At 36.6% G+C, this 72089-nt stretch overlaps 2 long non-coding RNA genes across 2 annotated transcripts; both read right to left on the bottom strand.

Moving 5' to 3' along the window:
• Window positions 1-44005: 44005 nt before the first annotated feature.
• LOC125179760 (uncharacterized) lies at window positions 44006-49914 on the bottom strand. Its single transcript, XR_007157532.2, has 3 exons — window positions 48570-49914; window positions 45831-45912; window positions 44006-44957 (listed from the first exon to the last, which is right to left on the bottom strand). It is a non-coding gene; the product is annotated as an uncharacterized lncRNA (long non-coding RNA).
• A 96-nt stretch (window positions 49915-50010) lies between these two features.
• Window positions 50011-56830, bottom strand: LOC106033865 (uncharacterized). Its single transcript, XR_007157572.2, has 4 exons — window positions 56472-56830; window positions 53977-54160; window positions 52973-53058; window positions 50011-51477 (listed from the first exon to the last, which is right to left on the bottom strand). It is a non-coding gene; the product is annotated as an uncharacterized lncRNA (long non-coding RNA).
• Window positions 56831-72089: the final 15259 nt, after the last annotated feature.

A 72089-nucleotide genomic window follows, 5' to 3' on the forward strand; every position in this document is an offset into this window, starting at 1 on the left:
CCTCTTAAAGATGTATTTCTGTTCTACATCATGTGCTGATGTTACACATGCTACTGTATTTGAATATCTCATTTTCCTTAAATATCACCTCTTCAGAGGAAAAGCCATCAAAGGATTTCCATACAGAAGATAATAACAAGTCAATCAAATTTTAATGTAAAATTCCTTGCTTTCTCCTAAGATAAATTGCACATTCATGTTTTGCTTTTTACTTACTTAACCTACACTTCTCTGAGTTTGTTTACAACTCCTACAGATTTTCCTGTTTATTCATCAGGCTCTTGGCATTTAGGGAAAAAAAAAAAGAAAAACAAACAAACAAACAAAAAAACTTCCCAGGGATTTCATTTACCTCCGACTCAAGTTAAGTTTAGGATTTTCATATTGTGCCTTGACAACACTTGAAAACAAATTGAAACAAAGTGCATAAACCTAATTTCCAGAAATAAACTGATTGCTAATTCTTTTGGACAAAATATCACATATACATTTTGCTCAAATCAGAGGCATAGCTCTAGCCCTAGATTAATTAAAAAAAAAAAAATCATTACCATAACCTAATCAGCAATGTCCATGTCTAATTGTGATGTACCACAAACAATTCCTTCTAGTCTCCCCATCTTTCAGAAACCTCATGGGATGACGCTTTTCCTCAGCTTTCCTTCCTTAGGAAGTCACCACCCATCCAAAGGACACACCTAAGAAGACCATCCTTCAAGAAATGTCAGGTGCTCCCCCTTCTCCCAATTTAGACTTAATCAAGAACTACCAGATGTGAAGAACTATCTGAATGAAGTTCATGTTGTATGCCATTGGATTTGTTATTGGCATTACGTATGTTATTGGTCAATAGTCCAAATAGTGATGAAACCACAGGTGTTATGTGAAGCTAGAATGCATTAGTGTGTCCTAAACAGAAACACTACATCTAATTTTATCTCAGTTTTGAGGAAAAACAACAACAACAAAAGGTTTAGAAATAAGTGGAACCAGTGCCACAACTCATTCTATTTGCATTTAAATTTGAATCTACTGCTTTTAAGAGCAGTAGTCATAAGGGAGAAGGTTAAGCTATTATAAAATATACATTTGGGGATTAAACTACTCACTAACATCCCCATGTTAATTATGGAAATAGCTCAGTATAACTCTTTTGGTCAAACACATTCAGTGCTCCGGAGGTAAACCACTATCGGTATTATTACAGCAAGCTTTATAAGCATCATAATGTAATGAAGCTTGATCCCTTCATTACATTAAGACTTTTTTTTTTTTCTTTTTGATTTACAGGTAAGTGGTGATATCTGTGTTGCTATGCCACCAGAATATACACTAAAGGAATAAAAAAAATATCACCACTTGCACCTTACTAATTTTGCAACTTCCTTTTAATTTGTTGTATTGAAATCTCATAGCAGCGTATGCTCCTTTTTTGTCCAGCTCAACTTTCTGTCTGGGTTGTAAGATCTTGACTGAGTAGAGGAAAGGTGGCCACTTGTGCATGAAAATGAGTGGGTTTCACCGATCACTAAAACGACGACTTTGCTCAGGAATATGAGAGTTTACATTTCCCAGGTAATGGGCAGCAAAATCCCTAAAAACTGGGATAAAATTATATTCAACTTTTATGGTGCAGGTCTGTGGAGCCATTTATAAAAATAAGCTGGATTTTATATGATTGGTAACAAAAATACATAAAAATGTTGTTTGCCCCATATATTGGGAAATATCCTGTCTTGGCACTCTGCAGCTGGTGAGTCATAATTTTACAGTTTTTACTAAAATAAAAATGAAATTAAAAAGTCCACATTTTCAAAGAAGTACAGAAACATAATATTTATAGAAGATCATAAACAAGTACTCTGTTAATAGCCGTTGAACTTTGTTTAAAGAATAACAGACTAACATTTCCAAAGTACTCTTTGCTGAGATTGAACAGGATTTTATTCAAACTGTAGCGGTAACTAATGAAAAACAAATGAGATTTCCAAACAGTTTTGACTGTTAGGGGTGTGATGGCAATATCATTGCTTTTTGCACTTGCAGCTGCTGCTTACACTGAAAGTGCCCATTTAAAACACAGTGTCATGTTATACTTGAACTCTTGATCTGCCATACAGAAGGGCCAGTCATATTTAACCCAGACTGGAATCATACAGACATGCCTGATGCAACCCCAGTTTCGTCCTTGCATGAAGGTTCTTCACCTTCCAAACTTAAACGTTTCAGAGGGATCCCAGACTATTGCCAGCCATGAAGTTGCGCTGCGTGAAAAAGTAATGGAAGAGAATGAGATTCTCTTGAAAGGCTGATGCTCACAGTAATTATAATTTGAGTGCTTCTTGCATTAGTCCTACTCTGCTGGTTGGCTTTCCCCATCAACTGTACGTCTGGTTGACAGCCTGGGCTAGTGACTATGCAGCTCAGGAAGACTAAGAACACATGGTGTGTTGTGGGAAATGTAGTTCAGTGGGAGAAGCAGGCTTCGTAAGAAAGGAGATACAAACAGATGAACTAAAACTCTTGTAGGACATTTTGCCAACACAGAGAGTGAAATGAAGTGGAAACAGAATAACAGAGGGCTTTTTTGTTTGTTTGTTTGTTTGTTTGTTTTTTGTTTGTTTGTTTGTTTGTTTTTGGTTGGTTGGTTGGGTTTTGGTGGTGGTTTAGAGGAGGGGGTGGCAAGTTTTTTGTTTTCATTTTACTACTGAAAAGTCAGAAATCTCCATGAAGCCTCACGTTCTGACTAATGGTAACATTTATTCAAAGAAATGGTAGCATGTTCCACATATAAATAGTTTCTAGGTAACAGTATTATAAAAATACGAAATACATTTGGTATGATTAGAAGAAAATCACACAAAATTTATTAATAGATGATGTAATGTCATCTGTACTGCAAAAAGTAGAGAGTGAAATATATGCATTACAGAACTGAAGAGGCTGATCTCATCTTGTCATCCCTGTATTATTAAACTCCCAGTTGATTTTATTTCACACGCAGATAGCTCTTTTAGAAGTTCAGATTATTTTAGTAAAACTGACATAAATGGAAAACAGTCCTTATAAATCATGAGTTAATATAGCTACTGGCCTCCATTTTACCATTTGGACAGCATCAAGAAGCTAAACGATTCTGATTCCTGAATTTCAGACATTTCAGATCCACTATTGAAAAGAATGGACTAACCACTACTTTAGAAGAATTAACTTATTTGATATTCAAGTCAGTAGGAGTTTATCACTCACATTAATGGAGCCAAATTTCACTTATGACTTTGTTTTCTTTTACTAAATAAATGAAGAGAAAAGAGATGTCACTTTAAAAGTTTTAGCTAAAGGTTCAGGAGACAATCAAATGTTGGAAAGACAACTGATCTTTGAGACTAACAGTCCTGGTACATTCTAGCTGTGTCTATTACAGTCAGTAGAAAATTACCCAGCTAATACAATAATTCCCATATATTATTTGTAAATCAGGACTCATTTAGATTTCATTTTGTTCCAGTGCAAATGTCAGCTGATCCTTCCAGATTCTCAAGGCAAGTCTTGATTTATATTTGCCATAAATATTTTGAAGGAGGGCAGATGTGACCACACAGATCTCCCCTCCTATTTAGATGTGGGCTGCATCTACTGCTGGAGACAGATGTACTCAACAGGAAAACAGTCTCAGTCATGTTACAATACTAAACCTTGACATACTCCAAAGCTTTTTAAAACACCTGTTTTGCACAGCTCTGAGTGAAGCTATATTTAAGAACAACACAAATCACACAGAGGAAGGGGTAAAAAACAGTAACTTTTCTCTTTCTTAGGAGCTAACAGTGAGGAGAGTGTTTAACAGAGCATGGAGGATATTCATACCTCAGGCTTTTAAGCATGTTTTTCCTCCTCAAGTGTTGCATCTGAATTTCCATTTAACCATTCAGAATGAAGAAATGATGACAACTTAGAATAATTAGAGGATGCAATTAGCCTGTCCTGCTTCAGCTTAATGAATATTTTGATGATACAGTGTTAATACCAATTGAATGGTGTATTTGTATGCTAGCGAGCTAAACTCAAAGTCTAATCCAAATTATAGCTGGGCTTATTACTTGAGTTATACTACTGGGCATGCTGCATACAGAAACGACTGTGTGAAACACCCAAGGCAAAGAAATCCTGCTTTATAGTGCATATAATCGGAAAAGTAAGGAAAGAAAATTTAAACTGTTATTTAAACAAGTCTCATTCCAATTACTACTTTCCTCTCTGTCAGAGCCAATTATTCTCACGTTAGACATGACTAGCATTTTTAGAGGCTTTTTTTTTACAATGTATAGAGTGCCGCACAGCCACTTTGAAATGAGTGAAAAATAAATTAAAGTACACAGGAAAAGGAGACTTACTAAACTTAAAGATATCCTCTTATTTTGTCATACCAAGGCACATTAAAACACAGAAGGACTTTACAAGCAGCAAAGTGTTTTGGACATGCATTTGCCCCTTAAAGTAACAGTGAGAAAAAAAAATTGAAAACCACGGCATTTCTTCCCTAGCATGTATGCCAGACAAGAAAGCAGGAATGTCCAGGAATGTTTCTTTTTTTTTTTTTTAGGAGAAAAAAATAAAGAATAAAAAATAAAAGTGGACAGGTATTTGTTATGAGACAAATATGACATACTATTTATAAAGTCAGACTACTAATATGCCAGTTTAGAAGCCTCCATTACACTTGCCATGGACAAATAAAATGAAAGCAAACAAACAAGTGACTAGTCAAAATCTGAGAAGGTATTTCTGACCTGGTTAAAGTGAGAGCAGGTTAATAGTTGGTTAACATGACATAATACAATCAAAAATTTGTATTGATTCCAGACTTACCAACTAGGGAACAGGTTTTTTTTTGCTTTTTGGGTAGCAGATCAGGAACTGCACACAGGTTGTCCATAGCTTTCTCATTTGCAGCAGACAGTTACTTGGTACTCATTTTAGCCTACTACAATAGAAGCATAGGTACTTGGAAATCTTGCTTTCCTGTAAGCATTTCTTTCACTTGTCTGACTCAGGCAAAGCAGACCTGCACAAATGAACCTGTGTTCCAAAGGACTCCTTCATCGCCCTCCATCCTGCAGGCAAGAAACACAGCAGGAAGGGAGAATTACTATAATTTATTTTCGTGAATAAAAAGCACAGACTTGTTTCTTGTTGCTGCAGATTTTTTTATAATTGAAGGTCTCCAAAATCTTTTGATCCGATTTTGTAATAGCTAATTCATCCACATTATTAGTGGCAGCAGTGTCAATTAGGAATTGTATATCTGTTTTTACATCAATCCCCATAGATATAGGAAAATTTTGTGATAGAATTCCATACAAAATACTGACTTTACTTCTTGAATCACCTTCTTTTAGATAAGTCCATATCCATTATTATCTTCCACAATATGCCATGTCAGTAATGGTTGAGGCACTGGCACTGCTGATTAGCTGATGCTGGCAGAACCTTCCTGTGCGTCTCAGAAGAGCTTTGGCTATAGAAAGCTAACAGCTCAGAGGGGGATGTTCCCTGTAATATGTACCTACATTAATACACCCCATCCATGGAATTTTTTATTATATTAGCTCAGGAATATAGGAATATTCTCAATCTTTCACAGCTAGTGACAGCTGTACTTTTCCTAAGAGATGGTTTACTACATGCACCTCAGAAACCCAGCTGAGCAAGACTCTATTCAATGCTCTGTATGTTTGTTGTCTCAGTTCAGTTGCAAACCCGTTTCTGAAATTTCCCATGCATGTTACCAGAACTGATTGCATGAATCTGCATTCATAAGAGTCAGAAATATGAAATCAAAGAAGAAGTGCAACCTCAAAACAAAACAAACAAATAAACAAACAAAAAAGAACTTTATTTGTTATTCTTCTGAAATTCATTCTGGACTGAAATTTTAAAAAGTACAGATGTGCAAACATAGCGTGAACTAAGGGAATGAAAAATTAACCTTATGTATAAACATGAAAATTGTCTATTTCAGGAAATCCAATTGCTCCATGAGAAAAAGAAATTTTAAGAACATTTCACAGTCCCTTGAAGTGAAGGAAATGTGCACTAATTCTGCAACCATTTACGTAGAGCTAATGTATTTGACCTCACAGTAATGTAGTTACTTCCTGAGATGGCTGCTTACCTGTGTACAACTGATCTGAAGTGGTAACTTCAGAATTCTGCTGTAAATTCCCTTCTTCAGCTGATCTCACCATTGTATCCACAGTTTTGTCTAATGGATTCTCCTTTTTGGTATGTGACAATTTTATTTTTTTCTCCTGATTTCACAAGCCAGTTAATACACATGCTGTTGCTTTTCTCTCCCATCCAGATTTTAATGTTATCCATTTACCTCCTCATTTTTCATCTCTAGAGAGCTCCAGATATCTCTCAGACTTCATACACCTCTGGAAGAATTTTGTCTGTTCCTGGGGAAAGTTAACAAGAGTGGCTGAGCTCTCTTGGCTTGTCCTGACTACCGCAGACACCAGAAAAACCTGTGACCTGGCATTCTTACTCTGTCAGATGCTGGGATTACAAAGCAACACAGACTAACTGTGTGATGTTATTTCTGCAGCTGAGGGAAAGACAGTAGGTTGTACAGCTGCTGAGTTTGATTTCTAGAAACTGTTTGATCAAAATTGCAACAAATATACTTCTATCTTAAATGACTAACAGTCATTTAAACATAACACATAAACCAGCTGTAAGACAGTGCCACCCTTTGTTATCCCACAACTACTTCTGGGGGGAGGAAATATGTGTAAGAGAAGAAAAGAGTCACTCTGTGTCTCCTCACATGGCCAAAATACAATGACAAGAATCGCTTGTCAGCTTGTGAAATGTAGCAAGCAAACATGAAGGTGAAAACATTCACATTCAAATGGCATGAACCAGTAGGAAGAGGTATTCTCTGGGCTGTTGTGAGATTAACTATCAATTACAATTTTCTTTACCATCATTGGCAAGTGTTCAGTTCTCAGTTTGCTGTTTATTGGGCCACAATGATTATAATTATTTTGTCACTCCTATCTTTGCCTTGGTGGTGTGTTTTTGTTTTGTTATGTTTTGTTTTGTTTTGTTTGTTTGTTTGTTTTTTCCAGAGAACATAAATGATGAATAAACATGAAATCAGAATGAAAGTACATATTCTGAGGGGTTTTATACTTTACCCTAAGATAATCACAACACTCACAAGGAATAACCAGGAGCTGTTAAAGAAAAAATATATCAGCAACAGCAGAAGGTAGTGATAGGACAAGCTCAAGGTCACATCCCTCAGGAGAACCTGCCCATGGTACAATGATTTGGTCTCCACTGCATGCTTACACATGCACACAAAACAGATAGTCAGGTAAAACTTAGATTTGCACAGAACATCAAAGAAAAGAAGAAATATTCACAGATGAAACACAAGACATTCTACCAAGAGTTTCTTTAAACAATAAGAACTTTATTGACACTTTAACAAGGGGAAGCATTTCTCTGAATTACAGCTTCATTTAAACATTACACAGCAGACATATTTTAAAGTGGGTAAGGGAATTTCTGTTAGTCCTTATAGAACTATCAAGGTCAAAAGTCAATTAGAGTACTTCTTCTAATTGAGGAGATGAAATTATTTCCTTGCTGCCTTACATAGTGTGTCCTGCTTTTACAACAAATATTTATAAATTAAATCATTCTGTTAGGAAAAGACATGATTCATTCTACCCTAGGAAGACATCAGTCTAATTGTAAATGTGAAAATCACAGTTTCTAGCATTGGTAAATATTTGCACAGAACCATTTCCTGTTCCATGACTACAAAAGTCTAGTATTGCTAAGGCTTGCTCACAATAATCATGCTAACATAGATGCTGAAGTTAATGGGCCAATTTGCATGAATGAGATGAGCAGAACTTGACCGGTGGGCAGAAAAACAAAGCTGTCATGCAGTATGTTCTCAATGTCCTCTGCTTTGACTTTACAACCCAGCAAACCCAAGACATTCAGAGAAAAGGTCAGGTCAGATCATAGAATTATAGCATTATAAAGGTTGGAAAAGACCTCCAAGATCATCTGGTCCAGCCAACCCCCTACCACCAATGTCACCCACTAAACCATGTCCCTAAGCACCACATCCAACCTTTCTTTAAACACCCCCAGGGACAGTGACTCCACCACCTCCCTGGGCAACCCATTCCAATGCCTGACAGTTCTTTCTGAGAAGAAATGTCTCCTCATTTCCAACCTGAACCTCCCCTGGTGCAACTTGTTGCCATTCCCTCTAGTCCTATCACTAGTTACCTGCGAGAAGAGGCCGACCCCCAGCTCCCCACACCTTCCTTTCAGGTAGTTGTAGAGAGCAATAAGGCCTCCCCTGAGCCGCCTTCTTCTCTAGACTAAACAACCCCAGTTCCCTCAGCCTCTCCTCCCAGGACTTGTGTTCCAGGCCCTTCACCAGCTTCATAGCCCTTCTCTGGACACACTCCAGGAACTTGATGTCCTTCTTGCAGTGAGTGGCCCCAGAACACAGATCTCACACCCTCAATTTAATGGATTTGCTCACATACCCATTTCATAATTTTTTTGATTCTTCAAGAATACTGTGCCAGCTGCATTTGAATGTAGTTTCTGACCTTTTATTTTTAATGATTTTTATGGAATTATGATAAAATAGCCACGTCTACATTTGCCTTTCTGTTGAAGTCAAACACAGCATCTGCAGGATTATATTATTCAAAACTAATGTGAGAATACAAAAAAAAAATCTTAGAAGGAAAACTTTCCTTTCTATTTTAAGTACTAACTGGTTTGCTCATTCTTGGTTATTTATTGCTGATGGAACTGACAACAGCAGATTTGTATTATTATTTCTGCTGCTGATTGCTGAGAGAAGAGACTGACTGTGCCTTGCGCTCTGCCCCAGCTCCATTCCATGTCCTTGTTTCCTGGTAGCTTCTCCAACTTAAGAAACTGAAGACAGTGGGATTTGGGCCCAAAATTTCTCCTACATTTTCTGTTGATTTAAGTGGTTTTTTGGTACTGCTGACTATAATTGTTTGGGGATAGACTCTTAGTGTAAACTGGCAAAGAGACTCTGAGTGCAGTGCAGCCATGCCAATTTACACAGGGGAGAACGTGATACGATCTCAGTGCAGGGAGCATAATGCTACATGCAAAAGAAATTCAACAGTCAGAGAGAGGCAGACTGGCTAAAAGCTCAAGAGAGTGAGAGAAAAAAACATATCAGAAAATCTGCTTCAATAGCTCTGTAAGGGGCCAGGTAGTGGGGAAGAGACACTGAAGCATAGCAGGCTGAGCTGGTCTGTCTTTCCTCTGTGCGCGTGTGAGTGCAGAGACTGCATGTGATTCAGCTTCATTGCCAATGCTGTGAGACGACTAAACAAGGTATCAGTCATTGTCTCACGTACCAGGAATACAGCAGCATTCCTGCCAAACATTTCTGTTACGCCAAGTGTGAATTTGTTTTACACTATTACTAGGAAAATAGTGTAATGAAAGGCCCATCACGCTGTGACTACACATAAATTCAGAGGCACCATGTTCCACGTATAATAATACTTAGATTAGATTAGACAGACCATCACCAACCTGGAGTTTTCTTGAGTCTGGTTTATACCTGCCATGTGTTCACACAGTCTATACTTAAATATTTACAGAGCAAAGCCAGTGTGACCTTCTCTGTTTTGCTATATTTCTATAACTAAAGCTAATAAAAATGTGGCACCAGGGGGAAAAAAAATAGGAAACTCCCTTGCTATGGTAGCTGGTCAAGATCACCCAAATATTTGTGAATAGAGGAAAATCCTCATTAACGACCCGTGCATCTCCATCCTCACCATCAAATTCCAGTCCGAAACACTGCTGTCTCATTCTAGCAGCTCTTATTTGGAAGCTGTCAGGCCAGCCAAATTATAAGCACAAATTCTGGCAGTCTGCAGCAATGGGAGGTGGAGAGCATGGAAGAGGAATAGTAGTTATTTTGCGCACCTGGAAAGCTTGCAAGTCCAGAAGCTAAGCCAGAAGCAAAGAGAAGAATATGCCATTCAGGAGAATCTGAGTACCCAGCAATAATTAAACAACTCCTGCTCTTGCTGACTTGCAGAATAAGTCAGGGTCAGTGGGAAAGAAGATGTACTATTCAAGGTATTTTTACAACACAACTTCTTATATGCTTCATCACAAAGCAGCATTCATATCTTCACTTTTTGCCTGGACTTGCCAGACAAAGAGCATCTGGTCAGCCAGTAACCACTGGAGATACAGTTACGCATACGGGGGCAGATAGGAATGGACCACCCCCTTGCCCGTGTTCTGCCCAGGCCAGAAGTATGAAATTTCCATCTAGGAAATTTCTAGTAACTATTACCTGAAGAAAAGCTACAAAGTAATGCTGTTCATCATATTGTGCAAAGCTAAAATCACACTGGTCATCCCCATCATTTTTTCTGCCTGGTATCATCTGCATCACAAAAAGAAAGCTGTATTTATTTGGCACACTGGTCTCACATTCATGACTACCTAGAAATGCAGTGCAGGATAGATAAAATAATTAGATAAAAGTATGGGCAGAAAGCTGTGCTTAACACAGTTATATACTTTTAAGAACAAATACAAAATAATCCTTCAGATATGGATAAACCATAGCATTCTCAGAGGAAACTTCATCTACATTATTTGTACTAGATCCATTTATATTAATATTATATATATTATTCATAATATTATATCTTATATATATTAATGCATGTATGAAGAAATACATATATCTTAATGGAGTTTCCATTTTCCCCCTTTTGAAGAAAGTATGCTTTCTATAATAATGCATTTGATATCTATGATGGCTGAGCTATTTACAAAACAAACATTCCCTACCAAAGATCACAGAAGTACTTCCTCAACTTCTCTACCAAAGAGAAGGACTAATGTTCCTCATTTTTCAACTATACAAAACCATACACAATGCTGATTTATACCACCAGGTCTCCCTTCCATTCTTGTACGCTACTTCATATCAAAGGGACTTCTAGGCCATAGATAGGATTACCAGGGCTGTATTATAAGTGATAAATAATAAAAAGAAAAAGTGAAACTAAATTTCTGTTACATTTCATCATTGGGGTATTTGTACTAGCAGGTGACATTTGAAAATTTACTAAATTTAATTTGAAAATCAATGCTATAAATACTTTGGACTTTTGTAATCATATTGAAAAATCCAAGAGATCACCCCTGTGGTAATAGGTGAAGCACTGTGACCAGTACTGCACAGTCTATCTAATTTTTTTGGTATGACAGTCCCATTTATTTTTTTCAATCTAGCAAAATATATTTAAAAATAGTTACAGTGCTGAAGCTAGTGTTCAGAGTTTTGTCTCAGAACTTTTTAGAATTCAAGCAGCAACCTACCTAAATAACAGTCATTATGACCTTAAATATAGATGGCGTACATATAAAAATTAGCTCAACCTGGAGAAATCAGATTACATCTTGTCCTAGATACATAATCCCCTGTATTCCCTATTATAGGCAATCAACAATCGATTTTACTGACATTTTGGTAGTATGGACATCACAAACTAGAGGGATAATGTCAGACAAGTATTGGTAGGATATTGTTCACGTAGCATTGAAAACTGGAAAGAATTTATAGTCACGTTGCCTGGACAGAGCTCTATGTAATATTTTATTAGGAGACATGCTACAGGCTTTTATCGTCTTCCTTTTAATGGAAAATCTCTATGCAATTTCTTGTAGCCATCCTGCAGACATCCTCTGTACTTCCCACCATAAGCTCTGAGCTGCCTTCAACAAGATGAGCGGGGAGCAGACATGATGAACAACATGAAAAAACTACATGAAAAGAAAAAGTCAACAGGATCTCTCTGTATTTTCTGAGAAAAAGTTCAAGATTCACTGAATTTATTGTAGGTAGCATGGAGTGACAGCTCTCCTGTAGGTCCCATGCTGCACCAGTCATCAATGTGGAACCACAGGACTTTGTGGGTAACATCTGAAGTTTAAAAGAGCAGAAGCACCTGTATTACTGTAGGTGTTGTTAGAATGGAAAAGGAAGATGGACAAAAGAAGGCAGAAGCTTCCTTATATATATATATATACTTAAAAATATATATATATATATTTACCTTTTTTGCTTTTTCACTTTTTTATATTAAATAATAGTTCAAATGACATTTTTCAAAATGCTCACCTTATAGTAGTTAAGAACATTTAATTGAGCATTTGTATAATAGATGAATTTTGGTAGAAAATGACGATTTTGTTAAAACAGTTTTTAAATTTAGAAATTATACAAATAATTCTCACACTTCCAAAATCCATGCCTTGAATCAAGAAACGTCTACCAAGTGAAAAACAAATGGCATTGATCTACCTTCATTTCATGTGGAAAAACACGAATGTATTTATGTTTAAATTTTTGGGTACAATGAAACATTTTTAAATGAACAGTAGCTTTCTCTTTTGAGCGAGACTTGAAATCAATTGAAGGGCAGAATTTTTGTATTAATAAGTGTCAATGAAGAGTTACTGCTGTAAAACAAAACAAAAAATATATACTTTAAATTATCACCAGTTCTGGAATATCAAACATGGTTAAAATGCAGCCTTTATTGCTCTCTAAATTTGCCTAAATAAAAAAACAAATTCCATCCCAAAGATATTCAAGGATTAACTAGAGCTTTCCTGCAAGAAATAGTTTTGTGGGTTTATCTGAAATTATGATGGTTAAAATGCAGGACCTTTATGACCCGCTCAATGGCAGGTTTACATTGAAACTGTTATAAATTATTACAGAGGTGAAGCCAATCTAAACAGTCCAACATAAATATATCTGCAGACATACTGGCTACTACATATTCTAAACACTGTCTGTATATGAATAAACAGAGCTTTCTAAATCATTTAGGAAAATGTATTTATTCATAAAATCAATAATATTTATTTTTGTATTTGACAAAAAAAGCCCTATTATATCTAACTTATTGGAGCTTGAAAACTTTTTTATGGATTCTTATGTGGTTTTCCTACATCTGATAATGGTTGAGAATTTTATTTTGAATTATGTGAATGTTTCTAATAGTTTTTGTATTTGACTAATCCTTACCTGTTTAAATTGTTATTTTATTAAATGTCACAAGTTAAATATTTGAATAAACATACTGTACAGGGCTACATTTATTCAGTGTTGTATCAACTGAAGCTTTTATCAAACTATAAAACAGATATAGGTAATATTAAAAAAACATCCATATTTGTGTTTCTACTTTCTTATTCATTTGGAGCAGCAATAAAAATACATATTTCAGTTCATACTATTATAATAAGCAGCATTTGTGGCAGGAAAGGAAATGTGAGATGTTAACAGATGGCCAGACCCTGGGTATTCCATTTATATGCATGAAACCATACAGGAAAAATTGCAGACTCAAAGTTATGAATGATAATGTTGCCTGTGTTGCTCCCTAATTTCATACAATATTAAAAACATTCTATCACATTAAAATTCCTCCTGTTAGCATCAAGATTCCCAAAGAGGCAAACTATGCTCTACATTAAAGAAAACAAATGCACATGATTTACATTGAGGGCAAAAGAGTGCCCTGAATAAAAAACTATAAAACTATAGAAAATGGGACAAGAAAAAGGCAGAATTTTAAGACCTATTGTGATGCATCTTGTTACTATATTGGAGGAACCAGACAGAACACAAAGGTAGTTGTGAAATAACTTAAAACACCACACTTTTTTCCTAATTTCTGTCATTAAGAAGTTGAATTATACCTAGAAGCCTGAGGTTTAATTTCTCTTTAAAAACTGCTTTATTTTTATAATTGAAATTATATGTTGTCTTTCCTTGTTTACTACATAAATACCTTGTAACAGTATCCAAAAGTCATAGCTGCTGCCTTCACGTATTGCTTTGTTACTTATCTCCAGCACTTCTGTGCCAAAACTGTAATTCCAAAAGAATTGCTGGACAAAGTACATTTGGGGTCAGATTTTCTTTGATAACATAGAGCAGTTACAGGTAAGCTATGGGGTTTAGAGAGCAGGAATTAAATGTTCTCAATAGGAAGGGGCTCCCATCCCTTCCCTCCCACTATCCACCCCATCTTGCAGTGAGCCTACGTCTACCCAGGGTGTACCTGGTCTTTGTCTCCTTTGCCGCCTTTCCCTGGCACACATCTTATTTTTCCTCCTTATTCCTCAGTAGACCTTGACCCTATTTGCCTCTTATTTTTCACATCCACAGATTCTCACCTGTTGATCCTTCCCAGCTTCTTCTCTCTCCCCATGCCTCCAGCCTGTGGGGCTCCCAGTTCCATCTAGGGCTGAGCTTCCCCTTCACCTCTCCTTTTTTTCCAAAAATTGAACCACACCATGCTCATTGGTGCTTGACCCATTTGGGCACCCCAGCACCACAGTGGCAGGAGTGTCCATGCCAGGCCAGATGTGATAGGGCTGCTGGGACTGAGCAAGCTGGGGTTTGGGTTTTGGCCACGCTGCCTGCACTGAGTAGGGTGGCTCAAGACCCTCTCCAGGGAATTGGTACACAACTCATTTCCTCAGATTTTAAACCAAGCCCAAAGCTGGAGTCACAGAAAACTCCAGCCTCTGTGTGGCTTCATTTTAAAACTCCAGCTCACTCCAGTCAGACCCGCACTGGAAAGCCTGGACCCTCATCTGCACATCCTCCCTCCAGATGTCTCCTGCTTCCATCTGAGGCCCTGGGTAGTAGTGGTAAATTGGGAAGAGCCCCACAACACTCGCACAAGGGAGTTGGCAACATTACTGCCAAAACTTCCTGCCCTACCTGTAACTGCCGCCTGCAGCCCTTGGGCTTGATAAAATGATTAAATAAAAATGTGATTACAGTGGACCTCTGCCAGCCCACAATCTCTGAAAGCAGCAGCCAGCCTGGACAGTCAGCTATTTCACAGCACTAGCAGGAGGTGCTGGTTCCAGACAAAATCTCCACAAGGCGAAGGGGCAGCTTCATCCGCCGACAGCTGTGGGGATGGGACGGTTCAGCCTTCGGCAGCTCTGATAAGCAGGGCATGAGCCAGCCCTGGCTTTCCTCGCTACTGTAAGCAGGGCTCCTTTGGGAAGCTGCCCTGTGAGATAGCCCTGGCCCTAGAATAAACAACTGACAGTGGCTCTGCAGCTTGCACCCACTGCTTCATTCCTACCGACAGGAAAAGAAACTGCAGCCAGCACTGATAGGGAAATAAAGGCGATTCGTTTAAATCTGAGCTAACACCACCAGAGAGTAAGGAGGGTGAAAGATATGAATTAAAAAGATAAGAATAACAAGGTGCTGATTGTAATGAAGACATAAAATTTAAATTAAAAGGATGCATTGATGGTTAATTAAAAGAAAGAAAATAATCAAAATAAATTCAAATAAAAACAAAGAGTAATTTAAAAGTTATTGTCTTTCCAAGAAGCAGTAGTCTTTAACTGTTTAATGAGTTGGTATTCTGGATGCAAAATATAAAACTATCCCATTAAGAGAGGAAAAAAACTCTTCTACAAAGGATAAATGGAAATAATAACATAGAAAAAAGAAGCAAAATAGACAAAGTTCAGAGGGAATAAATAATTTTTGGTAAAGAAAGAAGAATGGAACCTTAAGACAAAATAAAACTCTAGCTTTTTCTATTCTCTAAGGTTTTGGAAAAAAAAAAAAAAAGCTTTGCAAAGTGCATTCATTCTTAAATTGTCTGTGATGCTTATTTAGCAATTAGCTCCTTGCTCCTGGGCCACACACAACATACCAGCATGCTCTCTGTACTCTGGTAAAATCTGCAGTATTCCCACAGCCAGACAATGCTAAGACTGTAATTCTAACAATCAGATTTCCAACAATCAATAATGTATGTATGCAGTATACCCAGACCCTGTCAATTGTTGAATTAAGCAAGTTGTAAGATATGCAAGAAACCATATGTATTGTAATTGGCAAAAACACTTCTGTTCATATTTCTGTAGGTGGTGTGATAGTTGTTACTTTTCCCCTTCCACTGTCTGTAACATCAGTTCAGAGATCAGCTGTCCACTACAGCAGTGGAGCATCACACTTCAAACATGTGTCCACAACTCCAGGGACAGGAGCAGGCTTTAAACAAGCCACACTGGTCACCTACTGAAAAAGAAGAAATTTTCCTTCCTTATTGGAAAAATTGAAAACTTAGGGCTTAAATTTTGATATAAGTCTAATTAAAATCAATTGTTAATTATGTTAACTTTCATTTTGCAATGGAAATTTCCTCAAATACATTTTTTTTACAGTATTTTGTTGCCATAGGGTTTTTGGTTGAATGTTTTTTTAAAAAAAAAACACTTCCAAGTTCTTATTGCTACTTTTTCATTTCTATTTTTTACTCTTTCATTTAATTTTATCTAATACTTTCTCTACAGAGTCTGACATGCCTTTTTTACCTTCTATCTTCAATTGGACTCTTCTGAAACTTTTAAACAGTTGAGGAAGTTTTGAAATGCTACATTTTTAAAATGAAAAATGAAAACATTACATTTAAACAGGAAAATTATTCTCAACTGAGTGCAATTTAGTCTGTCCCACACCAAAAACAAAAGCAAACCAAGCAATTAAACAGAACAGAAAATAAAGATAAAAGAAACCAAAAATAAAAAAATAAAAATAAAAAAATAAAAGGAAATTCTGAAATGTTCTGCCAGTTCAGTAAATGGTTTCGTTTTATAATGAGTCCTCCAACTAGCCATGTCAAGCATTTTGCACAAAATTCAAAAATATAAATAGGATTATGAAGTAAACTCCAAGTACACCAGCAGCACTATACCATGAGAAGAACATGTGAAAAAAAACAGAAATAATGTAGAATTTTTAAACTACTCTAGATCACCACCCCATATCACTACAGATCAGAGAATGATATCAGTCTGATTTAACAGGCATGCAAAGAAGAGAAACCTAGAATAATACTTCTTTGTAGGCATTTTTTAATGTGGTCCAATGGTTTAATGTGGTAGAGAAAAAATAATGTTCTAATGGAGAGAAATCCAAATGAGAGAGAATCTGTGATGATAATTTTATTTTTGTAACAACGACTCTTTTTGATTCAGCACCAATATCAGGTGAATGTGAAAGATCCAATACCTCCTGACACCTGGAAAATTAACAACCAGGATGTATTTCAATAGATCGCAACTGTATTTCAGGTACCTCCTGGTGCTGAATGCACATCCTTTTCTCCTGTGAACATCTCACTCAATAGGATTTAACCACTCTACACAGGTTGTAATTGGATTACTTATAAATGAAAGCTCTGCTAGCTCCACCAGTGTGCAGACCTCCCTCCAACACTTTGGAAGGTTCTTTCAAAGGCAGTTGCCTTAAGGCTGCATTTCCATAGAAAATGTAAGCAAAAACATAGCAAATCACAGCAAAACATTAACATTAGCTAATGATATCCACCTTTCCTCACAGCAAATCATCTCTGTATCAAATGATACTTACAGATAATGCATGGGTGAATCTAGGCCAGCTTGCCTGATTGCAGTTTTGTTGCATTATGAAGACCCTGAAAGCAGAATAAAATTTAGACATCCATGAATTATCACAGTCAGGCTGCGCTTTCTTTTCCTTATTCTTTTTTTTTTTTTTTGGAGGAGGAGGAACCAAGTAGGTGGCCCCAGTAATAAAGGATAAATCTCTGCTTTCCTTGGCTACAGAATTTGGCACTTTGAAGCCTACAGTACCTAATTTGCTTTATGGGAAAACAAAGTTTTATCTGTTCTGGAACGAGTGAGATTATACTGGCTCTGGGCTTTCTTGTTTTATTTTTTGTTTCTGTATCCAGGAGCAACAGACATCAGTGCACCTGCTGTACGCATGCACATTACCAGTGAGGGCCAAGAACATCTTATATTCCTTATGGTCAGTCTGAAGACCTTGTTTCCAGTTTCACTTTTTCAAATCAAAAGAATTTCAGTTTACCTAATTTGTTCCCAATGTCCATGCAGTTTAAAGTATAAATGAAAAATGGGAGAGAAATATCAACCATTCTATGCTTCTAGAAGTGCTCCTGAGATAATATTGCTATTACATCAAATGAATTATAAAAGCTTTGCCCTCAATTTTCTAAATATTAGTATTTGAACTTTTAGCCTGTAGTTGAAGTCAAAACTGACTGTGCTGGGGAAAAATAATAAATAATCATTAAAAATATATATATAGAAACCTTGATTTAGTCTTTCTAGAATTAGCTGAAAGTCAGCAAAATTAAACTTTGCAGCTCCTTAGTTGTCTTTGAGCATGTTCATAGGCTAGCAAAAGGCGAATTTTAAAAATCACGGAAGTCCACATGGTTGAGAAGTTCATCTAATTGACTTAACTAAATAGCGTTTAAGTTATTTTGTAGTCATCCAAACATGTCTAGTTTTACAAAGTACCCCTCCTAACTGCATTGGTCAAAAAATTTCCTCAGATTTCTAATGTGAAATATGAATACCTCATGTTTCATAGAAATATATCTGATATCATAAAACAGTTACAGTCACTGAGTGGGTTTATTTACAGAAGCAAACTCAAGAAGAACCCTTTTCTTCTCCAAAACTGGCAATACAGTCTGGTATATTTAATTTAAAAATGAGTCCAGATTTCTACTGGTTTATGATATCCGTGTATCCATGAAAATAGATGACAGTATTTCCACAGTTTTCAAGAGATAAATCTAGTATCTGTAACATAGAGTGTTGTGACCAACAGCAACAGGTCCTTTTGCTTCTTCATTCCCTTTTTGCTCATGCAGTGTTACAAACCACAAGCTCTACAGGTGCAGATTTCTGTTTCATCATATATCAATAAAGCATTTTGCCAGATTCAGTATTAATCTGTACCAATAAATTAATGATGAACAAGATATGCTGGAAGTATCAGGATGCATCACTATCTGTGTTTTAATTTAAAAGAGGTTTGTATAGATTTCTACATTAAAAAAAAAAACTAAAAACAAACAAACAAAAAGAAAATTCTGCTGATGTGGAAAATAGTGTTTTCCATAACTGGGCATCTGCACACTATAATTACCATCCAAAGGAGTGGTCATATTATGAGAAGTGAATGGCTTGCAGCCAGACATCTCTGTCTAGTATTTCTGATGAATTAATGAGAAAAATATATTCAAAAAGTAAGTCTATTAATGCACGCATATGCACACACAACCACACAGAGGTTGACATTAAATTAAAAATGAAACTTTTCCAAATAAAAATATATTAAAACAAAGATTTCAACTGAAACTTAGTACAATATGCATATATAGATATAAAATGTATGTAAAAAATGTTAAGAAGTAACAATCATTAGAGAGTATGCTAATACTAATCAGTAAGAATCCAGCCTGGAAAATGGTAAAAGAACATTTTCTGTGAGACATTCAGTCTGCTGTTATGAACACAATTCTTATTTAGCCCTTTTAAGGCCCTGTAGAGGAATCACAGTGACATGAAAAGACTGTAAGAGCCCCCATTGCTAGTTGAGGATTGACTCAGCAGGAAGAGGGCAAAGGATAACTACAAAATTGCTTAAACTTGTGCAGGAACCATCCAAGAAAGAAGGATTTCAAGGTTTGCTTGGCCTACGGGTCTTGCAGGAATCCAGTCCATAGAGACATCCCAGCCAGGACTGCCAACTGTGCAACAGTCAAGGAAATATCTAAGTTGGATTTATTTCAAAGCTTGGAGCAGGCAAGAGAAAATAGGAGGCTGTGGGCTCTGTATAACTACTGGCTCTTCTTTCCTTGTTATTTTTCATGTTGAGTCGAAGCTTTTTTCGCACAGTACCTGACGATGCATTTTACCTGTAGTACCTTCACAGATAGAGGAAGTCCTCCAAAATGCTAAGCACTTTTTCTGGCAAGGCAAACCACACAAAACACCCATGATGACCTTCAAGTATGCAGAATCCCATTTACTGCAGGTGCTACTGTTCTTAAATGATCAATGTTTACTTAAATACCAACCTGTGAGAAAGAGCTAAACTTCATTCAAGAGTGAAGCCTAAAACAGCAAGTTTTATGAAAGATATCTATATAAACAATCCTAAATGCTTAACATGTTGCAAAAATTTTAGCATACAAATTAAGGAAATGAAACATAATCAGAACCACAGAACCAAACAGCTCTGACTTTCTTCCAGTATTCAACTTATTTATTTCAAGACTACCAAATCTACCAACACTGAAGCATCTAAGTTGTGTTTACTGTGGCGCCGGTCATATTTTCATTGTTTGTTTTTGTTAATTACATAGAAACCTATGGAAAAATCACAAAAAGTGCAATATTTGTAAACAAAGTTTCCTTCCTAAGAAGCAAACATTTTCCCGATGACTGCATGTAATACATGTTCTTTTCCAGGTGCATAAAGGTTCCAAGTGTGTCATATTGCACTGTGTTGTGGATAGACTTTAATAGAGGAAATTATGTGCAATGCCTTGTATTCATAGAAAATGTTTAAATAACTCTGGTGGGCTTAATTCTGTATTTTCATTGGAGTGTAGGTTGATGCTTAACTAATCAGTTTTTATATTTTCTCTTTGATGGATCAGGTAGTATTTACATGGACGTTGCTTCATCTTGTCTTAACATTGTAAATTTTTTTCTGCATGTACAGCTGAATGATGTTGGTGTAGTAAATACTATATACTGGAATTATTGATATATTTTTAGTCTTGATATTTTAATGTTGCTATCATAGACCTGTAAGGAAAGCCCCATAAGTAGGCTGGATAATTTCATTCATAACATTTGGGAAACCTGGACCCTTACCTAGCAGCTCTGATGTTGCTAGCTCCTTAATTCAGTGCAACTGTTTAGAGAGGAATAATAAGGTCCATGTAGCATGGCTCATATGTGATCCTCTAAAAGTTTATATAGGACCCAATTCAGATAGAGCAAGTATAAAGATGGATTCTGCTCATTTTTCTGTAATAGAGCAGTTCTACTTTTTAAGGACTGCATTGTGGAGGGAAGAGAACAGAGAAAAACTGACTTCAGTGGCAAAGAAATTACTGAAGAGCAGAAATACATTTTCATTCCACATCAACAGAGTTTTAGGTATATATAATTATGCCACAGTACAGTAAATAGGAAAAAAAATACATAGATAAAGAAAAGTATCTTTAAATCAGACATTCTTTTCTGGAGTGATGGACATTTTTAAGGAAGATTGAGCCTTTGCTGATATCCAGCCCCACACTGAAATCACCGCTTCACTCATCTTCCTTAGAGACCATACTCTAAATTACTGATTCACTTCACCATCAGTTCAACGAGAATTTTAGAAAGGACTCTTCTGGCAGATTTCTATCACCACAGAGTTATTAAAATTGGGCTTAATGTTCTGCTATTGTACGCATTTTACTGAGTCTATGCAAAGGCCAGTGGCAAGCAATGAAGTTTCTTTCAGTATGCGTTGTGCAGCCCTTCTATCAGAGTGAGCTGAGATCTGATATCCAGACAGCTTAGCAACACCAACCCAGGTTTCCAGATTCCAGAATAAACATCTGATTCTGATTTGCAATTACAGAACCATAAAGGAGCTAACTTTAATGATCTGCTCCACTTTCAGCTGTTAGAGTAACATTGCTATTATATATGTCATATAAAACTGTTCAAGTAGTTAATTTATCACACTCTAAGATATATCTTCAATTTCAAGAAAGCTTTCTTTCCAGGTCACTGACATCTTATGATAGAATTTGTGACCCTCAGCTCTGTAAATAGGCAGAAAATTACTCCCGAGATGTGTTTCTACATGATCCAGACTGCTAGAAAACCTGGTCTCAATCTCTGTTATCACCAAGCACATTGAAAATTTGTTCTGAAACTCTAACCAAATAATTGTCCCGGAAGAGTTATATTTCTATTTCTTTCTATAATCAAGTATATTAAGACCCATTTAAGCAGTAATTTGGAGCAGAACATTTGGATTTAGTAATGTGGTTTTGGATGTTGTATAGATACATCAGCAAACAACGCAAATTTTGTAAACAGACCTGATAGTTAATGGTGCTTTTCAGAGAATTATTTTGTTTACAGTACTATACTGCAAGATGAACTATTTTCAAAAATTCATTTTTTTCTACCAAACCTGAAGAGCTTTAGGATAGTCAAAATATGTACATATTTTGAACACAAATAATTGTCAAGTTTATACTGGTTAAAAGTCTGACCAATATCCCAAAGTGACATTCTAGGAAATATGTAAATGCTTTTTCAATTTATTTTAGAAATAATGGTATTCAACTCAGGAAGTTTATATTAAATACAATCTACAGTGGAGTTATAGTGAGAACTTCATTTTGGCTGATGGATGATAAGAATAAAGTCCTCTCTAGATGAATTGAGCTTTGTGCGTATATCCACGAGCTATGCTCAGACAGATTTTTTTCACATAGAATTCCTACATAATGCGTGGTTTCATTTAACACTGATTCCAATCCAGTTGGATCCTAGATTATCAGGTTGGATTTTTCATCTCAAAAAATATAATATATTAAAAAAGCTAATATTTACAGATACTAACTTCGGTTCAGGCTCTTGGAACTTAAAATGTGACATGATACCCAGAGATAACATGGGAGGTAGAGCTTCTTCCTGGACAGTTCAGGATTTCACATTTATGCAGAGTATATGATTTTTTTTTTAACCTAGTTTGTGGCAGAATAGGCAAATGGTGTTCAAAAAAGGAGCATTAATATTTATGAAATGGAGAATGTCTAAAAACATATCCTCCAGAGTGGGAAAAACCAAATGTGGTGGTGTCAAAGTTAAAATATTTCACTTCAGGTCTCAAAGCACTACTGAATGAGAGAGCTTTCACACACACACACACACACACACACACACACACACAGAGGTTTCAAATTATCAAGATTCTTCTTATATATATTATACTAATTTCAAGCAAAATTAATGCCAAAATGTTGTGCAATCTGACCCAAAGGCATACAAAATTATGCTACATAGAAAAAGAAGTAAAAGAATAGTTTTGAATATTTTTGAATGACATGCTTATTTGGGGCTCATACATCACAAGAATATCAGTAGATCTCTTAAGCTCCACTGTAATTTAAGCAATAAATATACCAATACGGAAGTTAAACAGTCTTTTTCCTGTGCTTTGACTAGTGCTTTCCATTCAATTTTGTATGCTTGTAAACAAGAATTCCTCTAATGAATCCTTGTTTACTACTGTATCAAACAAAATATATATCTTCACTTTCAAAGATATTCATAGACTCCCCTATATGAATTTTCATAGATACCTATTTGTTTAATTTTCCTCAAATAGTTTCACACTCTTTTCTATGGTATACCATGCTTTTGAAAGAGTTTTCCATAAATATAAATATGATTCTTGCAGTATGCTTTCAATCTCTTTTATTATGATGCCTCAAGGTAATGATTTGACTTTCATGCATTGAAACTGTTGTGATGCTAACCAGTATAGTCTCACTATTTCTTTGTACACCTTCCTTCTTCTGCCAGTCTCTATCTTGTCTTTCCTCTAGGAAAACTTTAACAGACTGTACAGTGGTTAATGGATTCTCTCATGTCTAAGTAGAGTGGTGCTGACCTAGGTATTCCTAGGTATTCCTAGGTATTAGTATAAAATAATACAGTGCCAGGGGAGCTTCAGGTTGGAAATTCGGAGACGTTTCTTCTCAGAAAGAGTGGTTAGGCATTGGAATGGGTTTCCCGGGGAGGTGGTGGAGTCACCCTCCCTGGGGGTGTTTAAGAAAATGTTGGATGTGGTACTTAGGGACATGGTTTAGTGGGTAGAGGGATTGTTGGACCAAACGAACTTGGAGGTCTTTTCCAACCTTTTCTATGATTCTATGATTCTAATGTTAACAACAATCTGAATAATTAAACATTGAAATTAATTTTCTTGGACTTGGCCAGACCATTCCTTTTTTTTTTTTTTCTGATTAATCTATCCAAGTTATTATTTTCCCAAGCTGGATTTCAAAAGTACAGAAGAAATTAGTTGTATTATTTTCTGTAGGAGAAATGCTGCTATCCCAAAAGGGAAATATTTTTCTCAACAGAAAGACATTTAATAATAAAAGCATGATATGATTGTAGTTGTAACAGTCTTCTTATTCATTGCATGTTTATGATATTTAACAGTAAACTGGTATACATTCATCTTCAGTAGCTCTAAAAGGATATCTGCTTCTTTGATCATTTTTATCCCCTCCCAACAAAAGCAGATGCTTCTTAATGAGAAAAACTTGGAAGGCAGTGGCTGTTTCCAAGGATCTATTTTTCTGTAGTACCGTTGTGCTGGCAGGCACAGGCAGACCAAAGAATTAGCACAATGAATTGAAAGAGCAATGGCTAACCATTTCTTATTCTCAAATCATGAAAAAGCTAAAATTCAAACTGTGGCAACTCAAAAATGGGCTTGAATTCTCCAAAATACCATTTAGCATCATGCAAATGCCTGTGGTCTTTTGTTGGTTTGTCAGCTTTGTAGTCAACCAGAAAAATGGCTGGCAGGGTGAGGGGAAGTGCAAGCAGCAACATTCACTTGGGATAAGCCCCAAACCAAATACTGCTTTAAAATTTTGAGTACACGGAACGTTAAAAAATTCTGCCTTGGTTGAATGAACACAAAGTTTTGCCTACACTTCCAGCTTAGTTTCTGAAACAGACTGTCAGGGCCCCAAGCACATCTCCTGCTCATGTGGCTTGGCTGTGGGGCCAGCTGTGACCTCCAGCCAGGAGGAGCCGGTCCCTCTCTGGGGCAGTGGGACGAGGCCCATTGGTCTCCTTGTTTCATCAACAAATAAAGTGGAATTCCAGTTCTTTCTGCCCAGAGGTGAAATGGCAAACTTTTTAGGCTTCTCGAAGAGGTTATTCTCACCTTTTTCTCAAAACAGCCTGCTGACATAAACATGTCTTCTATGGCTATGCTTTCACAAATGTGTTTTTCTGGGGTAATACCAATTTGAACAAGCCCTTATGCTTCATTTTCATCTGCTGCATAATTTGAGACAACATAGCTGTTTGTACGGACCCCAAGCCAACAACCTAGTCAGAATGGCCACACAGACCATCTGTACCAGGCCAAAGAGAGGGGTGAGGTGGGGACGAGGTGCTAGAAACTTCCAGCTGCAACAAGATCTATTTTTTTGACTGTCAGGTAGTAGCTAAACTTGGGGCTTTCATTTAAACACAGAAATAAGGACTTGGACATTTTAATTTGACACGTTTTTTTGAAATCTTGGCCATAATACAAATTCAGTGGTGTCAATGTAATAATTTAGAGTAACGCTGAACCACCATTCTTATAGAACAATTTAACTAAACAATGGGCTAAAGAGGGAACTCAAGAGTATTTCTTGTAAGATACTTCATATCTGAATTCATTCTGTGTGTGGGTTACTGCTTAATATATTCATTTATTATATCTGTTAGCAGCTACATGTTGTCTTAAAAAACAAACTGTGGCATAGGATTTCAAAAGCACTGGCTGCAGCTGGAATTTCTATGTAGTGGTTCTGAGTTGTTGAGTGTAATTTTAAAAGGATTAGTTATACCAAAATATTTTTTTTAAGGGGACCATTATGCAAAAAGTTTTACCTGTGAAAGAGCCCTAGAAAGAAAGCTTGTTATTTAGGCTTGTTATTTAACTGATCAGCTTTGTAGTTTGGCTGGGAGAGATGGCAAGGTACAAATCATCTGTGGAATGATTTCACACTGCTGGAATAAACCTTAAGCTGTTGTTTTCTCATCTCAGTTTAAAAGGCTGACGTTGTTAGGATCTGTAGGATGCACATTTCCTTTTCCTATCAGGCCTAAGAGCTGTGATCAAGTTGTGTTTGTTCAGTTTATCAGTAGACAGTGAAATTTGCTTATTAAAACAAACATAAGGAACTCTGCTAGGATTTATGAGCACATAATGGAACTTGTGAATGGCTCTCTTGCCTCTTAGTAAATGGAATATGAGGCACAAAGATAGCCTTCATTCCTCCCATCTCTACACTGTTTACTTAGAGTTGGCTGAGAACAGGAAAAGTCATTCAGAAATTGTTTTTAATTCTTTTCATTTTAACACAGTATTCCTACTTAATGCTAAAAAATATGCAATAGCATGAATTTTCTTAAAAAAAAAAAAAAAAAAGTTTAGCTCATATCTGTGTGAGTATCTCTGCAGAGAGCAGCTGTTTTTGAGGTTCCGTCTCAGGAAAGGCTGTTAAACCAAAAGAACTGCAGAGACCTGAAATGGGGATTTGGTATGGAGGGATGAGCTATTCCTTTTACTGATTTCCTTTGTGAGTGAGTTGTATGCAGTGTAGTCAGGCAATAATACTGTGCATGCAACTATTAAATGTGTATGCACATCTCTTTGCTCCATCATTGTTCTTTTCATAAACATATTTATCTCATCTGTACTAAAGGATGGATATTACTTTCCATCATCTCCCATGTTTTCTACATTGGTCCATCAGCTTTCCTTATCTTCAATGACAGCCACAACTTGTGTACATCTTAAACAAACAAGTCTGTCATTAGAAAAGTCTGGCATGGTCTGAGTCCAGGAACAGTCCTCTAGAGTGTTGGCTGTAAATACACTGTGACATTCAAGGAAGTTTCCAAACTAGGAAAAAAGAAAATCTCAAGGCTCAGGACCACTTCCATGTCATGAGAGAAAAAAAATAACAAAACAGAACACTGAATGGGGCACAGAAATTGTATGGGCAAATGCTGTTCATCCTTTTGTCCAGCTTAAAGGAAGAGAAGCACTTGAAGAAAATAGAACAAAACACACAGATAAGGGAAAATCTTTTTCAAGAAATTCAGAATTGTATAATTTGATTGCCAGAAAATATCACTGTGGACATTGACTTTCCAACATTAAAAATAGATGAATAATAAAAATATTGATTTACAGTGTTCAATTGGAAGCAAGAACAAATATCCACTGAAACTTGCTGAGCAATTTCTTACGGAAAAAAAAAAATAATAATAAAGAGCCTTCTTCTTTCCAGTTTTCTATTTTTCATGATAAAATTTTAAAATTCCGAACTGAAAAAATGGTTTAATAGATATTTTCAGTAAATGCATATACATATATGTATTACAGAAGTGGAAATTTTCTTTATAGAACACATTCCATCTGTATAATATCAATTTTCTCATTGTAAAGCAGAAGTCAACCACTATGTGCCTGGGTTAAGAATAAACAGAACAGTTTTTATGTCCGTCTGTTACAACCTTCTCCCCAGCAGCTGAACACTATCAGAAATAAGACCATGTGGGCCACTGAGCTGTTTCAATATCAAAGTTCCCATGCTCTGTATTTGGTAAATCTCCTACAACTTAAACATGCTCACACTTCTATGCAAAAAGTGCAATATATTGCATGTGTTGTTCTAACATACATTTTGGTTTAGAATCAAATAAATTTTAGCTCTCTACCTACATATCTGCCTTTTGTTACCATTCACAGGAATAGAAGTTCCACCAGTATACACACAACTGAAGTAAAAAAAAAAAAAACTATCAAGTTTGTGAAGTGTTTATAATTATTTTCTCCATTGCTTTTTCTTCCGTTTATATATTTCCAAAATTGCCTATAAGAATAGGATTTTTTCTTATTTCAGTAAACAAAGCAGTTCACACATTCAAAGCAATACTTTACTAGAAAAAGTTAGTTATTTTTGCTGCAAAAAATGTAAATTTATAAGGTTTTACAGCTGAGCTTACTATGCTCATGAGAGTTAGAACATATTTTTATACAAGAGAAAACTACCTAACATTTGGGGAGAGAAACATTTTCCATATTATTGGGTACAGTGGGACTAGCAAAATCAGGAAATTCATGTTTTATGAGTTTAAACAAAAATCAAAGTTACATAGTCATGCTAAACATCACCCTCTGTTTAGTGGGGTACTTCTGGTAAAAGGGTCTAAAATGTTTAACAACTATAACTTTGAACTTTTGATTTCTTCTAAACTGTTATAAACTAAGCACCTGATTCAAGGAGAATAACTGGTTACAGCTTTGTGCAAACCACTTTAAATTACTTTTCCTTGGGACTTTTTATTGCCAAGTACTTTATATACCAGGGGGGAAAAAAAAAAAAAGAAAAAAGAAAAAAAGAAAAAAAAAAGCATGTCCTATTGATTATTCTGCAAACTAAAATCTCAAAAGACGGCCAAAACCATAATCTTATACCATAATCATATTTCAGTGAACTAGGGAAACAGTTTATGAATTTTAAGATTTTGTGCTGTACAAAATATAAATAGATCTTTAAACCATTAAACTTTTAAATGACCATTTCTAATCACATTTTGAAAACATTAAATGGCTTATGTAGCTTTCACCTATTCAAATTGTTAGAGGATTTCTTAAGTGGAGCATGACTCAAAGTTTCCAAAGTTGTCCAAAGATGACTTCTTTTTATTGAAGTCTCAAGTCTGAATATTTCAGATTTCTTTCTATATATATATATATATATATATTTAATCTATTCTTAAATCTCTAACCCAACATATGCATTTACTCCAGAAGGTATGTGTTTTGTCCTGAGTATATTTTCTTGCATGATTTGCAAGTCAGAATGCACAGGATTCACAATGTGTCATGTTTTGGAAGCAATCAATTCTGTCACTTTTTGAATGATATTGACTTTTTAATAGCCTGCAGTGCATTTTAGCAGTTTACTAAATTAGTAGTTTCAAATAGTAGTGGTTCAAGAGAATGTAAGAGAATTAAAGAACTAATTCCTGTATAATTGAAATGTAGTTCTGACATTTTTTTTAAACTCCTACTGTTCAGAATCATTGATATGTAGCCAGTATAATCCTTTCTCACACGTAACATTGATGAGAGTTTTAGAAAAAAAATCACTTGATCTTTAGAAGTTGGGACATGCTTATTCATTTATTTGTTTATATTCTATTTAAAATTTACATTTGTATCTTAAGAAACCTCTATTAAATTAAAACCAACTACTTTAATAAATAAGTTAATGATTCAGAAGCAATAAGCAGCACTGGCAGAATTTTAACATTTTGATGTCAGTTAAAATAGTAGAGAGAAATATTTCTTTTTGCCCACAAAGAAAAATATAAGTGGTATATACCAATAAATGTGTTAAAACATCCTAATAATGCTGTTTCTGTTGTGAAAAGGTGTATTACAAACCAATATACAACTACACTGATTTTACCAGAAAGAGGGTTGTCTGGCAATTTCAGGATAAATATATTAGAGCAACATTTTTTTTAGAGATGAAAAATATTAAGTATACATGTCCTTGTATTTCTTTAAATGCTTTAGAACAGCTGGTCTCAAGATGAGCTAATACTACCTAAATGTTTAGAAACAAAATCTTGGGACACTTAGACATGAATAGAAAAAAAACAGTCTGTTTGGGGGTGGGAGTGGGAATGGGGAACAGACCCAGAATTTGTATGAACATTCTCATTAAAGATGGCATAATGTGATTATCAGCTTAGCTCCAGAACAAGACTCCACAGATGAAGGAACTGCATTCCCTTCTATTGATCAACCATTGCATATTCAGAAGTGAAGAACCATGAAAAGCCACTAAACTATGTTTTAATTTATTCTGTCTTTATTTCTCTAGCTGTTTGACATAAAGTTTTTTATTATGACATACAACATGCTAGAGGGCACAAGAGACCGTTTTGATTGTGCAGTTAGAGGAACCTATTAGGAATATGAAATCATTATTTCTGGAGGATTCAGAACTTTTTTTTCCTTTTTTTTCCTTTTTTTTTTTTTCTTTTCTCCTGTGGACAGCTGCTGGCTATAGAACTGAGGCAAATTTAATTCAGGAAAATATCCTAAGTAATGGAGCCAGAGAGGCTAAATCAGAGTGGTAAATATTGCTAAGCCATCATTACTTGCTAAATAGCTATTAGTCATCTCTATTTTTTTTTACTGCATACTTAAAGTTCTAAAGAGCCATTGCTTGTGATACATTCTTAAACAAAACAGAAAATTCTATCCTCTAAAACCGCAGAAGTTTGCCAAGGTAGCCTTGAGGGTCTAGTTTAAACCCCTGAAGTAAAGAATTCCACATTTCAAGGATTTAGGTGGAAATAAAATCCAGACTCATATCTTCCTCCAAAAGAACACTGGTGAAGAAATAGATAAATACAATGAGGGAGGAAAAGGCTCACCGGAGAAGAGATAACATGAGGAAAAAATTACAAGCAGTGTGTGGAAAAAAAAAAATCCATACCTCTAGTCATAAATATTGCGTGTTTGATGCATACTTGAGGACTTTGAAAACCTTGTAGAGTTTATATCCATCTAGGATTTAGTCCAGGATGATGGCTGTCTGCACACATCATGTGCAGATAGGGTATTGTAACTTTATATTGAAGGATTTATCCAGAAAGAGAAAGAGAGAGCACAGACTTGTTCAAATTATGCATATCTAGAGAAGTGCAACTTGATTAAAATGACACAAAAATAAATGGAACAGTCCTGGTGATTAACTTCATGTGGACAATAAAAGCTAAAAGGTACTTTTTGTCATTTGTCTGTCTTGTATTTATCATTTGAGAGAAGAAACAATCACACCCAGAGACAATGAGTGTTTTTTGGGAAGAAACAAGTTTGCTGTAGGTTAGGTGGAAGACTGAGACAAAAGTCTAAGAATGATTTTGGAATCAAAAAGCATCTCAGACTGCAGTGGGAGACTACAGAGCACCTGTCCAGCGCAAGCTAGAGAAGTACCCCATTGCCAAAATACTGACTCCTGGCAGACAACAGGGAGCACATTGATTTCTTGTGTGTCTTTACTACTCATTAGAGCATGGTGCATGCCTCTTTCTGAATAAAACTATGCAAAGCATTTGATACTGTCTGGCATGACATCCTTGTGTCCAAATTGGAGAGATGTGGATTTGAAGGATGGACTGCCCAGTGGATAAGGAATTGGCTGAATGGTCACACTCAAAGAGTTGTGGTGAGTGGCTCGACGTCGAAGTGGAGACTGGTGATGTTCTGCAGGGGTGTCTATTTGGATCAGTACTATATAACGTCTTTGTCGGTGGCATGGGCAGTGGGACTGAGTGCACCTTCAGCAAGCTTGCAGATGACACTAACCTGAGCAGGGTGCTTGACATGCTGGAGGGAAGGGATGCTATCCAGAGGAACCTTGACAGGCTCAAGAAGTAGGCCTGTGAGAACCTTAAGAGGTGCAGCAAGGCCAGGTGCAAGGTCCTGCACATGGATCAGGGCAGACCCAGACATGAATACATGCAGGGTGATGAGTAAATAGAAAGCAGCCCTGAGCAGAAGGACTTGGGTGTACTGGTGGGTGAAAAGCTCAACATGAGCCAGCAATGTGCACTTGCGGTCCAGAAAGCCATCCATTTCCTGTGCTGCATCAAAAGCAGCATGGCCAGCAGGTCAAAGGAGGTGATTCTCGCTCTCTACTCTGGTTTTGTGAGACCCTATCTGGAGTACTCTGTTCAGCCCTGGAGCTCTGGAGCTCCCAGCACAAGAAAGACATGTACACATTAGAGCAGGTCCAGATGAGGGCCACAAAGATGATCAGAGGGCTGGAGCACCTCTCCTATGAAGACAGGCTGAGGGAGTTGGGGTTGTTCAGCCTGGAGAAGATAAGGCTCTGAGGAGACCTTATAGCATCCTTCCAGTACCTAAAGGGGGCCTACAGGAAAGCTGGGGAGTAATAGGACAAGGAGTAATGGTTTTAAACTAACAAAGGGTAGCTTTAGGTTAGACATAAAGAAGAAATTTTCCACAATGAGGGTGGTGAGGCAGTGGAACAGACTGCCCAGAGGAGTTGTGAATTCCCCATCCTTGGAAGTGTTCAAGGCCAAGTTGGATGGAGTTTTGACTACCCTGGTCTAGTGGAAGGAATCCCTGCCCATGGCAGGGTTGGAACTAGATGATTTTTAAGGTCCCTTCCAACCCAAACCATTCTATGATTCCATGACTCTATGAGTTACGGCACCCACTGGTCACAAAACCTTCATGGCAGAACCAAGGTACTAAAATAGTGGCATGATGATCCTCAAATGCAGAGTAGCTTCTAATGCAAATTATCCTGCAATAATAACTGTACAGGGCAGATCTCTGCCTATCCCAAGTCCGTCCCAAATTGGTCAGAGAGACTGCTAATTAGGAAGCCAAAGGGAAGATCTGGTCCAGGAATTCAGAGACTGAACACCACCAGTTATTCAAACTAAGAGGTAAGGAATCTATCCTGTCTCTTAAAATGTTTATTCAGGTGGAACAAAAGGTGGATAAGCACAATTCTGCCCGTAATTACAAAAAGTAACGATCACATTTGTCTGCCATGAGCTCTGAAAAATTCCAGATGATATATACAGCATGCTGCAGACTACAGAATGCTTTCTCAAAACAAGACTAGGAGAAAAAATTCTTTAAGTGTGTGTGTGAAAATATGAGCTACAGTATAATGAGCACACTAAATAGGTGTTAAAAATGTTTTCTTTCATACATGTGTATAGTAATAATAGCAGAAGTTCTAGAAATCTGATGGATTTACTCAGAAGTGCCAATGAGTTTTAAAACTGTGCAATATTTCCAATTCAGTTCAGAATACATATAAGAATTAAAAAAATATTTGTTAAGAGACCACTTGTATGGGTTTCTCTATATGAAGATGAATGATGCTAATAATCTACAAACTTTCTAATACTTTAGTTCTGAGGATTTACTCTGGTTACTTCTTTGGTATAGGTTTTCTCATCTTAAAGAAAACATGCATGTAAATATGTGATAACATATGCATTATTGTACGTGACCAAGAAGTCCTCACAAAAGAACGATGGGGTGCCCTTGATGGCTTGATGGGCATATCTGCTATTGAAAGTTAGGAGAGATTAATTCTAGTAGGTTTTTTTTTACTTAAAGAGCTCTCCAGGCCAGGGTAACATCCTTACAAAGATGAGAATTCAGGCTGCGAACTCATAATCAATCTGAAATGTTGTAGAAATAGAGTAATAGAGTAACACAGAAACAATGTGTTGTAAGGACCTATTTACTTAGAGTTCATTATTCAGCTGCCAGACCTCCCTGCACTGTCTTGATAGAGCTCCAGATGGAATGTGTATCCTGGCCAAGAGGCAAACTGAGCTGTGACTTCAGCTGTTAGCACGCCGTTTTTGTTTGTGAAGGAATTGTTTTCCTCTGTCATTAAAAGGCACCTAAACAAGAGGCTGTGACTCTGTAAGCAGTGATGTAATGTAGAGTAAGAAATACTTCTGTGACATAGTGACCTTTCTGGTTCTAATGACGTGCTTAATTGCTACTCTACCATTTTTGTCTTCAGTCAATCCAAAACTGCATTGCAAAGATTTTTATTTTTAAGTTTTTGTAAAACTTTAAAAAAACCTTTAAAAACCATTGACTTATGTCAGGAGTAAAGAAGATGAAGAATTTGTATTAATAACCAAACACAAAAGATAGACTTTGATGGTAAAGAAGTGAAACCATTGTGCAGTGCTTTGATATATTTTAAGAGTGGAAGGGCTGCTTTTAGCCCTTTTTTTAGCCTGTGTAGCTAAACAAAATAGCAAGTCAAAATAGCTCATACAGGTTCAAGCTCTGTCATTCTGAGATGAGTATGAGAACACTCTGAAACTACAAATGCTATGGGCATCTCTAACAAGTGGAGAATGTACTTTTCAAAGTACAGCTGATCTTGCAGAAGACAGCTGGAGTGACACAACACTTAAAGAAAACTAAAAGTCAAATGAATAATCAAGAGTCAGCAACAGCATTTGAAAGCAGCATAAAAATTAATAATAATAAAAAAATACAACCCATGAAGAAAAGAAACAGAACCAATTCAGGAGTGGGATTTCTATGCTTGCCTAGTATATAGGAACTACCTGCTTGATGTCAGTGATATTATTTTGCTATGTAGGTCTATGCTCCTATGTTGTACTTAAAATTGTTTTTCAAGCATGGAATTGTTTTCCTCTTGAAGATGGAAATATCCAGCAGAATTCTCAGAACACTTATAAGGAGCTGTTGTGTATCAAAAGGTCTAGAAATCCTAAATAGATATAAACTGGTAATCTAAATTTAAATAAAATGCATCTCATGTTTATTAGCCAAAATACTATTTTACTCATTTGAAGTATGATTCTCAACCAAGCAAAGTTTGGCCATCTCTCTTCTAAAAGTCAGAAGAAAATTATATGGTCTCTTCAAAGCTACATTATTAACACAGATGGATTGACATTGAGGAAAGCCATGTACTCTATGTATTTGTATTCTTTATTTATCTGTTTAGACTTTTTTCCCTGCTGGTGCCTTTCAGATTCTCTAGGCATATTAAAACCATTAAGAGTACACATTTTAAACAAAACACTTCAAAAGAATCATAAAAAAGACAGACCTCTTACAAAAATCTCCTAAAATACATGAAACACTGTAAAAAGTGTGTAAGAAAATCATGTGAGGCCAGGAAAAATATTTTATTTCCCTGGGAAAGTGAAAACTTGGATTACCTGTTGCTTATGTTGCTGTAGCACTGATAATTAACAACATTATACATTCACATTGATCTCACCATCCTTACTGCAGGTCTAATACTACTGATCATTCTCATGGCAAATTTCCAGGTGACTTCGTTGGGACCATAGTGGTCCCAACCCATGGTCACAGTCACCTCCTTGGTTTGTATATAGCCATCTGAAAGATTCCAATTTTCAAATATGAGTTTGACATGAAAGTATACAATCTCTTATTTAAACACCAAACTCAGTAGTTTAATATGAGTAGGAGTGTGTGTGTGTGTGTGTGTCTGCAGAGTGTGGGGGAGTGCTTAACTATTGTAATGTTCAATACAAATTAAAACAGCTGTATTTAAATCGAGAAATTTAAACCAGGTCCCTCATGTCTAACAATGCCTTTTTGACAGGTTGACATTAGTGGAAATTCAGGGAAGAATTAGTTCCAACAATCTAAAAACAGAGTAAGAAACACACAAGAAGAGTTTGTTAAGTAAAGCCCAAGTGGAAAATGAGTCTGGACTTCATAGCCACAAATGAGAAGACATACCAAATATAATATGAAAGTCATATTTGAATATCATGTTTAAAAATCCCAGACTGAACTGTCTTTCAGTTACCAGCCCTGTGGGGAAATATACAGTTACATTTCATTACATTGCTATCCAGTAGGGCTGTGTCTCCAAAAAAAGAATTAGGTCCCTTCTCTCTCACAGACACATTAGTAGCTGATGAACACAGAAACTGAGCCATTGCAAGACCTTGCTCTTAATCTGTGAAACATACTGCACTGGCCTGGCTACCTCAAGACCTTATTTTTTCTCTATTCTTGGTAATGGGAAATTCTTAACCCAATAAAGTGCACAGAATTTTTTCTTCACTGAGGCCATGTTTCACCCACAGATACTGATACTTGCACTGTTTTCACATTTCACTCTGACCATCCTGTTCCTTTCCCCAAGGCAAAACATGTCCAGACTTTGCTGGCTTAATAGCAAAATGTAAAACAGCCTTTACAACAGCCTCCCCATCTAAGGATTATTCCCAGGAGAAGAAAACAAGAGACTTCTGGAAATTTTAGTGTGGAAACCTTCATAGTGAGGGACCTAGAAATTGAAAAATGCAGTCATGTTACATACTGATGTTTATGCTTGAAAGAAATCCTATGCAATGACTAAAAAAATCTCTCTGAGCAGTATATACTTAATCAAACTTATCTATATCACTAGAAGTTGAAGGTGTTAGTGGTTTTGTGATTAACAGTCAATATTAAAGTATACAAATTAAGACAGGAGATCTAGACTGTAGTTTAAAAATAGTTCAAATTAAATTCTTTAGAATGAATGTGTCTGATGGACTGCAGAAACCACACATTTGCTTGTTGCTGGAATAGAAAAACCATGCTTGCTCTTCACTGTTCTTGTCTGTTTTCCTTGTATATTACAACATCTAAAATACTTACGATTCAACTGAAGCAAAATCCTTCCACTAGATTCAACAAATGTTCAGCTACTGTATAATTAAATCTTCTTCCTTCTCCCTTTGATACTCTGATTTCCTAGTAAATGATAGTTTGCTTTTCTTACTTGAGCAATAAAGGAATTCTGCATAGTTAATGCATTCTGTGAAACCTCCCACGCAGATCTGTATTTTTGTGCGTATATGATGAAAAGGTGGCCTGGATTGCATTATGAATTTATCAGGAACCCAGAGGGGTAGTATGAAAACAAAAGGGTGGAATCCAAGGCAGGTGCAAATACAATGAATGATGGTTTGCTTTTGAGATCATTACTTGTCCTTTGTTTAAAACTATGGAACTTGGAGAGGAGTCAAACAAATTTTAGAGATGCATCAATGAAAAATGAAAATAGTCTTTACTTCGGTTTGCTTTTTAATCATCAGCAAGACAGTGGAGAAGGAAATGAGATCTTGTTATTATTATTATTTTCCTTATTTTTCCTCATCATTGTTGGCATTCCCACTATTTTAGCTTTTCTTCTATATCACCCTTAAGAAGGTGAGAGCAGGGCTGCAAATGGGCATAAGAATTCCTCTTTGCTTCTTTTCTCTTACTAATTGCTAATGTTTTATTTACTTTTCCTATTACTACTGAATAGGGAGCTGACCCCATTTTCATACTCCATATAGCTCCAAAGTCTTTTTCCCCTTTTCAACATTTGGTTCAAATCCCTCCTCTATGAATGTAGAATGGAGGCTGTTTCCTCACATGCAGCTCTTCACATTTATCAACATTAAATTTCCTTTCTGACTTTATTAACATGGTACTCAGTATCAAGAGAACTTCTCTCACCCTAAGGTCAACTTTCATTTTTACTTCTTAATTTTAGCACCATCAGTAAACTTTTCCATATTTTTACTCAATCTCTGTTCAGTAGCTCTTTAACTCACACTTGCATACGAAGACAAAGGTGGAATCTCTGCATTTGAGACATAAATCTTCAAAATATATCTGAGGGGAAGGAAAATTGAAGAGGAAGACCCTAAGACCCATCATGGATAAGGGTGAAAGAATTTAATATATCAAGGCTGGGAAAGGAAGGAGGTGGGAGTCATCCAACGCATTTGGGAAAGAGTAACACCTGGACACTGACAGTAACTAAGAACTAACAAGCTGCTAAGTGCAACAAGATTTTAACTTCAGATTTGTTGTATAAAAAGACCAAATGATTTATAAATGGAGCAACTGAACCTCAGAGGAATTCTCCTTCCAGCTATCAAATGGTGACAATTTATTTTAAGTTTACAATTGCCTTAAAGTTCTTCTCTTATAACATCGATTTTGTCACTATTAAAAAAGTGGCACTGAGGTTTAATTGCTTTTCTTATGCAAACAGTTTTTGAAATAGAGGCAAAAATATAAAACTTAAATACTTTCTTATAAAAGTGTTGAAATGTATTTTAAATTTGCTTTCTGATACTATGCTAATGTAAGCACTATGAAAGAAAAAAATAGACTGTTACTTTGGAAACCGACAGACTTATCACTGGGTGTTCAATTCAATACCTATTAATGCTTATACATATGGTATTAATTCTGCATTAATTCTGTCAAAAGTGATATCATACTCTGAAAGTCCAAATTATGACATCACTAAAACAACTTTGCTCTTCGTGGGTTTGGAGCATGACTGTGCCAGATTTGACTAGAATTTATTCATGCAGCCGATTCTGACAAGTTAGGTTTAATTAGTTCATGCCCTCATAATGAGCGAGAGGCTATGTTTTTGAAGATTTGCCAGAATAGTTTCTATTCTCTTCGACTTAAGTGCCAAATGCGTGCCCTTCTTTATACTATTTATACCTTTGCCTATAATTACTGTTCCCTAAGGTGTGATTGTCCTATTTCATAAGAGTTTGTGCAGCTGCCAACATGAAGATGTAAATAAATTGTAATACCGTTGCTATGAGGTGTAAAAATCCCACAGCTCATATCCAGACCCTTGTATAATAAACTCAAGTAAACATTCCATTTCCTGTAAGCGATTGTGGTTTGTGACTAGATTTGAAAAAGTAGTTCAGTAAGTCATCACTTTTTTAATGATTTGCTGAAAACAAAGCCACATAAGCATGAAACAAAAAAACAGCTATGTACAAACATTTATTTTTATGAAGAAGAAATAGCTGCATCCAACCTGCATGGTTCACTGTTGTTGGATAGCGTTTAGAAGCTGGTCTCACTTTCATTTACTGAGGCAAATCTCAAGATGCAGCTGATATGCCAAAAGCAGAGGCCAAAGACTTCTTCATAAAGATGTATGGATGTCACCTCTGCACTAATTTGACCTTACTGCAACCTTTAGAGAGATGTTCTCAACTCTATAATTTGTTAAGAGGTAGCCCTAGCTCTGCATATTATGAGTTGAACACTGCAGCCAGAAGTACACATAGCAAAGATTCATTCAGATCTATCCTTCCAAAGCAGTGAAGGGGTGGAGAGCAGGAGACCTTTCCTTCAGCACCAGTCATACCTATCCTATACAGAGGATGCCCTCACATGATAGGCAAACTGTTACGTCCCTTGCTTTTATGAGGAAAACACCCATGCTTTACTGAAGAACACAGTTTGTTAATTTTTCTTCAGCTAAGATAGTTAAACGATCATTTTGCTCCTCTTTTTTTTGTCATAGGATATTTTCTGCTGCCTGCCCTCTCAATCAAGTTGCAGGTAGAAGTGTAGCCATATTATATGAGAATAATTTAAATCAAAGGCAGGCACATTTCAGAAGGAGGCACTAGTCGAATACTGGTGATTGTGAAGTTTAAGTGTAAAAACATATCAGGGTTCACATCTTTTTTAATAGAGAGTTTTTGTGCTTGTTAACAGAGCAGATAAATGAAGTGTTGGGTGCCAGTGGGAATAAGATGAACACATGAGTCATGTATGTCTGACTTCACGAGTTAAGCTGACCATGGAGCAGCAATAAAATTTTCAGGCCACTTTACATCAGCAGGTGTTTTACATCATGACACAAATAAGCTAGTTTACACATGCTGCAGGATTTTTAAGCTCTTTGTTGGAGTCACTTTACTTAGTGCCTGTAAAGCCATATTGCCTATAGAACACAAATTGACATGCCCCAGCTTCATCTGGAAATGGAAAGATAAAAGTAGTGCTTCTAGCTGGGGCATTATTGCTTGTACAAGGGTGGGATGGTAGACGAGGAGCTGAGACACGGCACTGAATTACAGCTCGGCACTAACTTTCTGCATGAATGCAACTGACTTCTTTCACCAACTCATCCTCCCTTTGCCTCCTTCTCTCTTTTGAATGAAAAATATCTGTAGTAAGGGATGTCTGTGGCCATGCATTTCTGCACCAACTTTTCAGCAGGGCTTCAGCTGTAGCAGTTGTAAGCAGCAGACTGAAACAATATGTTTTAAAACATTAACCATCACCTACATAGCTTTGACTTTTAAACTGTGGTATTTTATATTCTACCAAACCTAAAAAAAAAAAAAAAAAAAAGGCCATATCCTGTTGGAAAAGGGGGAATCCCATCTCTACTGCAGTATAATCTATTTCTGGTCCTAACGAACTGTGGGTTATTGAAACTTAAACCAGCCATTAGCCCAGGACTGAACATTACATGGCCTGGGAATCAGTCCAATGTAATTTGGGGGTGGGAGGGTGGCTCAGAATTCCACATTCATGAGGAAAGCAAGAAATATTTTCCTGGCAGGTTTGTTTGAGAAAATGGCAGCTGTTTTTAATTGCTGGGAGGGTCAGATTGTTAAAAACTGTCCCAATGGAAATGGATTAGTGCAAGGGAGGACTTCAAGGTGCAAGATAAATGGGTTTTGGTTCCTGGTTTGACAGTTTATTATCTGGATACAAGCTCCGTGTACTGCATGTATGTAAACACAAAACACACAATGTTATGGATGGGTATAAAACATTCTTGTTGACATGACTTTGGATGACAGCATTATTCTTGAAAAGCAAAGCTATAAGTAAGTGAGTTATGGAAGTTACACAAACTGAGTGCTAGTAAACCCTTTCCATCAACACCACAGACTGCTCGTTTCTTTTAGGACATTATATTTTTCAGGAAAATAATTCTAGAAATGCACAAGTCATTTCAAACACCCTTGTATGATCTCTCTGTTTTTTGTTTGTTTGTTTTTTTGTTTCTTTCTTTCTCTGCAAAGTAAGGTTGTCTCTGGGAAGTCAAGTACATCATAAATCTGTATCCTTCACAGGGATAAATAAAATAATAAAATAATAAAATGTTGTATGCCTAATAAAATAATAATAAAATGCCTATAATAAAAAAATAAAAAATAATAAAATGCCTACTTCTTGTAGAGTAGGCATCTTGGAAATCAGTGTACTAAACTTAAGCAGCTTTCTTTCATCATTTTTCCTACTGATTATTCTAATAAGTTATGTTGCTTACTGTCACCTGTAAATCTCAGTGTCACTCATGTACTTTTAAAATATTTGCCGCTGCTCTGTATCTCAGCTTAAAATCATAGTTCAGCATGAAATTGCATTTTCCCACCAACAGTTCAGCCACCCACCTTTTCTATCTGAATTCTTGGAAGGCTTTGTGAACTGGTTCCTTAAAGTTTATCAGTTTATTGTATTGATAGTGATTTCCTTTTATATACTTCCTATATTTCCTTTTTTATATTTCCTTTTATATTTTTATACATACCTCACCTATATTTGAAGAGTCCTAATACAAACATTGTTTTAAGTTTTTGTCTGATATCTGTGTTATCTGTATCTTATCAAGGATGAAAAAATGCATCAGCCTATTTTCTCACTCTGTTCCCAATTGAGATTTGTACAAATATATTGTTAGTATTTTTGTTTTGTCTGTGATTTCTCATTTTATACTTGATTTTTTACACTTATAATTCCCATTTTCCATAATATCTGTTCCTTTCTTTCACTTGGACTAAAATACTGTTTTCTGAAGGCTAACATTTTGTCTTAAATAACATCTTGAACCTTGCAATCTAACTATACTAGCTTTTAATTGGCTTTCTATTTTCTTTTTTGTTAAGGTGCATTCATTCCTCTGTGGCTCCTGGGATGCCTAAGAAGCCTCCATGCTGAGTGTAAGGATTTTAATTTCCTCACTTTTGACTTTAGGGTTTTCTAACTAACTTACCCCTTGAAAAAAATTTCATTATCAAAAGTTTAGTGTCACAGTCCTGCATTTGCTGCAATCACTCCCTCGAGAATGTTGAACTTAATTATGCTGTGGTCACCACTAATTAGTGGTTTAGCAATAGTTACTTCTTGAACCAACACTTGTATATTACATAGGACAGAGTAACTTTCCCTCATGTGTGCTATAGAACTAACTGCTATAAAAAATATAGTCTGAGAGGTCAAGAAGTTCTTTTTCTAAATCTCCCATTGCAAAGGATGAATTTCTGTGCAGATAGTTGAAATGCCCCATTACAACCATTTATTAGCCTTGGTTGCCCTGTTTGTGCCTGCTGACACTTCACACTTCAATATTAATAGTACGTTTTTGCACGATAGGAAATTCTGTCATAGGTTATTAAAACTGTAGCATGTGCTTTCAAACTGAACTGAGTTCCAATATCAAAATTCTCTGCAGGGCAATAGGTTTGAAAATGTTGAGGAAAAAATATAATGTTGGTGTGAAATTCTGCAACAACATCGCTCAATATTATTTTAATGATTTAATAGTCAGTAACTTGTGAGCTACACTAGTATTCTTATAAGCAGAAACATTTTTCTGCATATATTCTTTTCATTCTTCTTGCGCTGACTTCTGTATTCATTGAATTCCTCTGCATTATTATGAAAGAGTGTTATTATTTCATTATTATAAGCAATTGTTCTCCATATCCTTATATATGGATATATATACAAGACATCCCAGTGCTCTCTGAGTACTTGTCATACAAATAGAAAAATGTCATTCACAGATATTCAAAACACAGGCATCTCCTACTAACCATTCTAAACAGTCTTTTTAATTTCACATTTCATTTGTTGATCATGTCTACTTTTTCTTACTTTTATCTCACATTAATGTATTAGCATGAAGAAAGCCCCGATTAGTTACTTATTGTATGTTTGGAAGATAACTGTCACTGCATTTTTAATTGCTTTCCTGGACTTAAAGAAATTAAATTATTTCAGTTTATTGCTGTAATTAAGTATTTCTTTATTGAAGTACTGTTCTAAAGAACCTGATTGTAGCCAGATTAAATACTTGTATATCTTTGAGAATCTGGCCTTGATCCCATTAGAGAGGACCCAGATGTTCACAAACAGAAACAATAGCATTTTCAATAAAGGTGACTAAAAGATCAAACACTTAGAGGAGCTACTTCAACCAAGCATGTTTAATGTGCCAATATGCAGTCAGTTATAGTTTACAGTACTCCAGTGATTTTGGTGGATGATGACTTTCCTGTAGACTTCAGCTCTGTGACTTCATATAGCTTGGCACATGTGCTAAATCAGAGTGTTTCATCCCAGAGATATAATTAACATATTATGGAACCTGCTGTAATTTGTTTAAATAGAATAAATGAGGGCAATGTGAAGGCAACGGCTCCAATGATGTCAAGAGAACCAGGCTGACATGCTTTTATATATTATGGTCCATAATGCTCTCTGTAGTCCTCATTGGCTTCAGAATCTCCCCTAAAATTATCTGCATCAGACAAATCATATATGTTAAACAACTATCCGAAAGTCTTATAGTGGGATTAAAATGCAGGAATTTGTCTCTTTACTGCTACTGTTAAATGCCTCGTCAATGAGAAAGTACAGTGCTGCATTCTAGATTCTGATAACAAATGCCTCGTTTTGGGAATGTTTATATCCAAAATGCTCGTTTAGCCCAAGAGATAGATAGCTATAATTTAAACTTCAGACTGTTGTGAAATTCCTCCCCAGACTAAAATACATATACACACCCTTAAAAAAAAAAAAAAAAAAAAAAAAAGTGAAAAAGAGGAGGGGTTGGGTATTAACTTTTCTTACAAGATAGCTTCCAAAGACAGAAAGGGATATAAGCCCAGTGATGGTGGAAATTCCACTGTCTCAGGTGAAAAAATGCTAATATAGCTTTTGGACATGGTTTTAAGCTTTGCCAAACAGGAAATGGAAAATTAAGAGGTTCTTGGAAAATGAAGAGGTTTTGACTGAAGATCAAGACACTGACTCAAGAGAGCCTGAAATTCTACAAAAGCTATTGCCAGCTTGCGTCAGTGAGAACAAGTGGAAACAAACCAAAGAAATTTATCAAGTTACATTGGCAACTGAACCTAAAAGAGAACAAAAAATTTGTTTATTCTTAAATTTTTCAATTACAAGGCCTCAGCAGCTTTTCTCTCTCAGTGTTTCTGTGGCCCTGCTTCTAAGTTCTTCTAAAACCTTTTTAGACCCTCTTTATTTTCTTTCCCATAGTTTTTACATTATCCAAGGGGTCCAAAAGTCTCTTTGTTTTAATTTATGTAACAAAGGGGTTAATATTACTGATGTTTTCTCTGCTGGGATGCCAAACAGGGTCACCAGATGTGATTCATAAGTTGTTCTTGCATGCTGCTTAGCAAAAGCACAGCTGTGGTTACACACTGGGGGTGGAGGTAAAGGCGAAGAGATCCTGACCCCATTGGAGTCAATGGGAGTTTTACTATTTACTTCCATGAGACCAGAATTTCACCCCTAGTATCTACATGGGTCTTGATGTTTGTTTTCCTTTGTTCAAAAGGATCCTTACTATCACCATTGCTAGCTTCCATAAATATTAGATGTGAATCAATAAAGCATTTAATTATTATTATAACCACCAATCTTCAATATTGGATGACAAGTAAAATATGAATAAAAGATTTAACTTACAATAAAACCTTGTTTTGTGAGAGAAAATTGGGGTTTCATCCTTTTTTCCACAAAGCAGCTACTTTTCTTTATATATATATATATATATATAGGCATCTAAATGTTAGCATTTGGAGATAAATTCTTTGTTCTGGTTTAAGTATGCACACATACCAACCACATTGTTTTCTCCTTCAGAATTTTACAATATTCTGAAAAAAAGTATCTAACTTTTTGACAGGCAGGAACAAAGACTTAGTTGCCTCTGGCACTACCAGCAGAACCTTCATTGAGCTTGGTTTTCAGTATCATTTCTGTTTCTGAAATATGAAAAATGGTAAATTGAACACAATTGCAGATTCATCAGAATCTTCTGTTTTATTCTACCAGTACATTCCTATTAGCTTATCAAACAAAAACTGAAATTAGCTTAAACTATGGTTAAAGACACATCAGTTACTTCAGAAAATTTTATTATAACAAGATGGGCATAAGAACATGATTTCTGATGAGGAAGTCATAGCTAAGATTCTGTAAATAAGGACCTTACATTTTGCTCAGAGAGGGATCTTTCTGACATCACTTTTCACCACCCTCCAGTTATGTGAAAACTAATCTACAATGATCATTTTCAGTGGTCTCAGCTTCTCGTTCTTTTGTCTACAAATGGTAAGACTTTGTACTAGATTATGTAATTCCTCCATGGACATGGTTGCTCCATTATCTCTGTAAATATTGGACAGACACACGCGTGAGACTGGAAATGTAGTTGCACACTCAGTTTACCATACCAATATTGTATTTGAGTTCAGCTGAGATGGTTGACTGTAAAGTAGCTAAGTGAGTTTATCTCCTTTACAGAACTTGTATGAAGTACAATGTCATTTCTTCTGCTTCTGTTTTCTCAGATTTAACAGGACCAAATAAGATTCATGGACAAGACAGGCAGTTATGTCTTGACACTCAAAATTTCCTACTCACAAGTGGTGGTTACAGTCTAATGGGAAAAAAAAAGAAAAAAAAAGTCTGTCTTGAAATATTTTTACAAAACAAATGTTAGTATATACCAATCATGTATAATCGTTTACTAATTTACTGACTGTGCATGCAACTATCACTATAATGTTTTCATCTCAGAATTTAGGGTAGTCCTTATTTCAAATACACACACAAACACTATCAACCCTTATCAGATAAATACTGAACTAAGGAAAAGCATATTCTGTTTCTCAGTTAGCCCAGGTAACCGCAATGAAGAGAAGGAAGGTGTTGGTTGGCTCATCAAAAAGTGTGAAAAATGAAATACTTATTTCCAACGTATGGCTTGCAAACAACATTGAAGCCAATATGCAAGTTTATATAAGGATTATGTTGACACTGTAAACATGTATGTAGCTGGTCTGAGTCTGTACTTATAAATTTTTTAGCCTTTGAATAAATGGTGACCAGATGCAAATTCCTTACTAGTCATGGACCTTTGCTACATTTCAGACTGAACCCAGGATCTGCTTGGGAAAGTGCTTGCTGGTTAGGGCCAAAACCATCCAGAGACTGTTCCAGCAGTTTAGCAGCATAGATGTCTGAGTTCCAGTATCCAGGAAGTTTCTTAGCTTTGTTTAATTTAATAATATAGGTGTAACTGGCATTTGCTTATGTACACATACGTTTTCTGTGACATAATAGTATATTATGTTCAATATTTCAGTAATACTCTGCAGGTCACTGAACACCAGACCCAATCCAAAAAGCCCTTCTCCCCAAACTACATAAAAATTACTTAGTGATGACCAAAAATCAAGCCACTGCATAGCCAGACAGGACGTTTTCCATGTTCTGAAGTTCAGTGAATAAAATAATCTTTGGCACTTACACAGGGTCACTCATCCAAGCATCTCAAGGAACCTTGGAGACACTAAATAAGGAAAAAGTTGCCTTTGGGACCAGTTGGAAGACTGTAAAAAGAAAGCAATTGAAATCATTATAAATGTTCTTTAAAACAAGAAGAAAATTTGCTTCCAACAGAACTGTTAAGCTCTGATGTGCTATATTCTTGTGAGTACAATACTTAGATTTGGAAATAGCACAATTTGCGCTTTATGATATTTATTGTGCCACCATATGGGCAAATGCAATATATTTGTTAATTTGTACTCTGAAAATTTACTGAATAATTATGCACCTCAAAATCTCAAATTTTATCTGAAATGTTTGTATGAGGGGACACTGTAAAAGACTTTGAGACACTGTCCATCAGTCTGGTATCTGAGCTCACCTTGGAGACTTGGAGTGCAGAATAAGGAAATACTTCACCATCCATTCAACTGGGGTAGATGAATCTGTTACATTGCCCAGAGGAGGGATTTTGAATGGTATTTATATATGTTCTGCAGGAAGATTTTATTGCTAAAACGTTTTATTCTAGCTCTGGACAATGTCAGCCCCAGTTCAATCTGATCTTTTGTGGCAGAAAAGGCCACAGTAAGATCCTGCTCGGAACAGCTGAGTTTCCAGTGCCTGGTCATTGGCACCAGGGACTGCCGAGATGTGTCATCCTTGCAGGCGTTATTGCCTGGGGCTGGGTGGAGCGGCAGGTAGTCTCTGAGGATGGGAGGGAAGGCAGCAAGCAAGCAGCAGCTGCTCTATGCATTGACCCAGGAAGACTTTCAGCTCCGCTCCCATTGAGGTCATGCCAGTGGCTAAGTGGAAAGAGCCTCAGCCTTGACAGCAGAAGCCAGATTTTATTTTCCATTGAAGCTTTTGCCTCACAAATCCATAGCAAGTCATCTCATCAGGAGGTTTTTCCAAGGAGATGACCAGAGGGCAGGTTCTCAGTTGACAAATATGTGCATCTGGACAATTCCAGTCACATTTATTCCTGTTTGGGTGGTTTATTTTCCTTTCCTTTTCTCCTCCTGTTCTACAGCAGTGTTGCTGTTATTGTCTACATGTGTACACATGTATGCATTATGTATAAAACTTTTGTTTTGTAGGTAGGGTCTGTCTCTTCAGACGTTGCCCAAAGCCAGAAGTACACAGACACTTGTTGCTCATATAGGGTATATCTACAAAATGCAAAGGGAGACTCCAATTTAGGCTTGAACAAGGCAGTTGGGCATCAAAGGCAGCATATATACGTGTGTATATACATATATATATACATTGGCCTGATGATCAGACAGAAGGCTTAAATAAATTCCAAACAGGTAATCATATCACGTACTTAAAATTCTTACAGTTATTTCATTTCAGTTTTATTGACTTCTAACCTAGTATTTTCTCTTTCCATCCTGAAGGTCTGTTGTTTAATGCTATTCAAAAAGCATCTGATACCTACCTTTTAAATGGCAGAATTCTGTAAGATGAAGCAAGTGCCACCAGTGCAGCTTATAATAAACTCATTTTTTTGTTGTTTTTGACACTTTCTTTTTTTAAAAAAATGTTCTTTAAAGGGTCTTTATGATTATTGGTATATTAATGATAAATTCAAAAGGAAAAATATAATAAAAATATGGTATGTGATTTCAAAGTGACATTGTTGATAAATATTGAAGTAAAGATTATAGAGTGATTTCCATTTTTATTTTCTGGTTTAACTTGTTTGTCACATTCTAGAAACTACTTATTAGAATATGAATTTGCCAGGCCTGAATTTTACATTAATTTTAACAGAGACTGACCAGCCATTTTTTTTAAGACAAGAACAAAATAAATGAACACTGCAGTGAGTATTGCAATACACAAAGTGTACCACCAGCAACTAATCAGTTATCAAGTTCCACATAACAAAGAAATAAAATGGGGAAGTTATGATCATAGGTCACTGCGAAGACCACAGATTAAAAAGCAGACAAAGGACTAAACTTCCCAGAGGTTTGGTTCCTCAGTAATCACCAACTGACAAAATCTAGACTGAAACAATTCTTTCACTACAGATTTGCTAGTGGCTAATGTCAGCACCGGTCTCCTTTTGATTTAAAAAATTCTTTGGGGACAGAGTGTTAAATTGGCATGAAAATAGATTTCATTTGGTAACATGCCTATGTAAGATAACTTCCATGGCTAAAAATAGATGCTCTTGAGACTGCAATTACAAAATATGATGAATAAGGACAGAGTAATGGAAGACATAAATTTTTAGAACTAGACTTCAAATGTCGTAAGTGAAGGATAAGGCTTAACAGGATAAAGTTTTATAGCAACCAACAATCCTTTAAATAGAATAAATGCTTATGAATCATTTAAAGTAGCTGTGGCCGACCATGTGGGTTCATTTGTAGGCTCTACATCTTTGCCAGTAATTTAGTATGAAATTTCCTAATCTATAATCATACTCACTGAGGCCAGCAGGTATGCACTCAGGCTCATTGTTTTTCCATCATACTGAATAGGGATCTGTCTTTATTAACCTGAATGGTTTACAAACTAACATGGTACACTTAGATTAAAAAGAGAATATGAAGTGAGAACTATTAAGGTGATTAATTATTCTCAACCCACACTCTTCTTGTAGGATGTCTAAGGATTCACCTTGGATTCCCTGTAATTCTGGGGAGGCCATGAGTGGTGTCTGCTCTACTGGACTCACTTGTGGTAGAAGACATTACTGTACCTTGGTGTTGTGGTTTAACCCGGCCAGCAGCTAAACACCACACAGCCGTTCGCTCACCCTCCCCCCTCCCTCTCTGGGATGGGGGAGAGAAACGGGAAAGTGAAGCCTGTGAGTTGAGATAGATAAAGACAGTTTATTAAGACAGGAAAATAATAATAACAATAATACTAATAATAATAATGATAATAGTCCTACTACTAATAATGTGTACGAAACAAGTGATGCACAATGCAATTACTCACCACCCGCTGACCGATGCCCAGCCTATCCCCGAGCAGCCAGCCCCCCCACCCTGGCTAGCCACCCCTATATATTGTTTAGCATGACATCAGATGGTATGGAATACCCCTTTGGCCAGTTTGGGTCAGCTGTCCTGGGTCTGTCCCCTCCCAGCTCCTGCTGCACCCCTAGCCTGCTCGCTGGCAGGACAGAACGAGAAGCTGAAAAGTCCTTGGCTTGGTGTAAGCACTGCTCTGCAACAATTAAAACATCAGCATGTTAGCAGCGCTCTTCTCATCCTAATCCAAAACATAGCACCCTACCAGCTACTAGGAGGAAAATTAACTCTGTCCTAACTGAAACCAGGACGCTTGGGTAAGATAAGAAGCACTTGTGGATAATGTTTTGAGAGGTCTACCATCAACTGGAGAAGCATCAGTTGGAAAGGACAGATGTGTGTACTTCTGTGCTTCATTATCCAGCCTATTCCACCGCCTACTCAACATGAATAACCTCATCAAAGAGCAAAGTTCAGTCCATTACTGGCACTCTCTAAAAGTAACTTCTGCTGACATAACAAATCCTTAATTCACATGATACTTTGGTTTTGGGGTGATAGAAGCAGCTTACTCATTCTGATTTGGTCCTCAGACAGAATGCTTAGGTGTGTTAAATCAATTCCAAATGAGTGATCACACCCAAAATACCCCCAGTTATCACTTTTAGCTATTACTCCATTACTTTGGAGAAGTGGACAATAGCCTTAGTTCTCACTTACCTTTTTTTTTTTTTTTTTTAAATAATATAATTTAATTTCATATCAAATACTTGCTGTATCTTGTGGAAACTTCATTTCTTATTAGACCTAGCCATCACAGAAGTGACAGAAGTGATGTGAAAGGGGATAAACATATAACTACTCCAATTATGTAAAAACTGAGAAAAAAAAAAAAAAAGAGTAGTGGAGAGTAAAAGTAAAAACGTTTTTCTTCTTTTCTTTTTTCTTTTCTTTTCTTTTCTTTTCTTTTCTTTTCTTTTCTTTTCTTTTCTTTTCTTTTCTTTTCTTTTCTTTTCTTTTCTTTTCTTTTCTTTTCTTTTCTTTTCTTTTCTTTTCTTTTCTTTTCTTTTCTTTTCTTTTCTTTTCTTTTCTTTTCTTTTCTTTTCTTTTCTTTTCTTTTCTTTTCTTTTCTTTTTTTCTTTCCTTTCCTTTCCTTTCCTTTCCTTTCCTTTCCTTTCCTTTCCTTTCCTTTCCTTTCCTTTTTTTTTTTTCTGTGAAAGCATAGAGAGACACTTGCCCAAATCATAGAACCATAGAATTATAAAGGTTAGAAAAGACCTCCAGGATCATCTGATCCAACTGTCCACCTATCACCAATATTAACCACTAAACCATGTCCCTAAGCACCAGGTCCAACCTTTCCTTAAACACCCCCAGGGACGGTGACTCCACCACCTCCCTGGGCAACCCATTCCAATGCCTGACTACTCTCTGACTAGTTGCCAGATGGATTTACTGGATGGATTCAGTGGGCCTGGCCATCCATCCTGCAAAGAGTGTACCTGTCCAAGCAGTGGGCTGCCAGCTTCTTCAGGAGAATACTGTGGGAGGTGGTGTCAAATGCTTTTCTGAAGTCTAGCAATATCATTTAACTTCAGGCAGGTATTTGAACATAACAGTTCTTGAATGCAAGAGTCATAAGATAAGAGTCACTACTTTTCAAGATTCAAGTCACTATTTTTAGCTAGTTTTTGGTGGGTTGCTCTTAGAGGCTTTTGTAGGAGCTATTTCCACTTAAAAGAAAACTAAATAACCTCTGCAACAGGGAACTGAACCTTGCTTTTTACTTTCATATGTGAGTACAAGTTGGTTATTTTTCTACAGCTGGTAAGTCTCTGATCTTGACAAAAATATCATCAAAACTGAAAACATTTCAAAGTTTGTTCTCTCTCTCTCTCCCTTCTTAGAGAGATAAAAACACATTAAAAGAGCATTTTTAAAATAGTTCCAGCAAATTCTGACTAACATGGCTCTCAATATCGATATCAATATCAATATCAATAAATTAACGTTGCAAGTAATGCAATTCTTATGGGAGATATAGAATCATAGAATGGTTTGGATTGGAAGGGACCTTAAAGACCATCCAGTCCCAACCCCTCTGTCATGGAGAGGGACACCTCCTATTAGACCAGATTGATCAAAGCCCCATCCAACCTGGCCTTAAACACTTCCAGGGATGGGGCATCCACAGCTTCTCTGGGCAACTTGTTCCAGTGCCTCACCACCCTCTGAGTGAGGAATTTCTTTGCTATATCTCATCTAAACCTTCCCTCTTTTAGTTTAAAGACACTATCCCTTGTCCTATTCCTCCACTCCCTGACAAAGAGTCCCTCCCCAGCTTTCCTGTAGGCCCTCTTTAGGTACCGGAAGGCTGCTATAAGGTCTATCCAGAGCCTTCTCTTCTCCAGGCTGAACAACCCCAACCCTCTCAGCCTGTCTTCATAGCAGAAGTGCTCCAGCTCTTTGAGCATCTTTGTGGCCCTCGTCTGGACACATTCTAATGTGTCCATGTCCTTCTTGTGCTGGGGATTCCAGAGCTGAATGCTGTACTCCAGGTGGGGTCTCATGAGAGCAAAGTAGAGGGGGAGAATCACTTACATTGAATAATCTCCCAAGAATCTTGGTAAGCTGAAAGAAATACCAATAAGTAAGAGTAAGTAGGTAGAAGGAGGAGGGAACAGTGACATACATGACGCCGAGGAAACATTCAGTATGTGGTATGAAATAAGGTGAGGAAAAAAGTAGGGAGATTCCCATTTATGTATTAAGTGATGCAGTAATATGGTATTGCAATACTGAGGCTGAGAACTTCATTTTCATTTCAGGTATAGAAGAGATTTACCTTGGAGTGTTATAATTCTTAAATCTCTTAGGAGGACTGTGGCAGACATGACTGGGCCCACAATCTTGAATGCCATTATTTGAATCTGTCCTTTTTGTGTCACACTAGTTTGAGCATATATAGTATATTACCTTTAATTAATTGAGTGTTTATGTGTTAAAAAGTTATTCACTTGTGCACAGAGTGATTTTCTAGGATTTATGATGGGAACATTTTATAACAGCAGCATGTGTTTCCCTACAATTTGTATAGGTTCATTCATTATAATTTTTCCTGATGTTTTGCCTACCATATTATTAACTTCCCCAAAGCAATGAAATAACGGCTTGTCTTCTCACAGCAGAGAAACGAGAGGAATAATTATGAATGTGGAAATCCCAGTGAAAACATGCTTCTATTGAAAGGGCCTAGTGGTCCAAATAGAAGCTTGCTGGATTTATGAAGTCTATAAAAAAAGCAAACATACAGAAAAACAGATGCTTTTTTTTCTTCCAAAAATCTTGGAAGTCCTACACTTAGGAAAAAAAGGAGGGAGGGAGGAGAAGGAGAGAATGTTACATTTATGCCACTATTAACAAAAATTTATATTTTGCTATAGGTTATGGACTCTGAATAAATCATCAAAGTTTCAAGCCCTTGCCATGCATAACTATTTAATCATTTGGAAGTGTTCTTTTCAAAATGTAAGAGTCTGTGAGCATAGTGCTTGATTTGTTACTCCTTCAGTAGCAAAATCACCTTTGCTTCAAAGGGACAGCTCTTTAGGACTCTTTGCATGTAAGAATTCAAAATAATGGGAAAATGAATAGCATTCACCGATGGTGGTAGGGGATTTTTTTTTTTCCAGCCTGTCAGTGAGAAGGTAGGGGGAAAGCCTGGGAAATCAATTCCAGAAAGTGTTGTGGATCACTGGCTATTTTACAAAGATCCAAAGCTGACAGGACTACCACAGTCATTTGTGTTTATTGTTCAAGAGGGTGCCTTTTTGGACCATCCTTAGGAAAATCAACCTTGTTTAAGAAACAAAGAAGGGGGGGCAGAGGGATCAAAAAGGTAGTGGGAGGCAGTGTAAGCAATGAGCCTGCTCCCAGCCCTGCTCTAGGATAGCCTTCCCCACCACTGCTCCGGTCCCAGCCCTAGCCCTCTCCTAGGCACTTTGTATTATTACATGTGCACTCTTCATTGTTATTTCTCACAACAACCCAGTCTGCTTCTGCACTCTGTCGTCCGGGTGGCCACTCATAAAAAATGTGATTTACATTCTTGTTTCACTCTCATCACCTTTTTCTTCACTTTGCTTCTGCAGTCCACACTTTGCTTGTCTTTTCTGTCCTTTTCGTCCAAAACCTGAGCTTTTTCCTGCTGACCTGTTTATGCACAGAACAAAAGAAAATAATAATAATAATAATAAAGACCACTGTCAACAGATCAGTCCTAGATTTCTTTTAAAGTGAACGTAAATATAATAAATTCTTCAAAATAATGGCAACATTTTTGAATTTATTAGAGGTGGCCAAGTAATTTCAAAATACAAATGAAAATTTTATCTCAGTTGCATCCCAAAACTTTTTACACCTAAAAAGAACTGTATCAAAAACACAATTACCTCTAGGCTACAGTAGCATCCATTACAGTGGGTTAAAATTCTTTTTCATGTTGTCGAAAAGCTGACTGAAAGAATTCAAGGAACTTAGATTGGAAGTGCCACATAGGAAGAGTGGCTTTCACAGACAAAGTCATATAGTTTGTAAGCATGTGCTCACCTTTTGCTGGGATCAAACCTTAAACAGCAGAACTCAAGTCCTTTGAAAGATTTAAGACAATTTACCCCTACTGAGGAGCTGCCCCTGTGAATATAAATCCAATGTATGGCAGAATAAAAGGGTCATTTTGTGCTAATTCAGTTCCACTCAGCAGCAAAGGCTGAGCAGAAAGATCTGTCATCAGCTAGAAGCACTCTGACTGGCCATACATTTTTCACTATAAATCTTACGGATTCTCATAAAAGGAGGCCCATCCTGAGTTCTCACTAGGGTGAGAATCTAGTAGTCCTCAGCTTTTTTAAAAACAGTAGCTATGGCTGTTTATTCTTTATTCTCCTGCCTTAAATTCTGACCATGTTTTCTCTATCAGGGCTAAGGAAAGAAAAGTGATTAACTGAAAGAACATGTGAACAAGTGAATAGATTTTTTCTGAAGTTCAAGAATGCACACATAATTTGGCTACTCCCCTGAAATTTATCTAAATTTATCAGACTTTTATTCAGAGACAAAAAATGTTGTTACATGTCCACAATCTTCCAACAGGTAGAGCAATCCTCTTGTATTCTCCACTTCCCCCAGAGGACGCCTGGTCTCTTGCCTTAACATTTCTTTTCAAGGTACAAAAAGGTCCAACATCATCATGCTTCCAGGCACACATCTTTTAATGGTGTTGTGATTTCCATCTAACTTCAGCAGCTCCAGGTACCTGACAACATTCAGAAAGGTACTGATGCAAGATCTGTTCCATCTGTAGTGTATGTACATTTCAATATTCTCATCTCACCATTACAAGATGATGAAAAAGTGTATGTCTATTTTAGTGCATGACATTGGCTAACTTTACCATGGGAACCACGCACTGAGCTCAGGGCTGGCCGCCAGCATCTTCTGGCTTCTAATCCCAGATCTGTCACTGATATGACAGAATGACACCAGACCAGTAAAAAAAATCCTCTGCCTCATTTTCCCCAGCTATAAAATTAAGTTCCTTATTTCTCACAACTGTTTAGAGAACTAATTACATCTATGCGAGGGAAGAAGAGAATTATATAGGTGATAACAGCTATTTCTTTCTAGTAGGAAGAAATGAAGAAAAGTGCCTCAAACATTCTTAACTCCAAGACAACCTCGGTACAAAATGTTAGAACTGCTAAAGTACTACTAGGATTAAGCCTCAGCTAGTACATTTGTGTTATGTTACACTTCTGCAAAACAGTGGGTGTCATTTAAAGGGCTTTCTGAATGTCAAGGTACAGCAAATATATACACTTTGTAGTAGGCTAGGGAACAAAGGCTCTCACTCATGGTTAATGGCTCCAGTCACTGGACTGCAAGGCAGAGGAAAGTAAGTGAAGTCTTCACAAGGATACTAAAAGATTTATAAAATCTTGTCGGAAAGAAAGGAAAAACATTCAGAATCTCTCCATGGAGAAAAAGAAGAAAAAAAAAAAAAAGGAAAAGAAAAAAAAAAGGAAAAAAAATAAGCAGAAGCAGCAAGTTCAGTGGTTATCAGAACTAAAATGATTTTTTTCTTCTCTACTTTGAAAAACCTTCAAATACAACTATTCCTCAGACTGAAACCTCTTTGATTTTAATGTTTCCCAGTGTCTTTCTTAAGTGTTTTGTTTTAAATGATGAAGTCTTAATAAATAGTGGACACATAATAAGCTTCTGTGGGATTTGGACTTTATCCCACAAGTGAGAGGAAGACCTCATAACTCAAAGAGTGATGAAGCCGCAAGAGAGTTATGAAGGTTTTTCCGCACTAGTGGGATTAATTCCATATTCCACAGATGCCCATTATATAGAGGTTCTCTGTTTATACTGCAAGGAGGTAAAAAGATTTTTTTTTTATTAGATTAAAATGTCAGGGTTGAATATAAATGTCTTAGTCAGAAGAGTAAAGAACAGCTGCTTTGTGGTGTCACAAAACATCCTGAAAACAGTGGTTGAGTTAGTGGAGAGACATGCACTGAAAATATTTTGTGTGTAGCAAGTAAGCATCACTACTGATGACTTTCTCCGTGTAACAGTATTCTCACTTTCTGCTACAGGGAAAGAAGCCCTGAAGAGGATCGTTGAATTCATTTTCTTAATCACTTCCAGCATTTAAGACATACAACCCAACACACTGAGGCCACTGACAAAGGAATAGGAGAACTTACGGCAAAATAAGCTGTCCCACTTAGAAACAAAAATAACCTCCAATCCAGCCCCCTGCAGCCCTATATGACCACCAAAATTCAGCTAACCATGTCCTGCCAGTAAGACTGTATTTCCATATGAAGCCAAGACACATTTGCTCAGCAAAACCCCAAACATTGCCTGCCCTTATGTCAGACTATTGCTTTGCTGTTTTATGTCATCATCTATGTCTGGCAAGCCTCCTCTCTACCCCAGTGTCTTTCAAGACTGGATATCACTCCCAGTGTAAGATAAAAACAAGTTCATAGATTTACATATTCTGTGTTCATGGAGGTATTTGCCTTTTTAATGAAGCATTGCTTGTCTTCAGAACAGGAAGGGTCACAAACACAAATTTTTAAAATGGATTTGGGTTTTGATCTTAAGACCATAAACTCTCCTTAAGAGATCAAGTTCTCTGCAGTACTAAGTTGCAAATTAAAACTAAAATCATAAACTATTATTGAATAATCCTCTGCACTTATCATGACTTTAGACAGGACATTTTGGTTTACACGGAGCATAAGCATTCAAAGAATTTTCTGACTTTATATATAATTTGCAGATGTACATTGCAATGTATAAGGCATGCAGCAACAGAGTTCTTTTTTTCATTCATCATGGAGCAAACTGCCTGTGAACACTACATTGTTCTGCCTAGCTTTTACACACCTGGGGAAAGCTTTTCTTATTGCTTAAATCCAATTGCTGCTTATGGGTTCAGCTGAAACTTGCAGCTTGAAATATCCAAATAAGTTCAGGCCGTGCCTAAATTTCAGAAAAATGAGCAATTATTTGAGGATGAAGTCCTGCCATAACCACAGAGCACAGACCTGCAATGAAGACTGGAGTATCAAAATGCTGCCATCTGGCACGGGGCAGTCAAAATCTAGATCATCCTGCTGGTTAGTGTTGATAGCACCCGGCAGCTGCGAGAACACACCCTTCTTTAATTCTCCATGTGATGCTCCTTTCAGAGGAGCAGCAGGCACCTCCGCCTGCTGAGGTGCCCAAGCTGTGGTCCGGTTCCTGTTGCTTCATGGAGAACTGGTTAACCACAAGGAGCTGGCTCCTTCCCTGTGCCCAGATGTGGAAAATACAGAAGAGCTGAAAGGGAGTAAATAAAGGCAAGAGAACAAGTTGGGGGTGGGATTAGTGTTTTTCAAAAGGGAACATGTTTCTGCATGGCGCCCATTTTACTAACATTGTATAGAAACACAATTATTGCCATGTCCACAATTGTGATCCATACGACAGCCTTTGTGAAGGGTACTGTCTCATTAAGAACGGTCTGGAAACTCCTGTGCTATGCTGAGACCTGCAACACCCATGACAAGAAACCTGAAATATATATGGCCCCTCTTGTGATGCTAGCTGAGGTAGCAGCTCTGTCTAGATGTGCCTTAACCACAAGCCTATAAATCTGAGGTTCTGCTTGGGGTATGATGCAAGTTAAAGATCCCTTTAAAGGCCCTTTTACCCTCTGCTGCTGATGGATTGGTAATTTGAGGTCAAGTATTTTTAAATATCTATTTTTAGTCCTTTAGCATACCTGCTTGCCTACTTAAAATAGCTAAGGAAGTATTTTGGGCACAAAAACACAAACACTCACATCTTTAATGAATTTCTGGAGCAACCCCCTCATCAAAATAAATAAATAAATAAATAAATATTCTGAATCACAGCAGTTTAGAAAGGTAATAAAATAAGAGTTCAATTGCAGGTTTCTTACAATGTTCTGATACTCTCTATGTCAGAAAGAAAGGAAAAACTAGCAGAATTTGAAGGTGAGACAAAGAAAGAAAAAGAGAGGTTCCAATAGCTCATGGAGTAGTACATTAGCATATCCATTCAACCTCTCTCTAAACATGCTACTTATTTGTTTAAGAATAAGTTTTATTTTCTTTCTCAGGAAAGCTACCATTGAGGTTAGTCTGAGAGAGCATCCTTGAAAAATACAGCAGTGACATAGAGAAAACATATAAAGAATCAAATCTGAAATTAGAAACTCGATTGTGTGCATTATAGATTTGTATCAAGAGTATTTTATAAACCACCTTCTAGAAGTACAGCCTAGACCCAGTTTCTTCTGGCATACATCTTTTATATGAGGGTAGTTCCACAGACTTTCTTATGGAGTTGTTCCTTATTTATACTAAATCTGCACAAGTTTCTACTAATATTTTTGCACTTTTCCTAGGAGGAGACGGGGAGTGGAAATTTAGTTGCAAAAGGAAGAGATCCACCACAATGAACTCATCCCTTCGTAATACGGAAAGATTTCTACACCTAACTCATCCTGATCCCATCCATTTTATTCCACACAGAGTCACACCATTTGCTATCTACATTGGGAGTAAGTGACAGTCCAGACCTAGATGTCTGGTTCATCAGGTTAGCCATGATGCATGCAAGGCCTTGAAAAAAGTCAGCAGCATATCCTCAGGGGATAAGGAATAAAGATTAGGAAGGCATGCCACTTTTTCTTAAAGAATTCAGGAAGAATCTCCTTCTTTCCAGCAAGATGTTGTTCTTATGCCATCTAAAACACTCCTGCTGGTGTTGGACATAAAAAAAAAAAAAAATTAAAATCGCACCTCTTTTCTAAAGCCTCCTTCACTTGAATGGTGCTTTGCCTCCACAGGGAAGCAGGGAGGAGGCTGCGGAAAGATGACATCCTGTATGCTGCAGTATCCTCCCCTTGATGGATGGATGTGCTCCATTGGGGGTATGACTTCAATTCTTTTCCTGAAACATGAATCAAGCGAGGCCACAAACAAATATATTTCCCTGTCAAACATTTCACTTCCTGGAGACAGTTAAGAGCTAATGTGACATACTGTGCATGGTTTATTTTTGCTTTTGGGCCAGCGAATTGCTGTGCTGCCTTCCAGGCCCTTAAACTCAGTTTGTGTTTGCTGAAAGAAGCATTGCAGACACACTGGCTGTGAGTCCAGTACGGATTTCTAGCACACTGACTGATCGTAAGCTTTCAGCTGAGGAACTGAAAGATCTGTAAACCAAATTCAGTCTTGAGGCATGTGTGTTCCTCTTTGCTTAAGACTTTGAAGGAGCAGATGGTGGAGTTTCTTTCATGTCATCATACTTGCTCATCATCTAGTCTGTCTTTTAAAAAAACTTACAACTGATACAACTGGCTGGCTTGTGCGTACAGAAAAGAGAAACAGAGAACACTAGTCGTCTGCCTTTTTGTTGTTCCCTGGCCAAAAGAATTCCAAACCCGTACAAGTGGAGGCCTCAGAATAATTTCTTGTCTTCTTGACTGTGTAGGTAAGAAAACTAAGGCATAAGCAACAGGATGTACAGCTCACAATGACAATGATAATAAATAGCAGAGCCAGTAGTCCATGCTCTACAGACAACTGATGGGACATAACTGTTCTTTCATTGAAGTAAATGAAATCCAGATTTCATCAAATTAATTTCATCTTAAGTCTCTATCTAGTTCAGAAGGGGACAACCGAATGCTACAAAGCCTCCAAAGATTTTTCTGCTTTTTAGGACAACTCAGAGGTAAAGCAGATTTTCTTTTATCAGCACAGGTTCTTTCTCTAACCATCCATGGAACCAACACAGCAGAGCAGCCTAACCACAACGAAAGAGTTAAGTGACTGCCGAGTACTCTGTCAGTGTTACCTGAACATTGTAATGAACAAAAGCAGGTTCTCAGTCCATAAGAAGGAAGTGGGACTTGTCAGCATTTGCAAACAATTGCAAAATAATCCCCCAAAATGTCCCCTCAAGACTACATCTGAATGCCATTCTGCTCCTACAAAGTTGAAGAACTCCATGAAATCTGGGTGCCACCATGTATCTTGTAGGGACACCTCCGATACCCTGTTAAAAATAATATAATTCTTTTCTTTTCTTCAGTGTTGTTAAATTTACAAGCCTTGATCAGGTAAGCATCATCAGGCTGCAGTAGTGCAAGTGTTTTAGAAAGTGGGAAATGATGGCAGGTAAGCCCTCTCCTCATTGCCTGACCTGTGCTCATGTCAGCAGCACTTCATGAAGAAGAAGCCACAGAGATGGGTTCAGGTGGTCTCTAAACATTGTGTGAAGCAGCCTCATCTCTGAAGAAAGTCTGGGATCATTTTAGGCCATGCTGCTAGCATGCCAGTGTTAGAGAGATATTTGTATTAATGTGACATTAATTATCCTCTCTTTGAGTAGATGTTATCTCCTCTTTTCAGTTCTGTGGTACTAATGTATATCAAAAATAGCAGAACACAGAATTTTGCAGTGTAGAGGTGCTATGGCACTATAATACAGTCTGCAACATAGAGTTCAAGGTTAAAGGAAAATTAAAGGAAAGTACTCCACTTTTCTGTGGCATCCATACATTGACACCAAAGACCAGTGTAAAGTGGTAAAAACCATTTGATCTGGCCTTAGTTCTTGAGCAGCATCTCCAACTAGACAATGCTTGCATTCTGGTTAAGCACATTTCCTTCTACCTATAGATATATATGTATAATTTGTGCCTTTAGTTACTTTAGTTAAAAAAAAAAAAGTCATATAAAAAAGAACATCATGCAAAACCAACTGAAGAAAAAGCTCCATAAAAGGCAATGAAAATATAAGTTCTTATACCAGCACTGAGATGGTTCAGTGTCACTGAAGGTCTTCAGGAACTCTGAAATTGTTCCTCTCTCCTTCATTCAACAGTCTGAATGCATAACTAGGTCAGACACACTGTAGGAAGGGAAATCTCTTCCTGGCATTGGTAATGCCAATATAAATTTTCCAGCACAGGCCAACATGCTTCAGACTTCACCTGGGGAGGAGGAGAGGAAGCAACTTGGCCTCTACAGTGGCACAGTTACTGGCATCTTTATAAAGACTGTCTAAGTTGCCAGTAATGGTAGCAGTGATCTTTGTGATGTGGAAAATTGCTTGCCACAAAAAACTATCTCACTGCTGGTGTTTTCCCCTACCCACTGACATACAGAGACAGAGAAATGTCCTAGGTATTTTGGGATAAGAAACTGTTTGCTACCTTGCTTCTTTGTGTTAAACTATTTCCCCCCCACCCCCACCCCCCCCACCCCCTTCATTTAGTCTTTCCACTAGTATGTGTTGTTTTAACATAGATGTCTCTAGGTGTTCAACTGCCTTCAGCTGATAGCTGTCTAGTTTGAGGAAAAAATAAACTAGCCTATACTATTCTGAATCAGTGTTGTAACTGTCATACTGCTAATGTTGGCTTCCTTGTTGCTTTTGGTGGTAGTACCACAGACTGTTCTAGAAAAATCTCTTTATTGCCTGAAATTACATACTTCGGTCCCTTTCAAAGTGCTTCTTAAAACTTATCCTTACTTCAGATTTCTCACTTTAGTTCCATAGCTTTAACTATTTCCTTCTCTCTCAGGGACCATGAACATTAACATATTTTACTTCAGTTATATTGCAGAAGTGGCTGAAAATGTCACTCTCCACTGAAGCTACATTTTGCTAGTTATATGAAACACGGCTGCTGTCCCTGCCCTAACAGACATTGTAACCTGAAGAATCAAGACCATACAGATCTCTGCATTAACCACAAACCTTCAGTACTGTATTAGGCCTCTTCAAAATATATAAGCCAAAAGCTAGAGGAAACAGTGGTAAAATCACACAAACAGACATTTTTTACAATTATGAATATTCTGGTATTGTCACCTAAACTGCTGGAAAAAATAGAAGAGAGAAAATGATTATTTTGTGTGATATATCCAAATAATTTATAGCTAAAAATATTTTAAAGACTCTTTTCAATTTGCACATGTCCAAAGATTATTATTGATCTTAAACATTTGTTTGGACTGATGCAGGTTCTACATTTTATAATTCTTAGCCAGCCAGGACAGTATCACCATTTTCCCAGCAGAAGTAGCAATCTCTTCAGGTCTAACACACAAATAACATATTAGGATGGCTTGTATTAACATAGTAAATTGATAGACACATAAATGCACAAAACTTTAATGCCTTCACATAAGATTGTTCCATAATGGCATTATTAATTTAATCCCAAACTCCAACCTCCAGGTGAATATATCTCAAAGAAATCATTTTAGCAGTGTCTACTGCAATATTAATGTGTTATTTACAAAGTACCCAGGCAAAAATAATTTGTTGGCATACCTAACTTATGATTCAGTAACTGTGGATGTAAGAGTAGCAATGGGAAGTTCAGAAAGCATAGAAGGTATAAATAGTGCCAGTAACAGGCCAGTGCTCCTGACATCTCTACAACAGAATGAGGAAGTACACATAAAATTAAATTAACCTCTTAGTGTTTTCATTAGCAGAAAAGAATTTAATTAAGGAAGTCAAGATTCCCTTCCAGTTCCTTCTTCCAATAAATATGTTCAGACTTTGATCTTTGACCTTTATTCGTAAAATTAATTCTACATCATATTTCTGCATATAGCTCTCCAAGGAGAATCAAGTTTACACTTCCCTCCCAATCCAAACCGTAACAGCGCTTAATTAGGTGATAATTTATGTAGTACTTAGCATGAACTTTTGACACTTGCTAAAGTAGGCAGCACGAGTGTACATATGTTATCACCTGACTACATCAAGCAACAGAACCTATGCACCGGTCAGGTATCTTGGGCTTTATACGGTATCAAGTAACATTTATAACCCTGTTGTACCTAAATTTCTAATAGGTTAGACCTGTCTCTAGTGTACATTAATATATATGTCTGTGTGCACTTAAAGCACTGATTGTAAGGACTTCAATACAATGGGCAAATAGGGGAAACAGATGTTAAGAGAATGGGCAATGAGGCTGTCTGAAACTTTGTCACTCCACTAAGTTTTATGGAAAGTGCACAGCTGACAAACATTTCATTTTTGCCCACCCAATATGATGAAAAACATGGAATTGAGCTCTGTTTCTACCAAAGTTAAACCTTAAGTAATTATAACCATATTAATCTGACCTGTTAATAAAAGTATAATGAACATTTTTATACAGAGCATACAAAGATTTTTTTCCCTACTCTATAGAACAACTTTTTGATAGAGCTGTTGTCTTTACTAAATGATTAGATGATTTTGACCAAAGTTAGTTCATTCTGTGGTGAGCAGTTGAAGCCTGATTCTCAAATTTCTCAAGATTTGGTAAGAGAATAGACATCAATTCATTAATTGCCTTTAATGTAGTAAGCAACATGATATTATTATATATCCCTAGTTTGGAAACAAAGATGTTGAGTCACCTTAAGCATGTCTAGACAGAGAAGATTTGTACCTCCATTTTATTGTATTCTTATGAATCTGTCTTACTGTTATGGATGATGGAAACAGTACTAAGTCATGAATGTGTTTTCAGTCATTCTGTCACCTAGACTACACTGAACATTATAGTCATCCAGATTCATGCGGCCAGTTTATGACAGAAGTCAAATCTTGTGATTGCCAGGGTAGAGACGTCTCTAGATCATCAGGAAAGCAAGAAATGCAAGCATGCAAGAAACTATCACAAAGTAAATATTTTTATTTCTAAAATCCTCTTTTCTATTTATATTCTCTACTTCTCTGTATCTCAGAGTGATTAGTGATATCTCATCCACTGCTGTGAAAATAAAATTGGCTCTTACAGAACCTGTTCAGCATGTTATACAAGCATTTTCCATAAGGAGTCAATTAAATGAACAAATGTTGAATAAATATATTCTACTTTGCTTTACATTTGTTTATCGTGTTTCTTACATCAGTTGCAATATTCTTATTTACATTTACTAATTCCATTCATAATTATAGTTCTGACGAAGAAAATGTCAGTAGGGATCTTTCCATTCATGTTAATAAACACAGAGTTAAGAGGTCATAACCCAACAGCATCTATTTTAATCATATCAAATTCTCTTATATACCATACCACAGTCTGCTTGACGAGTTACATTTAAGGTGACTAAGCTCCGCATGAATAAGACAAGGCTTTTGTCAACACCTGCTAACACTCCTGGAAGAACCACCATTGTTTTAATAGGGCATTGAGTTAGCACTCTAGTTAAACAAATAAAAAAATTCTACAGTGTATTTCAGGCTTTCCCAATTAATAGTTCCAATATTCTTTATGAGAAAAGTAGAAACGCTGTAATCCTCTGCCATGTTTATTACAAATGCCAGAAATTTCCTTATGACAGCAAGGAAAAAAAATATCTATTCTATTTCCTGAATTGTACCAAAATGTTTATAATGTGAGTACCAATATTTTGATATTGCTCCTTTCACAGATACACATGCCTCTATATAAAGCCATTGTTATCATCAAAAAATATGAAATATAATGAGAATAAATGAAACCAAGACATTTAGAGAGTTCATTTAATGTGAAGGCATTTTTTCTACCATAGCTTTAAGCGTCATTAAACCACCAGCATTCTTCTCAAAGAATATTAAAGATACAGAAGGCCTAAATACTGCCTGTAAGTAATGAGTCAATCACTCCATTTTATATGAAAAAATGTTGTATAAAATTTTTAAACAGGCCTTGCTAGCCATCTATTTACAGCTAAGTTGCTGCTTCTCCCTGTAGTGTTTTAAAGCATATGATACACCAGTGTCTGTATTTTTGGTAGCTTAAAACAAAATTGAGTCCAAAAGAAAATTAGGTTAGCTTAATGCAAACTGGAAGGCTGCACAAAAGTATTTGAGTAGAGAAATTTTTACCAAGATAGCTGTTAGTTAAGCAATAACTGAGTTCATCAGACATTTTTAAAAGGGCGGGAAACTTTTGCCACAAGTGAAATATTTCATAAGAAGTCACCAGTTTTTGAAGAAAAACTATTAAGTACAGAAATGAAACTTTTTCTGCATGGACTTTGTTCATTTTCTTTTCACCAACAAAAGGAGAAGGGAGCAGAATGAACAGAAGATAAACTTGACTGTGAAGAGGCCTTGACTAACACCTGACACTAACGCCTGACTGATGCTGAAATTCCTGCAATTCTACATCTGCTCCAGATTGTTCCTAGCAGGGTCTGGTTCTTCAGCACCGAGCAGCCACCACAGTCTTTCACAGCTGTACAGAATGACACCATTCTGTTCTGACTGAAAAACAAACCCTTGTTCTGCAAGCCTGAGTAATTTTAAAAGATGAAGAGCATTAATTAATTAGTTCCAAGTGGTGTCCTTGGGCAAGCCATTAACCCCTCCCTGTATTCTCTTCTTTACAACTCACAGTATTATTGAAAGGACTAACAACTTAGAGTTGTAGCACACCACTGAGTCTCTGCCAAGCCTGAGAACTGAAATGTCACCTTCGAGCTGTTTGCTTTGCCCAGTTTGGTTACTGGCCAAAAGGCCAAGAGGGAATGCAGCTAGGCAGTGCAGACATCTTCCAGCCGTTTTAAAGTGTTATTCTTGCAGCTGCTTCTAATTTAATTTTTTTAGGGTACCTGTGAATAGAGAAGACAGAGTTCTTTTTCACTGTCAGATATACCAGCATTTCTTCTCCGTGCATTCAAGAGCACTTGGGAACGTTCCTGGGTTTAGACACAGAGTCTGAACCTCAGACTGGATCCCACCATAAAGGATAGCTACTGGGAAGAGCAGTGAGAAGCAGTGGTACTTTATCCAGAGTTTAGCATATGAACACAGGGCATATCATTCCAGCAGACTCAATTCAAAGCAAAATGTTTGGGCTTCTACACTGCAGAACTTTATGCATGACCAGGGAAAACACAGAACAACAACTTTCCACAGTGTTTAGCTGCTTTGCTTGTGCTTCCATGATACAGAGGCCAAACATACAGTAATTTTAACTGAATCAAATCCAAGACTTGTCTAAGTATACCCACTGAAAATGAAACCGACCTTGGGGAGAAAGAAGAAATGGCAAGGCAATGAAAACATCATATGCCTTAAGGAAAAGGATAGGGGAAGTAGCAGCAACTCAGGCCTGCTCTCAAAATAATAACTAGGGCTATTATTTAACAAACAGAAAAGACCTTTCTCCTTGCACAGTAACTCTTTGGTGCGAGCAAGCACAGGCAAGGTAGCTGAATAAGTATTCTGAGAGAAAACAGGAGCAAGTATTCAGGAGGATGCTGGTAGGACAGGAAGTAAGAGCAAGAGATTCTCCTTCTCCTCCTGAAATGGAAAGGGTGATTAAGTGTAGGCAACTGAACAAGAAAAAACAGTGCATGTCAGTGGAGAAGAAACTGCAGAAGGTCTAGCAACAGAAGGAATATATGAATTGATGATACCAATTGCTTCACTTTAGTTTCTAAAATTATGCTTGTTGTCCTACAGATATAATCTATATTAAAAACATTAAATTATATTAAGGACCTAGTGTTAAAATGTCTCTCAAGCCTGTCTGTGCCTTCCTAAACTTAATAAAAATAAATAAATAAATAAATACAAGGCAACACGTAGAAGACACGTATTTTCCATTTGTCTAACAAGTGGACAGACCATATTACTCACCCAAAGCATCACCTCCCAGGAGTTATAAGTCCCTCTAATTCACTTTTTTTCCTTTCTGTTTTTAGTGAGAAAGTGTAATCACTGCTTAAAGGTGCCAGATATATTCTTTTAATCTCCTTTGTCAGCACCTCTTGTTCTTTGCCACCTTCTCTTGCAGGAGATTCACATTGTTTTCAGTTCTCTTCTTCTGTCCCCTCTGGCTTGCTCGTATTTGAGAAGGGGTGTGGAGGAAACATTCCCCTTACTACCTCGCTTACACAGGCTGGCTGGAAGGGGGCAGGAATGTGTGCCATGAGCTGCTGCACTGTTCACATATCCTGATGCCCGTTAGGATGAAAGTGTCTGGTCCCACCATGATGTACCACAGCAGCTGAGCTCAGCTGTAGATAAAAGTAGATAAAGACCTGCTGCAGAACACTGAATACCTGAACAAATGCAAAGACACCTGACAAGTTTTGTTTTGGTGATTAAGTTTTCCTTATGCATTTTCTCCTAATTATATTATTTTACAGCACACCAAATAGTAATTCTACATGACATTTTTATCACCTGCTTAACATTTCAAATGAAACATTTTATTGCATCTGATGTTATTTAAACACTTACTGAGTACTCTTCAGTCCTACAATTTTCAATGTTTTCTAGCTATATTAAACAAATATTTAAGAAACAGTTGGAGTATGTGCCGTTTTTTTCCATTTCTAAGTGTTTAATCTGTAATAAACATGCAGTACATTGGAAATACATTTCATATATATAGCCTTTTATGCATTAAGTGTTAAGAATATATTTTTGCATTGCCATAGTTGAGTTTGTCACATTTTCCATTACAAACTTAATTTCAGGGATTTATAACTTCTCCATAAAATGTGCCCTTCAGGAGGAAACTGGACATTTCATTCCCCAGCTGAAAAGAGGAGTGTTTTTTTTTTTTTTTCCTTTAAAAAATAATATATAATTGTTTAGCAAACATTTTGAGCATTCAGAAATAGAGTGATGAAAAAGTCTCAGCAGCTTGGATTCCTCAACTTAGAATGCAAAGAAAACATTTTAAAAAGAAAAAAACTCTGAACTGGGAACTAAACCCAACATTTTTTAAATTCTAAACAAAAATAAAAACTTTCATATAGCAACCATTGCTAGTTAGAGTTTTAAGAAGCTTTTGGCTCCACTGCAAGGCAGATTATATAGTTTCTGATCCAGACCTCAAGTCTGTGTAATGTAGTGTACCCTCATTGTCTAGATCACTACTGATTTCAGCAGAGTCAAACATGGTCACCCAGGCCAGTAAAACCTTTTTGATCTTATAGAATTAGAGCTAACAGCCTAATTTATGATTTATATTATTTAAAGTCTTCTTCATATATCTTTTTGATACTCTAGAATTCACGACAAAAATGTATACCAAAAGCACACAGCTTGTCACTATTTCTATTCCTAAAGGGAAAGAAAATATAGTATGAGACAAATCATACAGGATAAAAGCATAGCTGAAATAAAAAGTTCAATCGGTTTCTTGAAAATTATAGGACTAAGCAATTAAACTAATATTTATGAATAACAAATACATTTTCCATAAAACAGGAATTATTTGTGAATTACTCAAATATGAGAAATCAAAACTTATTACAGCTTTTTTTCAGCCCTGTGTATGATTATTGCTGTTTTCACAAAAATGGAATAACCTTATGTTCAAATTCTCACATACCAACTGCCAGCAGTTTTCTTCAGCTACAGTACTTTCCAGATTAATCTATCTCTACATTGCCAAATTTTGACTTCTATTTCAAGTCACCCAACAAATATATTCAAAGGTTTTTTTGTTTTGTTTTGTTTTGTTTTTCCTGAGCAAAATGAGACTTTAAGCTTTCATTCTTTTCAAACGTAATATTATGGCTCTGAACTTCCTTTTAAAAATGTGACTTAAAATGCCTTGATTTTGAACCTTTAAAAGACAAAACAAGTTTTATATTCATTATATCAAAAAATCCCTAAACTCATGACATTCCAAACTTGACTGATGATTTGCGAATGCTTTCAGGCTAGCAATACTGTATTATGTGTTCCTCAGATTCATAGATTCCTGTCTGACCGCTATATCCACCAACTACTCAGTCTTTGATCTTTTCTCCACAAATTTCAATATTTTCAGGTTTATAATTCAAATTAAATTCCTTTAATTTCACTTAGGTCTTTTTTGTTTGGTTGTTTGGTTGGTTTTGGGTTTAGGTTTTTTATACCTATTTTCCAGCTCTTAGAATGGCTCCCAGCATGTATAGTTGCTCCACCTCACATCAATTAGTAGGTAGTAATGGTGGATTTCATCTTTTTTATGCTTTGTCCTCTGATGCTAGGCACACCTTTGAATAGAAAGAGAACACGTTCTTCTGGGAGATATTCTTTTAGTCACTTTGTGTCATCTTTTCTGTCTCTAATAGGCCATGTTATATGGTTAGAGAAAGATAGTTTTCAAAAAATAAAAATAAAAAATCTGTTTAGACTATCTTTTATTCCATACCAAATAGCTTTTGTATCCTAGAAGAATTATGCTGTTCCATTAATCCTGCCTTCATTTTCATATTACAAAGAGATGGTTCATATGTGATCAGAGCTAGAAGATCTGTGTTTTGCTCATGCAGACAAGTCCATTTTGTTCTGGCTTGTCTGGCTTATATTTTTTGTTTCTCACTGTATTACCATAGCTCACCCTGTTTTCATTCAGGTTTGTTTTCTGATTAATATACTTTCAGCCTCTAGCTATGGACAATTGCTTACTAATTTACAAACACAATACAGGTTATAAAACATACACTAAGAAAATGAGAAACCTTCTAAGAAGCCAAGAATTGTCCGTAATTTAATTTTATGCTGTTGTAGATAATCCTTAGATGGGATGTTAAATTCGTAATGAGACCTGACATACATGAAGGGGTACGTTAGAATAGCTCCAGCCTACTGATTACAGATCAGAAGCCCTTAATTTCCAGATTTTCTATGCTATACCTTATCATAGGCCATGATTCCATTTGTAACCAAAAATAACAAGTGTACAGCACTCTTCATTTAAAACATAACTTCTGAGAGCTGCCAAAGTCACAGTTCAAACTAGCTGTGCTGTTGATAAACAGTAGCTGATTTTATTATTGTGAAAACACTTTGTGGAAACAATTGTGTAGAAATAAACAGAGCATCATACACTGGAAATGCCTAAAGGTGTATATCTGACCCATGCCAGAAACACCAAAACAAATACTGCCACGCCGATTGTAGACAATCTCTGTCCCTATTAAATTCAGAACAACAACAGAGCAACAACTATTTATTTATTTATTTATGGATATCAGATTTACACACTCAAAGATCTAGTTTACTAGATTTTCCTTCCTAAGAGAATTATTTGGACTACTTAACAGTAACTAGGCACTTCTATGGTGGGTTTAAATCCTTATCCAGCTCTCACTTTCTGGGCTATACTGCTATCAAAAGAAATACATGAAAAGTGGGAAATAGCAGTAAGTTCCCATCCAGGTTTTCTAAACATCTGAAAGACATACCTATGTGTGAATAATGAAAGAGGGCCACTGCTTGACCATACCCCTCTAAGCTATAAGAGTCCTGATCACATGTGAGTCTCTTTAAAGTCATCTACAAAAAAAAAAAAAAAAAATTAGATATTTTTGGTACCTTGGAGAGTTTGGATCTGCTTGAGAGTAGCAGATCCAAACTGCTTTCTCTGTGTATTCAGTCTTATCACACTGTCATCTATCCTGATAGCTCATCCCTGGCACAGTATTGGGATCTACCAGATGCTGCTCAGGAACAGTTCAGGAGATAGCACAAATTATAGAGTTTATTCTCAGTGAAACACTCCCCTTTACAAAGGCAGAAGGAGTAATTTTAGCCTAAGGCATTTCAAACCTCCTTCCCTGCACACACAAACTTTGAAAGCAGAAGCATTACATAAGTTGAGACTTTGGTTTTTTAGCTTCAGAATACCACATCCCAAATCAACACCTTGTGCAAAACCAGAAAAGAAATAACTAAATTAAAAATAAAACAAAAATCAACAACAATGGAACCACATTGGTTTCCACCAATGTAAAAAAAAAAAAAAAAGTGGTCTGCAACATCATCTTACACAATTAGGGTGAGAAAACACTATTATTAAAATGCTTACTACATCATACATACAAGAGGTGTTGATTCTTTAAAATACATGACCACACTTTTACATCTTCAAGTGATTCATTTAATAAAATCCAAACAATAAAGTGTTAACATTGATCTACCACTAATTCTTTACAAACACAGATTTAGCTTTGGATGTGAGAAGATAATTCAGTCCCATTCTCAACAGAAAAAGTTTTTTGACTTTTAAAGGCTAATGATACAAATATTTCTCCTTCTCTCTTTGTCTCTTTCTTCCCAGCACTGTCATCTATAGCAGTTATGAAGAAAACAGTTAAGGCAAGTATAAATGAAATGAGAAGGGAATGTAAAACTTCATGAAATAAAAATATTTCTAAGTTCACTGGGAAAAGCATGAATCCAAGTTTTGTTTCTATTCAAAGTATTAAAAGAGCTTGTGGACATACAGTAGGATGTGAACTCTAATAAATCACACTCTTAACTACACTATTTATCTTCTTTAATTTTCCATTTAGTGAACAAGTGATTCATTTTTCCCTTCAGAGAGCTACAGGTTACAGAATTTACAGCTAAAAAACAAACAAACAAAAAACTACCAGGGTTGTTCTACTCTAAAATAAAAAGTTTTATCAAAATGAAGTGCTATTGGGTAGTGGGTGCTTCTCTAATTTTTAGTCATGTAAATTTCTAGTGACTCAAGTAGAAGTTTGCCTGCATGAGGGCTGGAGGGAAAGAGAGGGAGGACCTCTCCGTTCAACTGCAGAAATGTTGGTCTTGCACATTTTTCTCCAAAAATGTAATGTGCAATACATTTATTTATATTAGTAACCAAGAAGCAATATTTATGTTGGAAGACAGTGGGCTTCATTACTGTGGGCATAAGTAAGTTGTTCACCCACAGCCCCAGGCTGAGCCCAGAGGGAGGGTAGTTTCAGGGCATTCAGTGCTTCCCCGTGGAGCCAGATGTGATGCCACAGCATGGAGGTGATAGAATGACCACTCTGCATACGCATAATCACCATGTCAGGTGAACTTTATGCGAGGACATAAGATAGAAATCTGGGTGCTCCTTCAGGTTGTAGCTCCTTGCGCAAAAATGGTCCTGAAGGCATTTGTTTTGGGAAGGAACCATCATTTTTGTCCCTCCTTCCCTGCCTTATATCCTTGTAGCCTCTAGCTCTATAAATTTCTAGACAGTAAAAGTTAAGTTTTTCTGAAGCTGAATTTTGATATAAAGCATATTAGTACAATACTGCCAATCCCAAACATTTAAAGACAACAAGTCAGACCTCAAAAGTTATGAGATTGGCTTGCACTTCAGATTTAAAATGAAAGTGACTCTTGTTATGTTATTCTTAGTCTGCAATATGGTCGTGTTTTAAACTTCTGTCTGCAACCATGAAAGCAGACACTCAACCAATAATTAAGGCATTGTTTTATTACTATTTTTTTTGAATAAAATGACCTATTTATGTAATACTTAATTTTAGAAGCCCAGGAATTAAGAATATTAGATGTCAAAAGGCTAGCCATAAAATCACCAGATTTGGCAATGTTAGTATTTACTAGTGGTACAGTTAGATTCTAAACATCCTGGCATCCACAAATTGACGCTGATTTCAAATTAGTGCTGAGATTACACAAATTACAAAAATGCAGTACTATGCTTCTGTTTCTTGGTGATATGAAAAGAGTTAATAGCACTCTATATTCCAGAAATGACAGCCAATCACACCTTTTACTCTTTGAAATGATCCAAAACCATATATCAAGTCATTTTTCTGTCATATTTCTAAGTGGTTTCAACTGCAAGTACCACAACTGCCTTATGCCAAGAATACCCTTGTTAT

This window comes from Anser cygnoides, chromosome 4 (assembly GCF_040182565.1).
Source record: "Anser cygnoides isolate HZ-2024a breed goose chromosome 4, Taihu_goose_T2T_genome, whole genome shotgun sequence".
NCBI lineage: Eukaryota > Metazoa > Chordata > Aves > Anseriformes > Anatidae > Anser > Anser cygnoides.